Consider the following 72089-nt stretch of genomic DNA (forward strand, 5'->3'; position numbering starts at 1 on the left):
ACCACTACTTTTCCCTAGAAAGACAGCCCAATATTAACCACCTTAGAGCCCAAGCCCAGGGAATAGGGGCACTGACTCTTCATTAACTTCTTCAAGCTGATTATGGGTGTTGAGATATTAGAAGAGTGGTGGCATCCAGAGCTATTTTTCAAGCAATTTATCCAGGTTGTATTTTTAAACTTGTTCCTCAATTACTTTTGAAATCTCATTTTCGAAAAGTAGAGTTTATCTTAGGACAGGAGCTAGTGTCCTGTTGATTCAATTAAAGAATACTTGAGGCTTCCTTTTTTATTATATATATTTATTTATTTACATTTTACTTACATTTCAGATGCCATCCCCTTTGAAGCTTCCAATGCAGCTCATCTGGTAGTGTATGAAACTCTGGATTCCATTCCTTGCATTGCAGAAATTATTTGTGATGGTGATAGACTTGTATTCCCAGTACTGAAGAGGCAGAGGCAAGGAATCAGGAATTCAAAGTCCTTCCTTGCTTCATAGTGAGCTGAAGACCAGCTTGGGATACATGAAACCCTCCCACAACAAACCCTCCCAGTTAGGAGGCAGATATAGTAGCATACAGGTTTTGTAAAAAACATTTTATTGATCCTTTGTGAATTTCACATTATGCTCCACAATTCTACTCATCTCCCCAGTCCTTTGTACCTGCCCTCTGCCATTACCACCCACCCTCTAAATTAAAGATAACCATTGTGGAAGCTGTAGTGTGTGACAGTGTCGCCCACAGAATACTCCTTTTTATTTGCACCAGGCACACTAATGTGCACAGACATGCATGCAGTAAAACACCAATCCATGTAAAATTAAACAGAGCTATCACAATGTGGATATGACATCACATTATCCAGTTGTTATCATATCATCAGGCAATCACATTATAACATTGTCATCACAATCCTTAAATGTTATATCACGTGTCTTTTTGTGATGTCACAAAGTACATTGAGATAGTTAAAGGTTCACTGTTCTATTATGTGCTGTAGCCATCCAGCTACTATGGACAAAGTGAGTTCACCTGAAAGGAGGGCCAGAAATGTAACAGAGACAGAGGGGCAAGAGAAGCATGAAGCCAAAACAAAGTTTCTGATCAAGGCTCAAATTTAATATTCAGGACTGCACATATATCTAGGGGAAACCCACCAAATCCATTCTTTGTTTCAGCTGGATTATGTCTCAAAGCAAGCTCAGCAGACAGTTTATTCTTCTAAGTTCCTGTAGGAAGTTGCAAGTGCAGCCAGGTAGATGACTCCACCTGGGTCTTATTGTGGCAAGATCTATTGTGGTAAACAAGGTTGTATTCAGCCTGTTCAAGGTTGAGAAGAGCAAAGACCCTGTAGGGCTCTTGTGATATCACAATGGTCTATAGACACTATATGTTCACTATAACAGTGCAGGGCTCTACAGTTTGACCCTGTCATTGGCACATTGATACATTGTGTTATCAAAATATGCTGTTTTGTCCTCACAATAATAAATCATAATATCATAAAGATTCATTGTGACGTTACAAACCTGAATGATTATATTAGATGCTCAACTGGAGTGACATAATGATCCATTGTGCTCTTATAGTGCTGAATTTTGATGTCATAATGCTCCATTGAGTTAACACATTGCCACATTACATATATGATGGCACTGCAATGCTGAACTATGCTATCACTATTTTGAATTGTGACATAACAGAACAGTGTTATACCACCAAACTGCACTGTGACATCATTAAAGCACTTTCTGACATAGCAAACCTGGCAGCACTGTAATGTGTGATTTTCCTTGTGATGTCACAATCCTCAAATACTATGTCACTACTTCATTGTGACACCATGAAGTAAACTTTGATTACTCAGTGCTGGGCATGAAGCTCCCCATCTGTCCTACTCAGGAAGTTGAGGTAGCAAGAGTTTGAAGTTCAGCATGGGTTACTTAGTAGAATCTCTTTTTTTAAAAAAAGAGGAAAAGGGATGGATGTTAGTATATTAGTGTGCTTTCCTGGCATGCTTGAGTCCTTGAAGTTCATCTCCAGCACTGCAAAAATTGGTCATGATGGTGCACAGTGGAGCAGAAGGACTCTAACTTCAGTCATCCTAGGTATATAGTTAGTTAAAGCTGGCCTGACATACAGGACACCATATAAAAATAGGGTAATAGTATAAAGTACTATGAACACTTGAGTGCCTGTGTAAACAGTTATATTTGTGCATGATATAAAGTATGTGATAGTAATTTATAGTGTTTCGTTTTGGAGACAAGGTCTCTAGCTGGCTGGAAAATTATTATATAAACCCAACTATCCTGGAACTCACAGAGATCCAACTGCTTCTTCCTTCCAAATGCTGATATCCAAAGTGATTGCTACCAAGATTATTCTTTGTTTGCCATCTTTACTTTTGGTGTCAGACAGAATCTCCTATATTGTAGGTTGCCTTTCAACTCCTTATGTTGACAAGGATATCTCTGAACATCTAATCCTCTTGCTTCAACCTCAGTGCAGATAGTATAGTGTAAAGATTAGATTAGATAAGTAGAACTTCTTCCCTTTTTGAAAAAATACCAGGGGGCTGAGACTTTCCTTTGAGCTCAGGATCAGAGCATTCTGGAAACACCCTGTCTCACAAAATGACTCAGATGAGGTAAGGGAGAGGCCCCTTATTTCCCCTTCTACATACCAGGGATGCTTCCTCACCAGGGACTGCCAATGAATGCAGAGGACAATGGGCCCCACCAATGGGAGATGGCCAAATCATGCTGTTACCTGGAACCTATGGTCTGGAAAAGTATAAAGGGTGAATGCCTTTGTTCTTTGGGGTCACCTCTACTCCAATGGGGGATGGTTCCAGCACTCTGTATGAATCAATAAACTTTTTGAACATTGCATCAATCTTTGTCTCTGTGTTTTTAGAGGGGGACATCCCAGACTAGAAGGGGACATCCCAGATGTAAGAACTGGTGCTCTGGGTCTTACAATAGGTATGAACCAACATACCTAGCCTAGGACCATATAAGCAAAGAGCCTACTCACAACCCAAGTGAAATTTGTACTAGTGCACTGTGAACAGGGCCACGTTCACAGCTTCTGTGAATCTTTGATACACCATCCAGAGCTTTTGGCTTCTTCTTCTTCTTCTTCTTCTTCTTCTTCTTCTTCTTCTTCTTCTTCTTCTTCTTCTTCTTCTTCTTCGTCCTCCTCCTCCTCCTCCTCCTCCTCCTCCTCCTCCTCCTCCTTCTTCTTTCTTTTCTTTTCTTTTTTTTCCATAAAGAAATGTAATCTGATATTAAAGACATCTCCAAAGAAATCTGAACCAAGAGGTGGAAAGACTGGTTTCCTGATTGTTGTGTTTGAGATGGCAGCTCCTATCTAGATAGATCACACCAGGCCAAAGCATTTCCATGTGGTAGAGGTTTTATTAGAAAGAAACAGGGACAAAGGGGGAGAGAGAGAAAAGACAAGGGGAAAAATGGTGGAAGGTGGGGAAAGGTTTGCCTTTTATCTAGGCTGTGACATAGATGATTCCCAGTTGAGTGTGAGGAGTGAGCTCTAAGAAGGTAAGCAGGGTTGTCATGGCAACAGATGTCACCTATGTGTGACATTCCTGATTTTGGAGCTGTTTTGCCAAGCTGGTTCTGGATACCAAAACTGATACCCTTGATTCTCTTGACCAAGCCACAACTGGAATTGCCTTGACTTTCCTGTTAAGTAATGTCAATAATTCTTTTCAACCTCTTGAAACTATTTTCACTTTCATTTTTTCATGAATTAATTTATTTATTCACTTCACATCCCAAAATTAGTCCCACTTTTCCAAGTCCTGCCCTCAGTCAGCTCTTCTTCTCATTTCACCCACTTCCCTGAAAACAGGAAGAATCCCCCTGGGTATCAACCCACATTGGCATATCAAGTTACTACATGACTAGGCATACCCTCTCTTATTGAGGCCAGAACTGGCTATTATGAATTACACTGCTGCTATGAGGATAGTTGAACAAGGGTCTTTGTGGGATGTTGGAATATCTTTTTTTTTGGGTATATTTTCAGGAGTGTGAGAGATAGCTCTTGAGGTAGAATTATTCTGTTTTCTGAGAAACTGCCAGACTGATTTCTAAAGTGGTTGTAGAAGTTTACACTTCCACAAACAATGGAGCAGTGTTTCCCTTGCTCCACATCCTCACCAGCATGTGCTGTTGCTTGAGTTTTTCATCTTAGCCATTCTGACAGGGGTAAGTTGAAATCTCAGAGTCATTTTGATTTGCATTTGCCTGATGAATGAGGATGTTAAACATTTCTTAAATGCTTCCCAGCTATTAGAGTATCTTCTGTCATAAATTCTCTCTTTAGTCTGTACTTTGTTTTTTTTTTTTTTTTTTAAATTGGGTTATTTAGTTTGTTGATGTCTATTATCTTAGGTTCTTTATAGATTTTGGATGTCATCCCTCTGTCAGATATGGAGTTCTTGGAATCTTTTTCTAATCTGCAGGTTGTCATTTTTTCATATAGATGGTGTGTCCTTTGTTGCCTTATAGAAACTTTACAGTTTCATGAGGGCCCATTTATTAATTGTTGATCTTAGTGCCTGAGGTATTGGAGTTTTCTTCAGGAGAACTTTCTCTTCTATCAAGGATTACCAGGTAAGAACCTTAACCCAAATCCCTGCCTGCCAGCCACTCTTGGCAAAACTAATAGTGGTGAGTTCCATCTTGTCCCATCTGAACTCCATTTCCCTTGGGTGAAGCTCTGCATGAATCCCTGGAGGCCGACTGCTGGCCAGGGACAACCAGGTTAGTTCCTCAAACTCCAAACTCCTGCTTGCTGGGTTCCCTGCAAGCCAAATAGTCATGAGGCCTGCCCTGGCCCCTCTGTCCTCCATCATCCTGTCCATGTCCCTAAGTATAATCTAGATACCTGCCACCATCAGCCACCACCAAGTGAGACCCCAACCCCAATTCTCTACCTGCACATCTGGGCAAAACTAGCAGTTTCAAGCAATTTGATGCCCATTCTACTTCATTTCCTGGGCCACAACTCTGCCTACATCCCTGGAGGCCTTCTGCTGCCCAGTACAAACAGAAACAACCGCTAGGGACTGTAGAGTGAAAAATTATAAAGACCGTTTTATAAAATATATACAGGCTTTTTCTTTACCCCTAGACCTGAGCAAAAGAATGCAGCTTCCAGAAAGCAGAACTGAATGTAGGATTTCAGGCCTTCACTGCTCCGATATACATTCCAGGAAGAGTATTAACATTCCTCATGCCTCAGGGAAGAGAACCCTCCTGTGGGTGGGGAAGGCCCAAAGCAGGAAGACACATTCCTGACTACAAAGAAAGATGCAAGTCATCTGGGTGGTTCCAAGAACTAGCTAACTTTCCACTGTTCTTGTTATGTTTCCTTGGTTACCCATTCCTCCCCCCCCGCCCCCTGCCTCCCCCACTTGAGGTCTTCTCAGTGTTACAGCCTACTGATGTTCAAAATTTGTAAAGCAACCAATCATGTGTAACTGTGTGAAAACTCCTCCCTTTCCCCACCCCATGCTATAAAAAGCCCCTCAGCTTGCTGGTCTTTTGTCAAATTCTGCTTCTACATGAACATGCAATTTGACCTTGGCCAGCCAACTCAGCCTAATAAACCTCTGCTGATTGCATCCAGGTACAGTGTCTTGTGATTTTTGGGTGGCCATGAATTCCCGAGACTTGAGTAAGGGTCTCCCAAGTTTGGGGGTCTTCAGGGACCACAAGCTCTATCTGCATCCCTGGAGGCCTGAGCCCACAAGGTATGACCAGGCCAGCAAAAACTAGGGACAACCAGATGGCTAAGGGCCAGTGTAAAAATACAATCAACAAAAGCCAGGGCAATATGGTGCCACCAGAATCTAGCTATCCTGCATTAGAGGTAGGCAAGTTTATAGAAACCCAGATTAGGACTGTGGCATAGCAAGAAGAGAAAATATGAAGCATTTAATTGATGGCATTTACTTATAGAATTATATTATTATAATTTATATAATATAAAGCATTATATTATTACTGAAATGGCAGCTGGAGTAGGCAAGTTAGGCTGTATAAATCTTAAATTTGAACTTTATTTTGGATTAATTTAATAACCAATCTTTTTTAGTCCAATGAAAATATATCGGATAAAAGCCAACCTTATTCTCTAATAATGGTTACGTATATTAGAGGAATCCAAAGCATCTCATTTTTAACAACTTTGAATATAAAGGAATTAAAATCATAACTTTTAGCCCACAGACTGTTGTAAAGTCTTTGGGTCTTAGATTTATCCCTCTTCTCACAAGAAACAATGAAGACAAGAGACGAATTCCGGTAAGCACATTTCTAGGGCCTGGCAGTGAAGACCCAGAACAAAAGGGATGTATAGCACCTGGGCTTCTGTAGCTCAGTCTGCATTGTCTTAATTCAAATGTAAATGCGCTTAACCTCCCTCTGCCTGTTCTCTGAGGCTTGGCTAGGCCTGGACTGTGTGATTTTGGCTTTAACTTTAAACCTTAAATTTAAACTATAAACCTTAAAAGACATGTGTTGTATCTTTTCTCTATAAACATAGGCAAATCAAAAATTTTCAAACTCTTGGTTGAACTACCAACTGTAGCCAATGGAATATTGGCAGTTTAACTATGTTTTAAAGCCTCTTTTGTAATATTAGAGTATAACCGTATTTTTGAGAAACAAAACCAATCTTTAACGATGTAAGCAATCTATTTTCTCTCAAATCAACACCAAGTAGATTACCTTTATGTTATAAAGTTTTGTTGCCACAAAACAAAGTGTAAAATTTAATGGAAAATTTGTAGCATTTATGACTCAGGCTGCTGGCGGATGCGCCTGAGGCCGGGGCAACCAAGTAACACTCAATAGCTGTAAACAAAAGCAGCACTGTAGAATTTAAATGTACTGGCATGGGAACAGGCCAAGATCTAACTATGGCTCACAGTGGTATACTTATCCCCAAATCGAACCAGTATCAGGAGAATTAGGGTCATCATCTTGCAATCTGGCTTCCTTCTTCACGATCTAAACCAGCCACATAGGGACCCAAATTGAATTGTTTTCACCTGTGGAATAAGCACAAACAGCCTCCCTTCCCGGGCCACAACAGGCCCTCAGCCGATCTTGTAGCCTCCTGTTCCTACGAGGGACAATGGCTGCATGGCATTCAGCTGTGGCATTTTCAAAGATCATCTGTTCAATTAATGGCATTGCTTGCTCTAAGCTTGCGGGGCACTCCCCGTGTGCCTGTCAGTGGGATGCCTATTCCCAGAGCAGACTGTCTTCCTCCTCTGGCTGTCTTTTGTGACACGCTCTCTTGCTCTCGCTCTGCCGGGTTGCAAGCCACTGCAGGTAGCAGAGCGTAGACGTCCCTGCAACCAGTCTGACCCGGGCCCCATCGCAGCGCCTCTGTTTCCACAGCCTGAGCCGGGAAGCACAGCAGGGGACCCTCGAGCCCGAGCGAGCCGCTGGCACCAGCCGAGGTCAGTGGGGCTGGGCTGAGTGACTTAAGAACTTTCTTAGTCTTATCTTAGCACGGTTGTTTTTTGTATAGGCAGCCACCTCCTGCTCTATGCTTTCTTCCTCGGAGCTGCTAAGATCTGTGGGCGCAAGCTCCTTAATGGGGTACAGGGGGGTCCCCCGAATTCCACTCTCTCTTCACCAGCCGGTGAAGGGTCCTTAAGCTTAATGAGCTCTGCAGTAGCCTTTGTTCCTTTTGAGTACTCTGTCTCCCCAGGCACTTTGGCCTGATCCCCAGGCCCTTTGGCCTGATGCTGGTTAACACGCTCTGGTTCTGATAGCCTGGAGTGGACCAGTCTTGAAACCTCTTGACTTGCCCTAATAGCTGTGTTGTCGGCTGAATCCTCACAACATAAATAAGCTAACAGCGAAAACACAAGCAAGAGGCCAACTATTGTAGCCGAGGCAATGGGTGAATATCCGCTTGCAACGAAGGCTCCCCCCCCCCCCGAATACCTTCCAGAGGTGTACCTTGATCTTGTAGTCTTTTAACCCGCCCCAAAACTTGGGTGGTCTTCCGCAGCGCCTTGAAATTCCCGGGTTTCGGCACCAGATGTTCCGAGCCCCTTCTGTGTCCCCTTCGCCCGCAGAGAAGACATGTGAGGCAGTGTTCGGGTGGTTACTACAACGAGGCTTTATTCATATAACCAGAGGCGGAAAGACGGAAAGGACAGGAAGAGGCACAGCTTAAATACACCCTAGAGTGACGTATTCACTTCTGATTGGGTGGTCACTCATTACCCATAATACGCCCCGGGTTGGGCAGTGACTTTTGGCACGCTTTTGCCTCTTTGCACCTGCGCAGTTAGTTGTTTACTAATGGGGAGGACACGATGTCCGCGCCATCTTGGAATGTCAAATGCTGACACACTCACTGTGGCTCCCAACACCTAGGAAATAAGACTTTCCATAAGAGTTCATGCAGGTAGAAGGAGAAGCAGCAGCTTCTCTGCAGGGGATGTCACTCAGGGTCTTGCAGGATGATAGATACAAGTGTATTCACTTAATCTGATAGTAGACAGGACTACACCTTAAACAGGGCTGCTTCAGTGTGCATAACTGTGACCCTCTGTTTAATCTTCAATCTCATTTCAGGACTGCATAAATCTGATAGTTATTTGGATGTCCCCAATTTTTCAGTGTAGCCACATTGAATAAAACTTCCTTCTGGGTTTTACTTTCAAGGTGGATTATTGAGGACAGGTTAATTGCTGAGGCTTGATATACAGTATGTTATTCTATGTTATATAGCAATGGGAGATTCTCTTGAGACTTTGTAAGATGAAGATGTTGAGAGATTCAAAATAATGAGTAGCTGAGCCCCTAGAACACATGGTACCTATACATTCAACATGGAGTTATTACCTAAATATACACAGAACTAAAAGTATAACTAAACTAATCAACAAGGAACCTATCAGTCCATTGCATAAGTGGGTAATGAAATAAACACACAGTTCTCAAAAGACACAGCATGAATGAACAATAAACAACCTCTGGCTCTTGCAATCTTTCTGCCCCTCTTCTGTAAAGGGCCCTGAGGCTTTTAAACATGATGTGCTATAGATGCCCTTGCTATGGCAGAGCACACAACTGACATTTATTCACTGAAGTTGACCTTTAGTGAGTCTTTTTTTTCTCATTGAAACCAAAGCTTTATTTCTTTGAGATTTGGACCCATATGTATAGCATACTTCTTATTTCCAGACTTTTACATGACACATTTTTTGAAGTAATGTATTCCAGATGTTTTAAATGCCTGGATGTTCCTAAGATATTCAGCATACTGGATTCATCTTGCTATTTGAAATTTAAATAAAAGTGGTGTTAGTCTTATTAAACCTGAGTCCCAATGGGAAAATAGTGGCAGAACTGAGAAGCCAGTACAAGTTACTGAAGCACCTAGAGAGACCTACAATACTGAGCTGTTAGATCCTGGGGAGAAGAAAGGACGGGGGGGAGGGGGTTGTCAGCAGTCTAATTAATTGTGGAAGCAGGAGAGGCAACAATGGGCAGGTCAACCAGGACTCTTCCTTGTCAACCATCTGGGACCCAGGAAGAACCTGGCTTTCCCTTCTTAAATCTCTGAGGAATTGTTGATGCCTTCTATTACCTAAACCCTTCAGTCAGTAGAAACCACAGCAGTACTTATCAGTTCAGACCATAGATGAGTTTTCCCTCCTGGGGCAGAGTTGTGAAGGTGGTAGAAGGGAACCAGTGCAAACCCCAATCTCATACACAGTAGACTTATACTAGAAGTCAGAAAGGAGCCTAGAATAAAACAAGTTGTACGTGTTATAACACACTGCTTTTGCATCTTATAATGCTTTAAGCTGAGAGTTTATTTACTGCTAATGAAGACCCCCAGACTCGGGAGACCCTTCCTCAAGTCTCAGGAAATCACGACCACCCAAAAATCACAAGAAACCATACCTGGATGCAATCAGCAGAGGTTTATTAGGGAAGAAAGCTGGCAGCCAGTGGTCAAACTGCACACTCACACAGGAGTAGAGTTTGACCAAGCCAGTCAGTCTGAGGAGGGTTTTTAAAGGAGTAAACCACAAACTAGGGAAGTGGGGAGGGTGTGAGGGGTTGTCAAGGATACATAACATAAAAATAGTGGAACATTTCAGAGGAACTCACCCTAAATGATTTAGAGTCATGTGAAAATCACTCTGCACACTCATTCTTCTCAAAAGTGTAGTTTTACCATGTCACTGTGCCCTACCCTGTCATTACCAACTATTTCAAGTTAACTATTTTTCACTTGTTCCAGCTATAGCCCCACCTAGATGACTTGCATCTTTCTCTGTGGTCAGGAATGTGTCTTCTTGCTTTGAGCTTTCCCCACCCTGAGGCTTGAGGAATGTTAATCCAGCAAGTGTCCTCTGATTCAGGGATAATGTCCTCCACCCAGAATGTGTCCTGGGGCAGTGAAAACCTGAAATCTTACATTCAGTTCCGTGTTCTGGAGCCTGCACTTTTTCTGCTCAGGTCTAATGGCAAAGAAAAAGTCTACATATATTTCATAAAATGGTCTTTATAATTTTTCACTCTACACTATCATATAACAATTAGTAGTAAAGGGTTGGCAAGATGCAGTTACTCAGGAGCCATATCTAGCAGTACTGTATATTTTCATGTTCCAGAGAGATCATGCCGTTTTAGGGCTGAGAATGGGAGAAAATTGTGCACTTGATTTTTGCTGCTTCATTGCAGAGGAGATAACCATTGTCTCTGTCCCAGTGACTTCTTCTGTTCTCTTGTTTCAGCTCCGTATTCTACTCTAGGTCCCTTCCTCCTTGGTTGCTTTTCTTCTTTTATCATCTAGATAATTTAATAACAAATCTCTGCTCATTTTTTGCCCAAAGTTGTTATTATTTTCCTTACCCCAGACTAACCTAGTGATGGTTAATTTTAACTGTCAACTTAAAACAGCCTAAAATCACTTGGGAAGAGAGTATCATTGAGACATTTTCTACCTTAGTTTAGCCCATAGGCATGTCTGTGGGGATTATTTTAATTAATTCATCTGGGAAGACTCAGCCTACTGTGGGTGGCACCATTTTCCAGGTGGGGTAGGGAGGCCCTGAACTATATAAAAGAAAAATCAAGCTGAGCACAACAAGCAACAAAGCAAGCATACATTTATTCATGTCTTTCAACTCCTCATGGTGGATGTGATGTGACCAGCTGTTTAAAGTTTCTGCACTGTCTTCCTGAGATGAAGGACTTCAATCTGGAATTGTAAAATGAATAAACCCCCTATACCTCCTGATGCTTTTTTGTCATGATAATTTATTGCAGCAATGGGATGAAAAGGAAAGGCTAGGCTAGTGTAAAATGTCTTATTTCATAAGCAAAACTACCCATGAGAGCATATTCTAATGAATAGCTAGCCACTGCTCTAATGAATAGAAATTCTGAGATTAACTCTCAATAAAACTCAGTTTTCATGACATAATCTCTTCACTGAAGGGTGACAATGAATGTTGAGAATCAGAGAGAAGTGATTTACCTGTGTTCACACAGGATTTGGCTCATTTCTTGACTCTAAACCCATAGATCTTTCTGCATTGGTATACCTTATCTCTGCATTTTCTTCTTATAAAAACTAGCACTCTCTTAATACAGGCTTCTAAACTTCACTTGAATCTTGTGCAGGTCAGTTCTGTATATAAAGAAATCAGTAAAATCATTGGTGAAAATCATTAATTTTCAGAAAGCTTTTTGTTTCAGCAAATCCAAAGATAATTGCTAAAAATAGGTATATTCTGCAAGATGCAGTTAAAACTAACTTATTATGTGGTTCAGTTTCCCAAAGGCACCAAGTCTCTGCTAAGAATTTGAATATTCTAGCAGCTGTGATAAATACAGGCATACAACAAAGGATTTCATTTCTCAGAAGCAGCCTCGAGTGCTTTGGGTCAAGGCAGATGGATGCAGATGCCTGGAGATGCCCTGGCAGGCCAGGCTTTTCTAAGCAGTGACCAGGTGCTGTTTCTCATGAATGTAAGAGAGAAAGGAGAACAGTTACCAAGGTTATGTTCCTGGCTTCCTGGAATTTCAAATGTCCAGTGATATGTTCTCTATATGGGAAACCTTGAATTAGACAACGCCTAACAGACAACGCCTTTTGGCATCTAAAGGAGACCTCCCAGGTAGCAGAAGGTCCAAGCCTAAAAGAAATCAGCGATGGGGTTAGACAGGCACCATTTTCATTGTCTCCTCAGTCCACTTTGCTTTTTCAGGAGGCAGTTCTTCCAAAGCCTCTGCATTCTCAGAAGCATGAGGGGGAGGATGGCTTTGTTTTAGCCTCCATCTACTACATACAAGTCTCTAATGGGATCTGAGAGATGCATTATTCTATGTATAGAGAGAAATAAATTTTGAGGGTAGTTTGACACTGATTTTATTTAGCAAAATAGTAAGTTGGCACCTGGATTGTGTGACCTCTGAAACCTTGGTTCTTGGCTATAACTCAGTAAAAGGCATATGTTTCTTCCAGTGGAGTAAATCTAAAACCTAACTTTAAATAGCTACTGAATATCCCTTAACATCTGAGCCACTGGTTTTCAAGTCATCAAGTCCTCAAGTCTCTGCACAGCTAGGCACATCCTGTTTCACTGAGGCCAGATAAGGCAGCACAGGTAGAAAAATGGATTTCAAAAAACAGGCAACAGCTTTAGGAATAGCCCCTGCTCCAGTTGTTGGGGTCCTGCAGGAAGGCCAAGCTACACATTTGCTACATATGTGTAGCAGGCATAGGTCTAGCTTGTGTATGCTCTTTGGTTTAGTCTCTGAGAGCCCCCAAGAGTCCAACTTGTTGACTCTGTTGGTCTTCCTGTTGAAGCTCCTATCCAATTTGGATCTCTCACTTGTTCTCCCAACTCTTCTTTAAGAGTCCCTGAGTTCTGTCCAATGTTTGGGTTTGAGTCTCTGCATTTGTTTCAGTTAGCTACTGGGTGTAGTCTCTCAGAGGACCTAGATTCTTGATTGCAACCATAACAGAGAATCATTAATAATGTTAGGGATTGGTGCTTGTCTATGAAATGGGTATCAATTTGGAGTGGTTATAGGCTGGCCATTCTCTCAGTCTCAGATGCCAGATTGATTTCCAGAGTGTCTGTACAAGTTTGAAATCACAGCAGTGGAGGAGTGTTCCCTTGCTCCACTTCTTCTCCAACATGTTCTGTAAGTTGAGTTTTTGACCTTAGCCATTCTGATAGATGTAAGGTGGACTCTCATGGTTGTTTTGATTTGCATTTTCCTGATGACTAAGGACTTTGAACATTTCTATTAGTGCTTCTTGGCTATTTGATATTCTTCTATTGAGAATTAATCTGTTTAGCTCTGTACCCCATTTTTAATTGAGTTGTTGCTGTCAAACTTCTTGGCTTCTTTATATATTTTGGATACTAACCTCTGTCAAATGTCAAGTTGGTGAAGATCTTTCCTCAATCTGTAGACTCCTATTTTGTCCTATTGACAGTGTTGTTTTCCTTACAGAAGGTTGCTAGTTTCAGAGGATCCCATTTACAAATTGTTAATCTTAGTTCCTGACCTATTGGTGTTCTGTTCAGAAAATATTCTTGTGTACCATATTCCTTCAAGGCTTTTTCTCACTTTCTTTTCTATTAGATTCAGTGCATCTGGTTTTATGTAGGCCTTTTTGCAGAGGCCTGAGTTTTTGCAGGGTAGTAAATATGGATCTATTTTCATTCTTCTACATAAAGTTAGAGCAGCACCATTTGTTGAAGATGCATTCTTTTTTCCATTACACAATTTTGATTTTTTGTCAAATACCAAGTGTTTATAGATAATGTGGGTTTATTTTAAGGTCTGCAATTTGATTCCTCTGTTCAACTTTTCTGTTTCTGTATCAACACCATGCAGACTTAATTATGATTGGTCAGTCATACAGATTGAGATCAGAAATGTTGAATCTTCCAGAAATGATTTTATTGTTCAGGATTGTTTTAGGTGGCTTAGTCTTTTTTTGTTGTTGTTTTTGTTTTTGTTGTTGTTTTTTTTTGTTTTGTTTTTATTTTTCACATAAAGTTGAGAATTTCTCTTTTAATGTTTGTAAAAAATTGTGTTGGGTCTTGCTTCCGAGAAGTGCAGGAACAAAGATATTGCAGAGATGGAGGGTATCGTCAACCAATGTCTGCCCTAAATTGAGACACATTCTATGGGCAAGAACCAGTCCATGACAATATTATGGAATTCTTTTATGCTTTCAGATAGATACCTAGTATAACTTTTCTCTGAGAGGCTTCACCCTGCTTCCATTGGAAAAAAAAAACCCTATAACCGAACATTAGATGGAGCTGAGGGAGTCTTATAAAAGAGTCATTGCATGCCATTTAAATAATGTTTTGGTTTCTGCAGATATATTGGGTTTGGGTATTAGGCATTTACATTTTCAGTGTGACTCTTCTAATAAGCATGAATTACTTTACAATCATTCCATTCCTAATTTCTCCAAAATGTGCAAGAAGAGTTTGATTGCAATTCCTCCAGTAGAGAGAAGTATAGCTCAGTAAATGGTTTCTCTGACGACTTGACATAACCAAGCCTTTTAAATTTTGTATTCTCAAATAGTTATACACTCATAAAAAAATTCAAAAATGTATAGGCAGGAACTGTGCACCTTGCATACAGGCTTCTCTTTGGTTGATATCTTAAATAATAAGATAAATGAGGAGACTGAAAGAAATTTCATATTATTAATGATCTCATTTGCACTTGCCTATATGGATGCTGTGTTCACATGTGCACTCTGTCTAGGCTTACTGGTCACATAAATAGTCAGTGTTTTCAGAACTGTAGTCATCTATTTACCTACACTGCTACCACAAAACTCCCTGGTGTCACCACCCCATCCTTATCCTTTACTCAATCAGCCACTACAGAAAACCCCTCACACAACGCACACAATTTTGCTTTGGGTTGTTTTATTCTATAACACTTCTGAGTTGTATGCAGAAAGAATTAGTTTCTCTTTGACTAAGAGTAGAAGTCCATGGTATTGAAGAACCTCATGTTACCTGTTTCCTAAATGAGGAACATTTAAGTAGTAACTCATTTCTGGCTACTTCTGGAAGAACTTTTATTAACCACTTTTCACTAATTTCTGTGTGAAAATGAGTTTTCATTGCTTTGTAAAGATATCCAAGACCTTTTAAAAAGATGAATTATATAATAACTCTTGTTTTAGTGGTAGAATGATTGCCAAAGTACTTTTATTGTTATCACTTTATAGTCCTATTAACAATATCTGATTGTCCACTTCCCTTGAATCCTTACAAGCAGGATGTTATTCCATGTGTAGATTTAATGTGACTTTCTATACAAACATATGATGTTTAACTTTTTACTATTTCTTTGAATCTTCTTTATATCTTATTCAGGGAACCATCAGTATCTTTCTCTATGTTCGGATTAGACTTTATATCATTATTGTGGTTTTGTTTATTTTGAATTTTATAATTTTTTTAACACTCTCAATAGAAGTCTCAATTGATTACATAATTTTCATGCACTATATTTCAGGCTGCAATCCATCTCTATATTTTTCAGGTAGATTCTGTTTTAGACTTAATTTTTTGAGATCTAAACAATTAATATTTCCTGTTATGTATTTGGGATTTGGGGTCAATTTATACAAACTCAATTCATCATCATTTGCATCCTCTAATTGCTGATTTTGTTAGTACATTTTCAGTTACATGCTATTGTTTAGTTAAGTTCTAGATTTTAAGTATCATCATTTTTGCTACAGTAACTAATCACTTATTTGTATTTTAAATCATTCTCTCTAAACATTCACTCTTTAGGGATATTTCATTGAACTATTTAATTATATTCTCTATCAAGTATTTATTAATATACAAATTCATATAAAGTTGGGTATTTTCTTAGTATACTTTAAAAATGTTATCTGTAGTTATTTTTTACTAATTGCCATTTCCATTTGACATGAATTTCTGTACTTTTAATTCTAAAGTGTCCTTTAGTGTTTTCTTTACATATTCTAGTAAATATAAATATATTATTTGTGTATGCATGCAATATATGCATGCATGCATGTGTTTCTTTTGGCATTCCTTTCTTACTTCTCTTCATATAAATCTTTGTAAGTAAACTGATGTATTAAAAATAGTTTGTTAATTTTGTTTTAGAAATAACCATATTTTTCTAAATGTTTGTCAATATTTTGTTCTTTTATGAGGGAGTAATTCTCATTTCCATTTCAAAATTTTGAATGTAGTATTTAAAAATATAGATGTATAGTAAATAGAAAATATTGTATACAAGGTTCAATTCTCACCAGTTCCACTGGCAACCCACTTACTTACTTCAAAGAACATAAAAAGATAAAACATGGTCTCTATTCCTTGAAAGTTGTGTTCTAGTTTAGTGTGATGATGAATTTCCACTAAAGTATGAAAGTTTGGAAACACAAGCTGAACATGGAACTGATAATCAAGATATTTAGGATGCAGGCATTGGTCATGTTAATGAGGCACTCTCTTAACCACCTTGTATTACAAACTATAGGATATTGTGAGGTAAACGAGGGACAAGTTCCTGGGACAACATTTGAACCCTAGTCATGTGTATATCAGCTCAGCTGTGAAGAGACTCTATGTGAAGCTTCACACTGTCCATTCAATCCTGCCTCCCCACCCACTATCATATTCAATGTAATTTGCATGCCCCCATTACAACCTCAGCCTCTAGATGACATATAATGGACGTTGTCAAGCTGCATGCGAAGCTGGCTATCACTCAAGGCCATGGCCATGCTGTCTCTAGCTTATCACCTCAGCCTTCTCCTCTGTATCTCTGGTAAGGGCGACAGCATCCATGTTCATGGCTGCAGGAGAAAAAGTCACTATCAGTTGCAAAAACAGCACGGATATTGATGATGATATGAATTGGTACCAGCAGAAGCCAGAAGAAGCTCCTAAGCTTCTTATTTCAGAAGAGAATAGAATACTCTTCATCCTTGAGTCCCTTCCTGGTTCTCAAGCAGTGGCTATGGCACAGATTTTGTGTTTACAATTGATAGGATACTGCAATTTACTTCTGTCAGCAAAATGATGACAGGCCTCTCACAGTGCTTTGTCCTCTTACAGAAACCTGCAGATGCTGTTGGTGATACTGCCTCAGCCACTCCTGAAGCTGTTCAGTGTGTGAACATGGCTGTCATTGGTGTTTAATCTCTCCATGCACATGCTTTCTTACTTCCTTTTAAAGTTTCTGTAGCCTCCTCAGCCCTCTATTCATTCCTGAATCCTTTCATTTAGGAGAAACAGTAACATCCTGGATCTACTTTTCCTGGGAAGCCAGTTATCCTCCTGCACAGCAAAGGTACTAATTTCCTGTCCATTGGCACATTCACTTCTACCTTTGAGATCAAGTCAAAGAATTTCACTTTTGCCAAATCTGGTTTTGGTTCATACAGTATTGATATTACCTAACACCAGGAAATGAGCCTCTTATATTGATTAGAAGAGTTTTAACTTAGTGAGATGTTGGTGTGGTTACTAATTTGTGTTTTTAAGAATCATGTGGTTACCAATTTGTGTTCTTAAGAAACTTTAGAAAAATGATTGTTATAGGGTTAAAAGTATATGATTTCCTTACAGAGGAAAAAAAAAAACTTCCTGAGAAGCAGGGGAAGTGGAAGAGGAAGACACAGAGAGGAGTCAGAAGAAAGAGTTAGATTCTCACAGATAAGTGCTTTCATATAGAGTGGGGAAAGGTTTTGTCTCAATGGGCTAAAAGTATCTTGCAGGGGTGAGTTGGGTTAGAATAGGAAGGAAGGCATTATTGTTAAGTTGATGGAGAAAAGTAGCTAATCATTTGGTATTAATGAAATATTAGGGAATGGGAAAGGCTGGATAATGTTGATAAATTAGAGTCAGTTACGTACATAGGTTCAAAAATGGGCCAGTCATTATGTAAAGCTGTAGCATGTGAGCAGTGTGGCTCCATAGTGACTGAGAGATATTGGCAGCCTTGGCTCTAGGGAGCAGTGAATCTTAAGGAACAGATAGACTCAGCAGTTGAATGAGAGAAATCTGAATGAACATGTGTGCAGTAAGTAAAATGTCCAAAAGACATGGCCACAATATTAATTTGGGGTTAGTAATGAGGAAGAGTGATGAAGGTGAAGAACTTGTGTGGGAGAGATCCAATAGCCTATCCATAGGAGGAGGCATGCCCCTTAGTTTTTCATCTGATCTCTGTGACTTTTTGAATCATCTCAAAATCCTTTGGATTTTTCAGTGAGGAAGTTTCATTGTTAAATGAGGCCACAAACCTCATCCAGATGTAGTTTTAGAGTATCTAAATGAAAGGATGCTAAGCTTATCTAAAATTTTAAAAGTTTTTTTAGAGAGATTGTGAGACAGATACGTTAACTGTTATAAAGATAACTTTAAGCTGGCTATATTAGTTTTGAGTCCAGAACAACAATGCCCAGAGTGCCAAGAAGAGGGGATACTTGAAAGGCTCATCATTCCCATTTTCAGAGATTATCCAAAGTGTGTTTAAGAGTTTGAGGACACAGTTCTCTCTTAACTGTGTAGAGATGTCAAAAGGGAGATGTGGAAATAGGAGATAATAGTATGCCTCAGAAGGAGATCTATCTATCAGGCCATAATAGAACTTGACAGATGGCAAAGCTCCAGAACATAAGTCAGAGTTTTAAAGATAACATAATTTTTTGAATTGTGCTATGTGAAGCAGTATTACAAGTACAATTTTGGAGAACATAAAGGAACAAAATTGATGAGGAAAAAATGTTTAACATCAATAGTTTTGTTTAGTGTTTAGTGACAAGAATGTCAGGGCCAGCCATAATGGGACAAGCTAATAACTAGCAGGTAATCATCCTGAGATAGACCGCTTTGGATTATTACATAATCTGTGCCAAGTTCAGCCTTATTAAGTGAGGTTGTAAAGGATTCATTTTAGGAAAGATTCCTGCTATCAATATGCTTTTCCTATTATTATTAAAAATATGTAACAATCACTAAGTAATAGAACACCCCTTTGGATCAGATCTCTGCAGATCCATGAAAATGTACTGTATAGTAGTGATGCTATATAGACAAATAGATGACTTTCTAAGTCTTAATGATGATTTTATAAAAATTCATAAAATTATCTTAGTGACTATTAGGCTCTTTTATAATAGGACTGCTATAAGGTACTTTTCTGATAGACAAAACTGCAATGAGAACTTTGCCAATTTCCCCAGTGTCACCAGTTAATTGCTCTTAGATAGTAACCAGACTTTCTCCTACTCAGAGCACATTCCAAGAGGTTGTAAAACAATTAATCAAAGGTCATAAGAGGGAACTAAGGATTTATTATAGGTGCTAGGACAGAAGATAAAATATTGACTGGGTTTTTCTATATAAACCACTAAAAATTTAGTTATGGTTTTCAACTTACAGTCAACCTGTGGAGCTAGACAAGTGATGGATGTTTAGCTAGATAATTACTTCCAATGGATATGCATGCAAACATGATTTTCTTTTTTTTGTGTGAACTTGTGATGACCTTCATAATATGTGATCATGTATTCTGAAAGATGTATAAGTACTGAGGACAAAGAAAAGAGAGACATTCTTTTCTCTCCATCCTCTCCCCCTGCCTAAAAGAGTTTTTCCCCCTTCCTGCTTAGAGAATTTTTCCCTGCTTAGAATCTTTCTGCTTTTCCCCTTAAATAGCATTCATAGGAAATGTTTTACGACTTAGGAATAAACATCATAAACACTTTTGTGGGAAGCGGCTCCACTCTCGCCATTACAAGGTGGCACTTGGCATAGGCATTGCATGAGAGAAAAGACAACTCCATACATGGAGTTGTATGTGCTGAGAGGTGTGGTTACCTGATCATGCCACATTGCGTCATTGAGATGGCCAATTAGTGACTTCATGGCAGCTGCTGATAGGATCAAGGCAATGCTTATAAGGGGCTGCGGGAGCTGGGGAGAGAAAAAGACAAGAGAAAGACAAAACAATAAAAGAGAAAGAGAGAGAGGAAGCGCGCTGTACAGGGATAGCTGAATAAACTGCTTGAAGAAGAACACGGTTGCGTTTGCCTTATTCCGCTGGTCGGACATGGGTAGAGACACACTTTTCTAAGTGCCCCCTTTTTTTTCTTCAAGTTCCTACTAGAAGTTTGAGAGTTAGAGCTGCTCAGTTCCTGCTGAGAGAGTACAAAGGCTATTGACTTACTCCTTTCCAGTTTGAGTAAGAGGTGCTAAGTGCCAGAAATTAGAGTTTCTGGTCTCAGGGAATCACAGAAGGCAGGTCAGCTACATCAGCATAGTAAGTGAGACTTAGATAAGTAAAATTTTGATTATAGAGCAACACTAAATGTTTCATAAGACAAAGTCTTACTCCCAAATCTCTTAAGTCTTACCCTCTGGTGATGCTCTTCCCCCTCTTTTTGTGGAAGATTAGTGACATTTATCAAGTTCTGCCATGATCAGTTTATGGCAGTACAGCCAGATATAATCGTGTAGTCATTTAACTTAGAAAATAGAAGGGAAGCCTTGTATATTACTATCTATTTTAATGAAATCTGGCTATATTAGGATCCAGAAAATGCCATTTCCTCATTTGTCATAAAAAATAACACTAAAATTTTAAAAATGTTTGTATGTATAAGCATTCATTTACACATAATAATAATGTGTTTCTCAATTAAACCCCCCCTTTTCTCTGCAATTTAGTCATGTGTAGATAGAGAAAATTTAAGTAAATTTCAAACTATACATGAAGACAATTTGTTGATCCATATTTATAAGTGATTTAAACTGCATTGACAGTCCTTTAACCTCTATCAGATATCATTACTTTCACTTTTGGGTTATTTTTCACATTCAAGAAACCCACATAACTGTCCCCTCTTTGTACACTGTTTTACAGACCAGAGCATTTGCATATTGCTCCCTAGGGAAGTCCTTGCTCTGCTGGTCTGAAATAAAAACACAACTGTCCTCTTGCCTTCACTGATCACTCTCCTAAGTTCATCTCTTCAAAAATGATGAGTTCTGCTCTGTTTCTGTTTCTGCTAATGCTCTGGATTCAGGGTAAGGAGTGCAGAGGGTGAAGGAGGAGACTGGGGATGGAGGGTGATCTCTGCCTGCCTATGTGTGCTGTTCATTTGTGATGGACAGGTCACATTCTGCAGGATGTGAGGTTTTGTTACATCCTAATGAGAAATTCCAGATGGAACAGTAGCTGTGCTAAGATCAGTATTCTGACATAGATTGGATGGAGTGGTATAGACTCTGATGTTTAGAAACTTCAAGTCACTTGTTTTGTGAAAAAGCATTTGATATATAATATTGTTAAATCTCAAAAACTGCCAGTATCTCCCCTGAAAGGAACAACATAAAAGATTTCAAAGATTGTTCAGGAACTTTGCCCATGACTTTACACTATTGTATTATAATTTCAGAAACCAGTGGTGATGTTGTGATGACCCAGACTCCACTGTCTTTGTCGGTTACCATTGGACAACCAGCCTCCATCTCTTGCAAGTCAAGTCAGAGCCTCTTATATAGTGATGGAAACACCTATTTGTATTGGATATTACAGAGGCCAGGCCAGTCTCCAAAGGCCCTAATCTATCTGGTGTCCAAATTGCATGCTGGGGTCCCTGACAGGTTCAGTGGTAGTGGATCAGAGACAGATTTCACACTTAAAATCAGCAGAGTGGAGCCTGAGGATTTGGGAATTTATTACTGCTTGCAAAGTACCCATGATCCTCACACAGTGATACACTGTCTAACAAAAACTTCCTTGCCTAGGGCTGCTCAGCTGGCCATGTGCTTCTTGATTGGAGAAGAGCACAGCACCCTGTATGTGAGGGAGGGAGGAGCTGGGGAACATGAGTAATTGTTTTCAGCTGAGAGCTCTGGCTAGACTCATCTGGTTGGATGAATGGCTTGTCTAGATGTCAAGTGCCACTAATTTTCGGTCTTTCTTGTAATAGCCTTGGTGTTGCCTCTGCATCAGGAGAATTTCATCTCATTAATCTTGCTGAGTTTTGATGATTCTATTTTTCATCAATTCTTTCAGCATCATTTTTATTGCTTTCTTTAAAAGAAGTATGTGTGTTTGTTAAATTCACATTTAGATTTTTAAATGCTTAGATATCTATCTATATGTTCTTTTATCTTTCTAAGTAGACTTGGGAGCATCATTTCAAATGTCTTTTAAAATAAATGTGTAGATTTTATTTTCTATGGGACATTGTAACCAGAAATCCAGTTAGAGATTTATTTTTACTTCTTTTTCAATATTTCTTAAGTCTTTATGTTGATCTTGGTGATTCTGGCATAATTTCTGGGGGCTGGCCCCATGAATAGGATCCAGAGTGGATGTAAGGAACAGACTAGGAGAGGGATGCATAAGACACCAAGACTGGGATGCTTTGCAACTCTAACCAACTAACAGTCAGAAAATTTCTTTATTTATACAGATTCAAAACAATTCATGTTCTCAAGAAATACAGATCATACCATTTTGTTCTGGGCATACTTTTCTAGTAAGCCCAGTGTTCCAGATTAAACATGAGTAGAAAGATTTTATTATCATTAACTCCATATCTATATTCTTAAAATTCTACAAATCATTTTATCTCAGGGATGCAAGCAAGCAAGCAAGCAAGGAAGAATAAAACAGCCTCTTCTTCACCAGGCAGCACCTTGTAGTTTCAAGATGCTTAGATAGAATACAGATTGAATGTGAATCACCCTTCTTTAAGTAGTATATTAATATGTATTAATGGTGAATCAGATTATTTGCAGATTTACCTAATCCTGAGAGTTCAGGCTTAGAAATTGTTGTAGTTGTTATTTTCAATCTTATAATAATTTGTTTAATAAAGAAATTGCTTTGTTTCTACATTAATTAGCATTACAACAACCTGGTATAAAACAATCTTTTCCAAGAATGACAAATCCAATACTTTTTTCTTCTTGCACTCTTTTGTATTATTCTTGAATTACTTATATATGGTATCATACTATCTTAATCATTTTAGCTTTTTTTTTGCTAAGTGCTAACTAGTGGCTTAGTATATATCTCCTTTTATCTTGTAGGTTATAATTTTAATAAATTCTACATATGCTGTAAAAGGAGTTCTGTGCAATGATTTGTTGTCATTTGTCCTGTCCAGCTGAACCTTGTCAGCCTCTCCTGAGATGAAACTATTCTAATTATTTTGTTTCATGGCTTGCCTTAGGGACAGATAACAATCTCCTAGGCACAGAGAAGGTTCCCAAGTAGGGTAAACTAGGGTTACTTCCTTGAGAGCAGAAGTTTAGGACTTTCTTAGGAAAATTCGAAACTAATTTTGTCAGAGAAAACATGGCTGAATAATTATTGCAATAGCTCCCCAAGAATGTAACATGCAGATCTCAAACTGATAATAAGGGGTAGCATGTCAGCAAGCACAGCATGTGGCTCAGCTTTGTTGGTACCTTTGCAAAACAGCTATTCTGTCTTCATGACTTCCACCTTTTGCCTAGGAAATTGACATGGCACATAATTGTTGACTTTACAAGTTTTATTGATGACTTTTGTAATGAAAGATATTCTTGTGAAAATATGTCTGGGAAGTAGCCTTTCAATTGAAGGATGTACTTAGTTCACAGTGTGTATGAAATTGCAATCAGCGTAACTCTTCAATTGCAATCAACATCAACAAAGCCTGCAAGTTTCCCAGAGGCTGAAGCTTTGAAATCTGAGGTATGGTTCTTCTCAGATGGTGTATTCCCTGCATTCAAAGGCAGGTTTGGGGCAGGACACCAGAGTGTCTTTGGCTTTTGCAGGGTTCTCTACTGTTTCTCAATCTGTGGAAGATCCACATTCCTCTGTGTCTTAGGGTTCCTGTAGGATTACAGATGGACATGATGCTTTGAGGAATGAGAACACAATATGGACTGGATGCTCTCTATGAAGAAGTAAAAGTGTGAGAACTGTGCAGCAGCTCCCCTCAGTTCCTGTGGGGGAAGATTTAGCAGAAACAGACTTCTGGGATATTTATAGGATCTATAGAAACATAGCTCTTTTTTTTGTTTGTTTGTTTGTTTGTTTGTTTTAATTTAGAAATTTATTCTGTTTAATCCACAAGCTTTATATAGCTTTAGTTAAAAAATAAAATAAAATAAAACAAGTGAAACCAAGACACTGTCCAGGCCCTTCCAGTCCGCCAAATACACAGCTCTTCAGTTGTGGGTACCAATTGGAAGAGTAAGGAAAACAGGAATGAGAGCCACCGAAAACAAATTTATGTAACTGAAGGGTCTTTCCTGGGGCTAGTAAATCGCCTTTACAAAAGAGGATGAAAAGGGGGAACAAAACAACTTGAAGGAGAAAACCCAGAGTTCCAAGTCAGCCTAGGAACTGTCCCTGGGGCAGCCCCGCAGCCCAGCAGGCTGCCCACACTCAGCTCTAGAGTTGGGATCCTGCCATCCTGCCACACAGCCGACTCCACAGGCAAGAGTGAACGAACACCCACTCAAACCTCTGTGGTACTTCATCAGTGGTCTCACTTCTGGGCGAGCTTACAAACTTATACAAGGTTGGAAGCATAATTTACATGGGTGCTAAGATTCAAGAGAAAAGGGACGGGAATAAAAAAGAAAAAAAAAAAAAAAAAAAAAAAAAACCAACCTCTTGGGAGAGGCAAGGGCATTTAAAGGAACCACAAGAATGCCAACAATATTCAAACCCCCTTTTTAAAAAAAGAGATTTTTTTTTGGCTTAAAATATTTCACTCTAAATGTCAATGGAAGAATGTCACTAATACACTGCGGACACCTTTGTAATGTAAATCCATGCCCCCCCTTTTTAAAACATGGTGAACTTCAACCTAGCAATTATTACAACAAATGTTACAGTCTAAAGCTCAAACACATTGAATTGAGTACAAACCAAATAAAATTTACAAGGTAACCAACACGCCCGCCTAGGACTGTGGGGACACTTGAGCCTTCCACATGGATCGCAGCGCCTTCTCCCTCAGGTGCCTCTCTAAGTCATCAAGGTTGTCATCTTCAGCCTCACTCCCAGTCTCCTTCCTGGGCTCTGGTGCTGCTGCAGGCTCTTCCTGTGCTGATGTGGTGGCGGCAGCAGAAACAGCTGCAGGGGCTGCAGGGGCTGGGGCTACGGCCACAACCTTCTCCTTCTTATGTTTTTTGTGCTTCTTGTGTTTCTTATCCTTCTTGTGTTTCTTGTCCTTCTTCTTCTTCTTTTTCTTTCCACCTCCTTCTTGATCAGAATTCCTGGCAGGGGACGGGCTTGGGGTTGGGCTTTTAGCATTCTTGGCTGGTACTGCAGGTGACCAGTTTGTGGAGGGTGACTGAGACTGCACAGGAGAGGGAGGCGCTGGAGGCTTTTTAGCTGCTGGCTGAGGAGATCCAGAGACAGATCTGGAAGATGAAACCCTTCTTACAGACTGAGGGCTTGGTGATGCAGCCTTTTTCATCTTTTTGGGCTCCGGAGTCGTGGAGACTCTCCTGATAGGCCTGGTACTCGGAGATGGGGACTGCCTTCCATGGGGGGACTCTGAAGCTCCTCTTCCAGCAGGGGGAGGGCTAGAGGTCTGAGGAGCCCGAGGCCGTGGTGAGGGCGAATGCCTTTTGTTTGGTTGTGGTGACCGGGCCTCCCGGGTGGAGCGGCCTGGGGAAGACCCTTTCCTATGCTTTGAAGATAAGGAGGGTGAGCATCTCTTGGTGACTGGGGGGCTTCTTTGTTTAGGAGGTGGAGAGTGAGAGACCCGGCGCTTTGGTGGTGGAGATGGGATGCCCTTCCCTTGGGCGGGGGCGGGGGCGGGGGCGGGGGCGGGGGCGGGGGCGAGGCGGTTCTCCTCTTTGGAGGTGGGGAAGGAGAGTATCTCCTCTGGATGGGGGGAGAGTATCTTCTTGGAGACGGTGGTGAGCGGCGGCGTGGGGGAGAAGGGGTCCTTCGTTGAGGCGGTGGGGTGGGAGATCTGCACCGCAGAGGAGGAGGTGGGGGAGGAGGAGGAGGGGCTGGAGAAGGAGATCGTAGCCTTCTGGCAGGAGGTGGGGAGGGACTTCTCCTCCTTCTACTTTTAGTGACTGGCGACTGCCATCGCTTTCCCATCTGCATCTGAGGGGAAGTCTTTTTTTGGCGCTTTCGAGGTGATGGAGAGGCACTCCGAGAAGGGGAATGTCTCCGCCGCCTGCCTACCTCACCATTCTTCACATGGGATCTCTTGGGCCGCTCATCTTCTGAGGTGGAAGAGGAGCCAGAGTCAGATGAAGAGAAACATAGCTCTTATTTCTATACTCTGACATGTACAGCAGTTTCTTTTGCATGTAAGTTGTTCTCATACAGTAAATCAAGATATAGACTCAGAGCACTTCATACCCTTCTTGTAATGCCATGTGATTTGTTTAAGTATTTTACTATCTTCATAATGTCTCACTTCACTGCAGTGGTTTTTCTATATACTCCAACTGAACAGCATTTATACTTTTCTCTAACTCTTGGGTAAGGGTAAACATAACAGGTACCTCTCAACAGTTATTGTTGTGGAAATCTCCAGGGTCTTTGTAGATGTTATCTTGAATCAATGAATCTCCCTGTCTGTGTATTAATCTGTCTATCTACCTGCCTATCAATCATCTATTGACCTTCTTACTTAAAAAACTGTCTGTCCAATCTAACTTCTATCTATCTATCTATCTATCTATCTATCACCTATTTTTCTGTTTCTCAATTTTTCTGTCTGTCATTCTGTCTGTATCTTTCTCAATAATTACATACTTGTATACCATTTTGTTATTTCTATCTCTTGGCCTCTTCGTACTCAGGCTGACCTCATCTTCCCAATTGGTCTCCCTTGTATTCTCATGCCTTTTCTTTCAGAGAGCCACAGATTATTATGATCCTGGCTACAATGCAAGTCTAGTCATTTTCCTTTAGAAAGTCATTGCTTTAAATAAACTTGCCCTGTCATATATTGAAAAGAGTTTCTTTGCCTCTGTTCTTCCTTTCCTTCTATATGTATCCCTGTCTCCCCCTTTTTCATTCGGCCCCCCTCTATCCTCTCCATGAAGCCCTCTCTTTCTCTTCACTATCATCGACTTTAAACAAAAGTTCTCTTCAACACTAAAAGATTTCTGTTGAAATGTTCATCATTTATAGGTAACAAGTGTCAACTATTCAGATGTTCAATTAATGCTTTCTTAATTGAATGAGCAACAGATCCTCCAAAAATAATGAACATGGGGGACAAACACTTAAAAAAATTGAAACATAAGTCATGAAATGTGAGGACCCATAATGGGACAAGCTAATAACTAACAGGTGTTCATCCTGAAAAGGCCTGCCTTATATTATTAAATGATTTGCTACTGGTGTACCGTTATTCAGCAGGGCTGTAACGGACTCATTTTAGGAAACATTCCTGCTATTAATATGCTTTTCCTATTACTATTAAACATATATAACAATCATTAAGCAATATCATACCACTTTGGAGCAGATCTCTACAGATCTACAAAGATGTACTGTCTTGTAGTGTTGCTATATAGACAAATTGATGACTTCTTAAGTCCTAATGATGATTCTATAAGAATTTCTAAAATTATATCAATGGTTATTAAGTTTTTTTTTAATTGTGGGATTGCTACTAGATCCTTTTCTGACAGTCAAAACTGCAATGAGAACTCTGCCAGTCTCCCAAGTGTCATCAGTTAATTGCTCTTAGATAGGAACTGGACTTTCTCCTACTCAGACCACATTCCAAGAGGTTGTAAAACAATTAACCAAAGGTCATAAGAAGGGAACTAAGGACTTATTATAGGTGCTAGGACAGAAGATAAAATATTGACTGGGTTTATCTATACAGAACTTCACTAATAACTTAGTTATAGTTTTAAACCTTCAGTAAACCTGTGGAGCTAGACAGGTGATGGATGTTTAGCCAGATAATTACTCCTAATGGATATGCATGTAAACATTCTCTGTTGTAAACCTCTATTTCAATTTATGATTTGATTTTTTTTTTTGTGTGGACTTGTCATGAACTTTGTAACATGTGATCAGGTATTCTGGAAAATGTATAAGTACTGAGGAAAAAAAATCAGAGGCAGATAGAATAAAGATATAGAATAGATTTTTTTCCCTTTCCCCACTTAAGACCTTTCTGCTTTTCCCTTTAGATAGCTTTCATAGTAAACTGTTAACAACTTAGTAATAAACAGTATAATGACATTTCTAAGTGTCTTTTCTTCCTGTGACTTCCAACTAGCAGGGTGAAAGTTAGAGCCCAGCAGTTCTTGCTGAGATAGAACAAAAGCCACATTGCCTAATATTCCCCTGTTAGGCTACAGATGTTAATTACCTAGGCCAGCAGTCTTTTACCATCAAAAGGATCAAGAAAATTTTAGGACTTTTTAGAAGTTATCTTCAGCATTTCAGCAAAGGTCAGAGAGCCAGAAAACCCTGAGACCCTCAGACGTTAAAGCCATTACCAGAGTCCTATTCTGTGCCCCCACCATTACCCTCTCTGGCCAGGAGGCTCCCGAAAATTTTACTGAAAAAATGAGAATTATAGCCAATATAGAGTCATTCGCTTAACAGTAAGAACCTCAGAGAGTAGATGGAGACAAGGTTTCAATTGAGGCTTTTGAGTTTTTCTGCAAAATAGTGAGGAAACAACTGATATATTTTATTTCATATGTTACAGGAATACAGTGAATTTAACAACTTTGAGGGGGCAATTATAAACTATTGATGATCATATGCACACACTTTCATAACAAAAATGGGATATACAAAGATATATAATATATAAGGAAAATATTTCAGAAAGTACAATGAGACAAAGGTTTTCATACAATAAAGTATCATTAGCATTTCACTTCTATTAGCTGATCATCAAGAAACATCAGGGACTGGATCCTTCTGGTTTGCATCTGCTTCCAGAGCTGATCTTGTGACACAGCTCTCTGTACTCAAATCCCACCAGGAGAGAGCTGGCCTCCCAGGAGTGCTGACACACTTGAGAGCACAGGTAAGGCCACCACTTCTGCTCAGAAAACTGGCCCAAGATGCACACTCCCAGAGACCTCAGGCACAGGAACTAAGAAACAGAATGGACCAGGAAAGAAATTCCTCCTGTCACATAATAGTCAAAACACCAAATACACAAAACAAAGAAAGAATATTAAAAGCAGTAAATGAAAAAGATCAAGTAAGATATAAAGGCAGACCTATCAGAATTACATCAGACCTCTCAATAGAGACTATGAAAGCTAGAAGATCCTAGGCAGATGTCATACAGACCCTAAGAGAACACAAATGCCAGCCCAGGCTACTATACCCAGTAAACATCTTAATTGCCATAGATGGAGAAACCAAGATATTCCATGGCAAAAACAAATTTACACAATATCTTTTCACAAATCCAGCCCTACAAAGGATAATAGAGGGAAAACTCCAACACAAGGGACAAAACTACACCCTAGAAAAAGCAAGAAAGTAATCTTTCAACAAACCCAAAAGAAGATAGCCACACAAATGTGATTCTACCTCTAACAACAAAAATAACAGGAAGCAACAATCACTATTCATTAATATCTCTTAACATCAATGGACTCAATTCCTCAATGAAAAGACATAGAGTAACAAACTGGATACATAAACTGGTTCCAGCATTTTGTTGAATATAGGAAACACAACTCAATGAAAAAGATAGACACTACTTCAGTGTAAAAGGCTCAAAAATAATTTTCCAAGCAAATAGTCCCAGGAAACAAGCTAGAATAACCATTTTAATATGGAATAAAATTGACTTTCAACCAAATGTTATCAAAAATGACAAGGCTGGACACTTCATACTCATTAAAGGAAAAATCTACCAAGATGAACACTTAATTCAGAACTTCTATGCTCCAAATACAAGAGCAACCACATTCTATTCATAAAAGAAACTTTACTAAAGCTCAACGCACAGATTCAACCTTACACAGTAATAGTGGGAGACTTCAACACCCCACTCTCAGCAGTGGATGAATAACGGAAACAGAAATTAAATGGAGACACAGTGAAACTAACAGAAGTTATGAACCAAATGGATGCAACAAATATCATTTCATCCTAAAACAAAGTAATATATTTCCTTCTCAGCACCTCAAGCTACATTCTCCAAAGTTGCCCATATTATGGGTCACATCAATGGCCTCAAAAGATACGAGAAGATTGGAACAATCATATACATCGTATCTGATCACTAGGAACTAATGCTGGTCTTCAATAAGAACAAAAACAACAGAAAGGCCACATACACACAGAAGCTGAACAACAATCTACTCAATGATAACTTGGTCAAGGAAGAAATAAAGAAATTAAAGAGTTTTCATTTAAAGAATTTAATGGAAATGAAGGTATAACATACTCAAACTTATGGGACACAATGAACACAGTGCTATGAGGAAAGCTCATACCTCTGAGTGCCTCCAAAAAGAGAGAGAATACACTAGGAGCTTGACAGGACACCTGAAAGCTCTAGAACAAAAAGAAGCAAATACACCCAAGAGGAGTAGATGGCAGGAAATAATACAACTCAAGGCTGAAATCAACCAAGTAGAAACAAAAAGAACTATACAGAGAATCAACAAGACCTGGAGCTGGTTCTTTAAGAAAATCAACAATATAGATAAACACTGAGTCAGACTAACCAGAGGGCACACAAGCAGTTTCCAAATTAACAAAATCAGAAATGATAAGAGAGATATAACAACAAAAATGAGGAAATTTTAAAAATAATCAGACCCTACTAAAGAAGACTATACTCAACAAAACTGAAAAAATCTTGATGAAATGGACAATATTCTATAAAGATACCAAATACCAAAGTTAAATCAAGATCAAATAAACCATTTAAACAGTTCCATAACTCAGAAAGAAATAGTAGCAGTCATTAAAAGTCTCCCACTCCCTTGTTAGGCAACAGTGGAAGTGGAGAGCCATGGTCCTCAAAAGACTGGATCCACAGTGTTGGGGAATACAAGAGCAGGGAGGCGGGATTGGGAGAATGGTGGGGGCATACCCTCATAAAAATTGGAAGATGAGGTATGGGAAAAGGGGTTTGGGGGGAGACAGAAAGAGGAGATAACAGTGAAAGGTAAATACGTAAAATATCCACAAAAAAAAAAAAAAAAAAAAAAAAAAAAAAAAAAAAAAAAAAAAAACAGATAATGGGTCTGGCAAAAAAAAAAAAAAAAAAAGATTCAATATTCTCAAGAGACACGCAAATCCTAATTTCCCTCAACAATTAATTGACAAAAGAGGAGTAATTTTACAAAAAAAGAAGAAGCTCTCATTAATTGATATTTTTTGTAGATTGATTAATTGTTGGCTGTTTTATAATAGTCCTTTGATAAAAGAAATTTTTAATAAAGAATTATATTTCTTTAAATAGTGTCTTCATGACTCTCTGAGGGTGGAAGGAGCATGCCTTGTTTACTCTTAACTTTCTAAAAGGGAAAGCTCACAGCAAATCTGCCGCTGATTGCCCCTGGCATTGCTGAGACCAATAAAAACTATGCCACATTGGGAGGCAGAGGCAGGCAGATTTCTGAGTTCGAGGCCAGCCTGGTCTACAGAGTGAGTTCCAGGATAGCCAGGACTACACAGAGAAACCCTGTCTCGAAAAACCAAAAAAAAAAAAAAAAAAAAAAAACTATGCCACAACTATGTGGAAGGACCCTTTTACCCTTAAATGGAATGGCCAGGACCCAGTTCCTATATGGGGCCGAGGATTGATATGCCTGTTTGATACCACAGAAGGCACAGCTAAATGGCCGTCAAAAAGATTAGTGAATTAAATAGATACCCCCACAAAACCAGGCCCAATTATAAATAAGATGAATAACAATTGATATCCAGAGAAGAGAAATTTCCCTAAGAATTCCCTTCTTTTTTCCTTCCCAGGTAAAAATTAATCACCTGTGATGTCTGCTGTTAGGAGTTCTGATCCTGATGCTGACCTCCAGTCTTATACTACTCAGACCTCCAATGGGCCTTTGGCAAGGACATCAAACAGCTACAGACTGACATCACCAATCTGAAGAAATCCCTCGTTTTGCTGTTTGATTCGATCCCCCAAAATTGCAAAGGACTTTTTTGGACTTGATTTTCTCTTTTACAATAGAAAAGACTGTGTACAGCTCTAGACTGTGTACAGCACTTAAAGATGAATGCTGCTTTTACTTAGATAAAACAGGGATGATTAAAGAGACAATGAAAAAGGCCAGAGAAGGTCTTGAGAAAAGACAGAGAGAGAAAGAGAAAAATGAGAGCTTGTATAAGAATTGGTCTTCAACCTCTCCATGATTGTTAACCCTATTTCATTCCATCTTGGGACCATTAATTAGGTTATTTTTGCTTATTTTCTTTGGTCCCTGGGCCTTAAATAGGCTGACTAACTTTGTGAAACAACAGATAGATAATCTGATAGCAAAATCTATTCAGATACATTATCATAAGTTAGCTATGGAGGACCACAAGACTCTAAATGAGGTTGTTACTCTATCCAGGGTACTCCCAAGTCCCATCTACACCCTACCTAAAAGAGGGGACTTCCGCCCCTAGATCAAGCAGAGAGGGGCCACCCAGAACCCCCTCTGTCTGGTGATCTGAATTCTTGCTTAGGCTGCGAGGCTAAGCACTGCAAGGGAATATAAATAAAAGTTAAAAACATGTTTCTTGGTTCCCTGAGGGACAAGCCTACTGCATAGGGGTTGATGTCAAAAGTTTCCTCTCTCCAGGAAAAAGACATCAGGATGGGTATGGCCCTCATGCCTCACTGGACAACTACAGGAGGACTGGAGCCATTACAAGGTCCTCTTTAATTACTGGAGGTCAGGCCTCTATCCCTGCTTTGGCAAAATTAGAATCGCCACACCCCTTCTATACTTGGAGAAGGGAGGAGATGTCAGGGGCAGCCCTGCTTATACACTGAAGGCCTAAAATCAGCCATAAGCCTAAAATCAGCAATAGGCCTGACATACATGCCTGCTAACACCAAGTTTTGGGTCTCTATGGAAAAACACTGAAACAGATATCTATAAACTATTGTAAACAGGCAACTTTTGTGGAAGTTTACCAGCCTGAGTAGTCATAGACCCTTGTAAATAGGCAGCCCTGGGGGATAGTACCAACTTAGATAAGGACAAGTGAATTATTGACAGAGTCATAGTGACCTGTCCCCTGAACCTTTACACAGCTGATACCCTGATCTGAAAGATATCTGTACTCCTCCTGAACACCTATGCTCCTGTGTCATCCCCCTCCCCACATCCTGCATTTTTGTGTTTATAAACCCTGTGTTAAAAAGTAAAAATTATGATTTGATAATAATAAAAAAAGAAAGAAAGAAAAAAAGAAATAACACACAGTGTCCCCTTGGCTCTGCTGACTTGGCTTCTGACAATCCATTTTCTTGTTCTCAGAAATACTTTGAATTAGAAAATGTTATTGTGGTTTTTGCTAGTATGCTGGGTAAAATAATTTTTATTGATTTCATTTTAAACTTCAAAGTTCATAGTGAGTTAAAATGTCCTTCAACATAATTATAGGTCATGTTTATTTTCATATTGTAAAATGCTAGTTAATCTATTGAACATTTTAAAAAACTGAATTCCCTTTTGAGAATTTCATATATGAGCACTGTATTTACATAATTTTTCCCTTTCTCTCCTTCCTCCCACTCTTCTCAACTCCCCATACTTTTTTTATACATTTTATTATTTAATTATTGTTCATATATGTATGTATATATGTATACATGTATAAGTATATATGTATATACAAATACTGATAAATAAAGTGTTCTGAGTAAAAAAAAAAAAAAAGAAAGAAAAAAAAGAAAAGAAAAGTCTCCCAATCAAAAAATGCTCAGGACCAGATAGGTTTAGTGCAGAATTCTATCAGACCTTCAAAGAAGACCTAATACCAATACTCTTGAAACTATTCCACACAATAGAAACAGAAGGAACACTACTAAATTCTTTCTATGAAGCCAAATATGCTGATAGTATAACCATACAAAGACCCAAGACAGAAAGAGAACTTCAGACCAATTTTCTTTTTGGATATAGATGCAAAAAAACTCACTAAAATTCTTGGAAAGTGAATCCAATAACGTATCAAAACAATTATTCATCATAATCACATAGGATTTGTTTCAAGGAAGCAGGGATGCTTCAATATATGGAAATCCATCAATGTAATCCACTACATAAACAAACTCATAATTTCATTAGATGTTGAAAAAAATTTGATAAAATTAAACATCCCTTCATGTTAAAAGTCATGAAAAGACCAGGGATTCAAGGCCCATACATAAACATAGTAAAAGCAATATACAGAAAAGCAGTAGCCAACATCAAACAAAATGGAGAGCAACTTAAAGCAACCCCAGTAAAATCAAGGACTAGACAAGGCTACCCACTCTCTCCCTACCTATTCAATATTGTACTTGAAATTCTAGCTAAAGCAATTAGACAACAAAAGGAGGTCAAATGGATACAAATTTCAAAGAAAAAAGTAAAAATATCACTATTTGCAGATGATATGACAGTATACTAAAGTGACTCCAAAAATTTCACCAAAGAACTTCTACAGCTGATGAACAACTCTAGCAAAGTGGCTGGATATAATATTAAGTCAAACAAATTAGTAACCTTTCTGTACTCTATGGATAACAAGCTGAGAAAGAAATTAGGGAAACAGTATCCTTTACAATAGTCACAAACAATATAAAATATTTTGGTGTGACTCTAACCAAATAAGTGAAAGATCCCTACAACAAGAACTCCAAGTCCTTGAAGAAAGAAATCAGAGAAGACTTCAGAAATTGAAAAGATCTCCAATGCTCATGGATTGGCAGGTTTAATATAGTAAAAATGGTCATCTTGTGAAAAGCAACGTACAGATTCAACACAACCCCCATCAAAATTCCAACTCAATTGTTCATAAAGATAGAAGGAGCAGTTCTCAAATTCATGTGGAATAACAAAAAACCCAGGATAAGAAAAACTGTTCTCAACAATAAAAGAATATCTGGGGGAATCACCATCCCTGACCTCAAGCTGTACTACAGAGCAATAGCGTTAAAAACTGCATGGTATTGGTACAAAGACAGGCAGGAAAATCAATAGAATAGAATTGAAGACCCAGAAATGAACTCATACAGCTATTGTCACTTGATATTTGACAAAGAAGCTAAAACCATCTAGTGGGGAAAAAAACCCAGTATTTTCACCAAATTGTGCTGTTTTAACTGGTGGTCAAAATGTTGAAGAATGCAAATTGATCCATTCTTATCTCCTAGTACAAAGATCAGGTCCAAGTGGATCAAGGACTTTCACATAAAACCAAATACTCTGAATCTAGTAGAAGGGAAAGAGAGGAAAAGCCTCAAGCACATGAGCACAGGGGAAAAATTCCTGAACAGAGAGCACCAATGGCTTATGCTCTGGGAAATCATAAAATTGCAGTTTCTGTAAGGGAAAGGACACTGTCAAAAGGACAAAACAGTAATCAACAGATTGGGAAAATTCTTCACTAATCTTACATCCGATAGATAAAAGACTAATATCCAATATATACAAAGAATTCAGGAAGTTAAACTCCAGAGAACCAAATAACCCTATTAAAAATGGGGAACAGAGGTAAACAGTATTCTCAACTGAGGAAATTCAAATGGTTGAGAAGCACCTAAAGAAATGTTCAACATCCTTAGTGATCAGGGAAATGCAAATCAAAACAACCCTGAGGTTCCACCTCACACCAGTCAGAATAGCTAAGTTCAAAACTCAGGTAACAACAGAAGCTGGCAAGGTTGTGGAGAAAGGAACATTCCTCCATTACTGGTGGGATTGCAAGCTGTTATGACAACTCTGGAAATCAGTCTGTCTCTTCCTCGAAAATTGGACATAGTACTAACTTAGGGCCCTGCTATACCATTTCTGGGCATGTACCCAGAAGATGCTCCAACATGTAATAAGGGCACATGCTCCACTATGTTCATAGCAACTATATTTATAGTAGCAGAAGCTGGAGACAATCTAGATGTCCTTCAACAGAGAAATGGATGCAGAAAAATGTGGTACATTTACATAATGGAACACTACTCAGCTATTAAAAACAATGAATTCATGAAATTCTCAGGTAAATGGATGGAACTAGAGATTATTATCCTGAGTGAGGTAACTCAGTCACAAAACAATACACATGGTATGTACTCATTGATAAGTGAATATTAGGCAAAAAGTGTGGAATACCCCACGATTCAACTCAAAGAGCACATGAAGCTGGAGAAGAAGGAAGAACAAAGAGTAGATGCTTCAGTCCTACTTAGAAGGAGGAACAAAATATTCAAGAGATGTGGAGGGTGGTAGGAACTTGGGAGGAATGGGAGAGGAATAGGGGGAAGCCAGGGGGTAGAATCAGGTATTGGAAGAGATGGATGAAATTTACAGATGATCAAGAAATTGAACAGATATGTGTAGCAATAGGGGATGAGGAACTGGGGGTAGCAACCAGAAAGTCCCAGGTGCCACCCACCCACCTCAAAAATTTTAACCCCGAATTGCTCCTGTCTAAAGAAAATACAGGGACAAAGAGTGGAGCAGAGACTGAAGAAGACTGCTCGACCTGGGGATTCATCTCACATGCAGACACAAAACCCAGACATTATTGTGGATGCCAAGAAGTGCTTCCTGACAGGAGCCTGATACAGCTGTCTCCTGAAAAGTGCTGTCACATCCTTAGCAATACAGATGTGGGTGTACACAGCCAAACATTGGCCTGAGCTGGAGGACCTCAACGGGTAAGTTATGTCAAGGACTGTAGGAGCTGAAAGGGTTTGCAGCCTAATAGGAAGAACAACAATATGAACCAACCAGATCCCCGAAATCTCCCAGGGACTAAACCACCAACCATACACAGTGGGTACCCATGGCTCCAGCTGCATATGTATCAGAAGATTTTCTTATCTGCCATCACTGAGAGAAGAGCCCTTTTGGTCCAGTGGAGACTTGATGACCCAGGATAGGGGAAATCTAGACTGCTGAGGCAGGTGTGGGTTGGTGGATAGGGAAGCATCGTCATAGAGGCAGGAGAAGGGAAGAGGGGATAGGAAGCTAGTGGAGGGGAAACTGTGAAGGGGGATAACATTTAGAATGTAAATAAATAAAATAACTAATGAAAAAAAATGAAAAAAAGAAGTGAGCAATGCTCACTGTTACACAATCAATGCACATTTTCACTGGAAGTCATAATCCAAACCCAAAATAATTTATTACTTGATGCAATCTAAGGTTTATTGATAAAGAAAAGTGGAGTGTTTCTGGAATTTTCTTCATATTTGCATATATTATTAAAGGAGATGTGGTAAGAATCCCAGATTCTCTGCAAATTAATGATTTACTTGTTTTACATTGAAAGGAACTGTCATCCTTCTAGTAACATCCTCTAAAAGTGTCCTCAGTGAATTTTCCTCAGATCCTGAGGTTATCATGTGAGAATGCAGAAATGTCTTCCAAGTGACAAAAATCAAAGAGACACAGATACAGGTGTTAGATATCAGCAGAAAGAGAGTTCAGGGAAGAGGCAGAGAAGGTAGCACCTACTATTAATCCATCCTAAAGCTGCTGTGTTATAGTCCTGATGGGGATGGTGCTCTGTATATTGAAGAAGCTGTCTTATGGCTAGGTGTTTGTTCTCACACATCACTAAAATCCAGGCACTTGGAAAATCAATTTATTTAGACTCATGTTGAAACATTATAGAACCTCCATAGTTAGTTTCTGAAAGACCCAAAGGGTTCCCTGACTTAGGACAAAGTATGGAAGACTGAACAGATCATACTAGTCCAGATGTTGAGTAAGGTTTGATATTATAATAAACATATAGATTTGTGATCAGTTATATTTAATATCTGGGTTATAAGTCTGCACAAACATTTCTGCATCATAGCTTCTTTAGAGACTGGGACCTATCTGCAGACAACAAGGCTGTTGCATGAATCAGGATAATTCTTCCAGTTACTGCTCAAGAACAAAATGTGAAAATAGCAGTGTTTTCTGTTATAGTACTCTGTTCTATCATCATTAGTTTATCCTTTATGCTGAGAAAATATGGGAAGAAGTAGCAAATGGTAGAAAAGAGCAAAATATGGGGCATCCCATACTGAACAAAAGATGTACCCATTTAGTCTCTAAGTGTGAAAGTACCTCTATCTTCACATGGAATCTGATGTGACACAGATTGCTTGGAACAAGGAGTTATATGTGCATGTTCTGTGTATTTCCTCACTTTGAACTGTAGTTAGCAAAGTTAAAGCTGTAAAATCTATGTTTTACTTCAGTGAAACTGGTTATATTAAATTGTCTTTTTAATTTCAAGAAATGTATACTGCAAAAACTTCACAAGGGGAATACTTAGTATTTTTTAAACCAATCAGAATTATTTAAGTTCAAGATCTGATAGTTTCTTCTATGTTGTATATTCCCCAACAGCATGATATTCTCCTATGTCACCCCAGTATGTCTTTTAAATATATTATTCAAAATAGAGACTACATGCATTAGAAACATCATGTATAATTTTAGATACTTGAAAAGAAATTCATTGTCTGGAGACATACAATTGGTTAGACCTCAGGCATGTGGGGACACTGGTCTTGTGTTCAGTGCAGAGATGAGTAAGCCTTGTAACTGTGCCCAGCAATAACTGGTTCCTAATAATTTGCATGCTTTCACTGGATACCCTTGGGGACTTCTTCATATACCAGTCACACTCTGTGCCATTGTCATTGCTGTCAAAAGTCAGCATGGACATGAGGGCTCCTGCTCAGTTTCTTGAGTTCTTGTTGCTCTGGTTTCAGGTAAAATGAGCTAAAATGGGAATTTCACTGCAATTAGTGTTGACTGTTATTTGGGGACTGTCCTCTTTTATCATGCTTACTTATGTGGATATTCATTATGTCTCCCCTCACTGGAATGTGACATTTCAGTCTGGAAACCCCATATAGCCATTGTCTAGGCCAAGAAACTGAACACAATCAGGACTTCAGAAGCCTTGCAGGAACTCCCTGCCACCACTGTGCCTTCAGATGTTACCACTGTCTAACATTGAAAGCTATAAATTAATTTTGTCTATTTTTAAGATGATTTATTTATTTTATGTATGTGAGTACACAGTCACTGACTCCAGACATACCAGAGGAAGGCATTGGATCCCATTACAAATGGTTATCAGTCACCATGTGGTTGCTGGGAATTTAACTCAGGACCTCTGAAAGAACTCAGCGCTCTTAACCACAAAGCCATCTCCCAAGACCTAATTTTGTCTATATTTGATCTTTTTGTAGTATATCAATTCTGCAGAAGCACTCACTCACTTTTAATTTTTACCCAGTACCAGTTGAAACAACCTTAGTTTCTAATTTCCCGAACAATGAAGGCATGCAGTTAAGACAGTTGCTAACTTGGCATTATTTTCAACACTAAAATAAAAGCAGTGATACCCAAATCTATTCTACATTTATTCAACAATTATCTTCGAGGTTTGAAAACTTCTCTCATCCTCCCACCATCACCTGACTCCCGAGCCAGAAATTAACTGCATCAGGTGAGACAAAACAATTCTTACCTGACTAAGAGAAGACACATGACTTGCATGACCAAGATTCTGTCCAGATGGATGGAGCAGTAGCAGTAACTGTCCTTAAAGGTAATGAGGGTCAAGAGGGTTGCTGTCTGCTCCTCTAACTTTATTTTTCCACAGGGCTGTGGTAACTTGAAAGCAGGGCTTTGTTTAGTTCTTATCAAAGAAACCTAAAAACTATCACCAACCCCCTCTTTTTGCATAGGTTCTAGTCAGTACCAACATAGAGCAAGACAATGTGTTTGCTCACCAGATCTAATAGAAAATTACTTAAAATATAATCTTAGATCATTCTGAGTTAATAGGATAAAATTTTCAACTCAATACATGTTCTTTATTTTTTTGTGTCACTTCTGAAATAAACACAATATTGATAACTATTTTTAATTTTTAGTTTTTATTTTATGTGTTAGAGTATTTTGACTGCATGTATGTGTGTGCACCATGTGTGTGTAGTGCCCAAGAAGGTCAGAAGGGTGCATCAAATTTCCTGCAAACTGGAGTTTTAGACATTTGTAAACTGACATACCAGTGCTGGGAAAAGAACATGGGATCTTTTACCAGAACAACAAGTGCTCTAAACTACTGAGCAAGAAAAGTATGAATAACATATGCTTTCAGTGTGCATAGAGATGGAAATCATCACTAGTACTGCTTTTTTATTTGTGCGTGTGTGCGTGTGTACGTGTGTGCATGTGTGCATGTGTGCATGTGTGCATGTGTGCATGTTTGTATTTATGTACCTATTGGAGTGTGTATACACATGTGCATGTGGTCGGTCTGGCCAAACCAGTGAGCTCCAGGCCCAGTGAGAGAGTCTGCATCAAATAAGGTGGAAAACATTAGAGGAAAAACTTCATGTTAACTTCTGCTCTCCATACCCTGAAATTTTCCCTCATTTCCCTTAAACTGCATTCCTGAGGCATGGGAGACTTGAGGGAAAGGAAAGTGAAATCTAATCCACTGAAAGCAACAGGAAAAGTTACAACTAACCATGAAGGCAAGAGCTCCAAGAAACATGTAAGGCTTATGTCAAATTTTAGTTGTTTTCCACAGTAAGGACAGATGAACTTAAAAGTGTTACACCTTTATTCTTTTCTGGGGAAAAGTGAACAAATTATCTTTCTGTGGTAAAACTGACATTTGAACAGGGATTCTTTTACTTTGCTTCTCAGATATGAACTGTTGTTATCAAGTTTCCTTAGATGCATTTAGGACATGATCAAGTTTCTGTGTACACAAATAGAAACACTCAAGAAGGTGATTTTTAGTAGCAGATATTAAGGAGCAGACATTTACATAGGACAAAGACAATATCAATGGCTGCTTTCCCAAAAAGAAAACAAACAAGCAAACGAAAAAAACACCACAATACATTTCAGTTTACTGTGGAGGCCAGTCTGAGAGGAACAACAAAGCTTTAGAACTCATGGAATGTGGCCCAACAGTTAGCATGACCATGATGCTTGTCCTTCAGAGAGGCAGAGCCCTGAAAACTAATTGTCCTGAGCACTTCATGCTGCTTTGGAGCAGAGCTTTGCTTATGGTACTCTCAGTCTTCACATCCTTTCTAATCTAAGTGTTGTGTGAAAACTCAGAGGGGACTTCCAGCCCCTCACTCGGCAGCATTTTCTGCACTCACAATAATAGTGCTTGATCTTTCTCCAGCATTGCTGCTAGAGCAGGTTAATGGTTCAGTCTTCATCCTTGGGAGGAACTTCAAAATGTAGACTGTCAGCAATGACCACCACCCTTAAAAAATTTGAAAAAAATAAATTGTTAGTGAGGTTACATTAAGATGATTTTGTATAGTGACATTGAAGTAGAAAATTTTAGGGAACAATTTGAAGAAAACATACTCTTAATAGTTGAGCTGGTCTTATTGATATAAAAGTGAGACGAATATTGATACTCTCATGGGCATTGTGCCTGTATAACACATTTAGGAATACAAGGCTTAGAGCCAGTTTTTCTTTAACTTTTAAAACTGATTTAGGATGGTTAGCCTATGAGTTAAGGGACTATAGCAAATTCATGGCTGTGAGTTTATTGTTAGGGTGTTTTTCATATTTTATTTAGAAATAGCTGAAAGGAGTTAACAGACAACAGTCCAGGTTACCTTACATGGATAGTTGGTTTTCAAAACATCAGAAGTCCATAGACTTGATGTTACAAATATTTCTATATTAATGTTCATTTTGATTAGAGACCTGTCTGCTCCTGACAGCTTCCTGTCATGGATTCTAAGAAGAAATTGAGGATCCTTGGTGTTACTCCAGTTGTGTGGTGACAGCCACTAGGCAAGAATTGCCTCTTTCCATCTACAGACAAATTACTATCCAGAAAAGAACACACTTGCAGAATGGTCGACTGACTATATCTGCCTAGACAGAGTAATCAGCCTTTAACAATTTTGCATCACTAAGGTCTGTCAGATGATTCTGGGCCAGAAGGCTGAAGATTTGATGCTCCAACGTTCAGTAGTATAGGGGCTTTCCAGGTGTTCAGCGGTCTCTATAAATTGGCTAAGTTTTAGAAGCTATGCTTAGTGCTTCCCATAATTTCAGTTAACTTAGCCATTCTGGATTTCTGACAGGGTTGAAGACCTATAGTCTCATAGCCAATCCTGGCTATTTACTTTGAGAGAAAAGATCTGAGTGGATGGTTTTCAGCTGACATTCATTCTAAAGGCAAGAAAAAAGCCAGGTTCAAAACTAGGTGTTTTAGTTAGGAGAGATGACAGAGATTCTGGTTAGTCAAAAAATGATGGACCGGGTATTAGGACTATCTTGTACCTCACTGATATAATTAGGAATAATTATGCTCTAATTGTATTTAGAGAGAAACGTTTTATTTTAACAGGAAGCGTGATATGTAGGAGGAGCTAAGGGAGAAGGGGTACTGAGAGGAAGAGATGGAGTAAGGAGAGGAGAAGATGAAGGAGAGGAGAAGCTAGGTGATGAGAGAGAGAAAGAGAGAGAAAGGGTGGGCATGGAGGCAGATGTTCACGTGTCTCCACCAGTCAAAGAGAGTTTATATATCTAGATTGGGTATTGGGTTACACTTCTGATTGAGCATTACCAAACTTATAAAGCCTTTGATTAACATCTGAAAAAAAATTGTATAAAAGCAGAAAGGAAAAGGGGGCATGGGATAGGGGTGTTCTAGGGAGGGGAAATGGGGAAAGGGGGTGGGATCTGAAATGTAAATAAAATATAAAATAAAATAAAAATAAAATAAATAAAAAATTAAAAAATTAAAAAAAATAGTTGAGCTGGGATTTTTTGAGGTTAGGAAACAACCACAGTAGTGTAACTAGCATTGGCTGACATGATTCTAATGGAGACTAGACTGACGATTTAGGGATTTAGGTGATGATTAATTTCTTTTACCCATTTTTGCAGTCTGCTTTCTGATATGATTCAATAAAAACTTGTTAAGGAGTAAATGTGCTCCCTGAGGATTTAAAGTAGGAATGACTGATTGCTTTTTATATAAAGGTTTAAATTTGTGGTTCTTTAAAGATTTTTATAAAATTACCATTTAAGATAAATACTAAAATAATTGATTTTTTTCTAACTGCAAATTGCTGCCTGTGAGTAAGAAAAACTGACTGAGAAAATTACCTTGTTTGCACACACTTTGTTAATCTATAATGTGGTGTTTAGTTATTACTGTATGTGAGTTCTTTGGAATAATTGTGACTTTTTTTTTAACCTGGGATAGATAATGTTTTTTCATGTAATGTTATTCGGGGGGACATACTGTTTTCCTATAATCATTCATTAGAAGAAAGATAGAATGTCATCACATTGTAATTTTTATAGTGCTTGAAAAAATTTTCTGGGATATATAAACTATGGGGAAAAATAAAGTTTTTGCATCCAGCTTGTTGGAATTTACTCCATCCACCAAATGTGTAAACATGTATATATTTAATATATGCAAAATGGTTAGAGCCATCTCTACATCCATTTTTACTGAGTGGGTTACTACACACAGTCAGTGTGTGAATGTGTGTGTATGTGTATATGTACATATGTACGTATGTATGTATGTACGTATGTATGTATGTATATGTATAAAGTGGTTGGAGGTTGCTTGGTGGACCTTGACTTGCTTCTTCCTCTCTCTCTCTGTCTCTCTCTGTCTCTCTCTGTCTCTTTCTCTCTCTGTGTGCATGTGTGTGTATGTTCTGTGTGTGTGTGTTTGTGTGGTTTTCTCTCCCTTTTCCACTTTTCTCCAGTTGCTAGCTACCATCAACAATGGCCCTCAGTCACTTAACTTGGTCCTTAGCATGTCTCTGGTGGTGGCTGAGAGCACAGAGAGGCCTTCTGTGGGAGGCTTAGGCTGTGGCTCAGTAGTCAAAGATGCCCTCCGTACTCTCCACAGTGATTTTCAATGAAAGAGATAGTCTATGGTTCTAAACTGTTTATTGACTGTTTATCGTGGTAAATGGGTATATACCATATCAACTTCTTGGGGTGGACCTGAGATCCACCCTAAGGAATGTCTGGGAAGGGAAGCTGATTGGCTAAATCCTCAGGGCTTCTAGGAACCTCATTAGCATGGAGGTATGGAAAACTCTTTTCTGGGCCTATGTGACCACAGGTCACATTTCCTTATTTGGGAAGTGTGGTATGGGTTTCAGGTCAGGAATTCAGCAGGGAGCAGGAAGGGTCCACTTGTCTCACCTCAAGCCTTTCATCCCTCCATCTAAAATCAACTCTTCATACACATTGACCCTAACAGGACCGTGCTCTATTAAGCTCCAGAGGACTTCAAAATCACCCACCTTGTCCCCAATCCCAGAACACGCGACTCTATTCCTACAGCAGAGCTCAACCTCACTGATCTAGACATGGGTTTCTTGCCCTCCCCCTGCTGCTTGTTTCTATCCAGGCCAGGCCTTACATCTAGAGGTTCAAGAGTCAAGAGATCCCCACAGATAACAAACAGTCTTTCCCAACGGGGTCGGAAAACTGCTCCATAGCCAGATGCCAAGAACCAATACAAATTCCTACCATCCCTGTATCTGTTATCTCATCTAAATATTATATTCTGTATACTTGTTTTCTCTTTGACCAGATATAAGAATATTGTAGAAACTGGCCAGACAATTATGGGGGCTGCCCATATTGGTCTTGTCAGATACATATGCTAGAGCACAGACCAACCACTTCTAACAACACCACAAGACACTCTTTTCTACATACAAGACCCAAGGGATTCCAGCTGTGGTGCTTCAGAACTGACAAGGGCCAGATGTCCTGACAGCTAAAGAAGATGGTCTTTGCCAATTCTTAGAAGAAAAATGCCATTTTTAAGGAATGTAAGACCTCCAGTTCTGAGATTTTTTTTAAATCCCATATAAAAACAGATACTCTCTTCTGTAACACCCTTTCTAGTCATCCTCCTGGTGTTATTATTTCTACACAAACCATTAATCAGTTCCTGTTAGAGGATTACAAGCCACTGTCCACAGAGGAACACATATCAACCGAGTGGACCCGATGGTGAAAGCCACCTACTCCCCATAACTCCCCTTTCACCATCAGCTTCCCCTCCTCCCTTTTTTCCTCTTTATAATAAGAAAAAGGGAGGTATGTTGATAACAGGCTCTGAACCCAGTGACATTACCTCCAGGTGACCCCCACATCTTTGCCAAGGCAACCACCATACACTCCCAGAATCTACCTGGCTGCCTCACCTTTACCTGGGAGATACTATGTCACCACCCATATAAAATAGGCAGGACCCCTGACCTTGCTCTCTTCTTCTTCCAAAGGTGAGGACCTTTGCCCTATCTCCTGAATAAACCTCCCCCCCTTGGAACCATGTGGTCTGGAGTGGTCTGTTCTGAGCTGTGGTCATATGTCTGACAACATCTAACACTGTCCAAACAGAATTTTTGTCCCTTTAATTGTTAAAGTATCATACCAATAATTTTAATGTTGATCATGTAGGACTTTTGGGTCTTTTCAGGTTTAAATTTAACATTAAAAGAATCACACTGTCCCAGGACACATGGGGGGGGAGGACACTTGCTGGATTAACATTCAGAAGAGGAAGGGAGAGGCTGATTAACATACCTCAGGCCACAGGGAAGAGAACCCACCTGTGGGTGGGGAAGGCCCAGAGACACATTCCAGGATGGGAGGTGGTCAGGAAGAAAGTAATGTGTGAATCTGAGTCATCTATAGACCGGACCTGAGAAGGTGAGACTTTAGGGTCCTTTGTGGTTGACCTTGTGTACTCTGTATAAAAACCACTCCCAGTTTTTGTTTGGGGCTCTCTTGCCAGGTTGCAAGAGAGTCCTGGTGCATCAGAATCATTAAATGTCATGTTGTTGCAGCAAATCCTCTGTCCGTATGTGATTCTGGGAGAGTGTGTCCCCTGGTTTGGATCTTAGAATCCAACACTCCAACTGTCATACTTTCCTGTTGTGTGTTTAAGACCAAGTAGGTGGCCAAAATTATTGCTTGTTTTTGTGTATTGCTTAAATCAGGTAAGCATGTAGTTTTCATAGTCACTTGGGCTTGTGAGGAATCTCTGATTCCTGAAGCCCGTCTATATCCATGCCCATTTCTGTGAGATAAGTCAAAAGCCTTGAATGACCTGACTGTTGAATCACTGAAGAATTTTTCTTCTATGTTGCCCTCCTCTTTGTAGAGTGGACTCTTGTTAGAATTCATTAAATGGTGTCCCAATATCATCCCTCAACAAGAGAACAGGTGACTTCCCACAGTTGCAGAACAGTTTTAGAGATGACCCACAGTCCCTGCAGACTTCACTGACTTTTAAGAGCAAGGGAGAAAATATTCTGTCTTTTAGTCTCTCTGACTGCATTAGAAGCTTCAAGTGTGATTGTTAAACATACAGAAGATAATTTACAGTAGTCTAGTTCTTTCAAATATTGTTTAATGTTTAAATAGTCAGACACTTCTAAATAAATGTTGATTCTCATACATTTTAGGTAGTTTTCATAATTGCTTGTCTTAGACCTTAGAAACTTTAATCCCATACACATTAACTCTAAATCTCATCCTTAACATTTATTAAATAATTTACTCAGAACTTCATAACTTGCAAATGGTTTCTAATATATTTATTTTTATTCTGAATGCATTCATCTATTCTAATCTTGATATAAATTCTATTTTACTAAAACATTTTCCATATTTACATCCTCCTAATTTATTTATCTTATGCTATCATGAGACATAGTACCATTAACAAGTGAATTTATTATCTACTGTAAAAATTTTCTCATTAGGGGGAGGGGAGACTAAGCAATGATATCTCCTCTTCATATGATACCCATGACAAAGTTCAAAATTTACTAAAGTTCTCCCTTGGGTACCAGTGAATTCATTGGGCTTTCTTATGAATAGTTGATAAAGAGTTCCTGATGTGAGTGTGAGTGACCCTGAAGCAGTCACACTGAGAAGTCCTTACTTGATGTGCATGATGATATTCTTTAATCTCACCAACTTTTTCTTAAATTGGTTAGAATGACCAGCTCATTTTCTCTTTTCATTGAGGAGTAGTGACGTTTAATAAGTACTGATGTGATCACTTTATAGCAGTAGAGCCAGGTGTGTAGATAGCAGTCATTTAACTTAGAAGATGGAAGGGAACCCTTTTATATTACTATATATTTTTATCTAGATATGGCTACAATAAGATCCAGAAAATACCATTACCTCATTTTTGTCATAAAAATAACACTAAAAATTTTTAAATGTTTATACTTATATAAACATTTATTTACACATAAAATTCATTTAAATACACAGATGGAATTTATTAATATCTAATGAGAGAAAAATTGTACAATAGGGAAAACATGTTTCCAGAAAGGTCAATCATCTCTTAAAATTATTTTATACTTTTAATCAACAGGGATCACATTGTAGAACCAAAATTGTGATCATGATAAGGGAGATTACACTTTTTACCAAATTATAAATTATGTATGTTTTGTCTTTAAAAACAGTTAAACACTTTAAATTAAAAAACTTATGTCAATTGTTCTAAAAGAAGATTTGAGACAATTAGCCATTATTAGATCTTGTAGCATGATTCAGGATCTACTTGTTATTCCCACTTGTTTGGTAGACATAAATATCATTGAAATATATAAATTGCAAGTGTACCTCAAACAATGAGGCATGAAGAGAAGAAGAGTTGACTTGTACTCCTAGTTACTCCTTTTACAAATACAATTATTAAATTATTATATGACCAGAACCATGAAAATCAATTGCTAGGATACATGCAGCAGAAAGTATTTTGTTATTAACACACCATTAACATCCATGCTACACCACAATGAGATGTCCCAGTAACCAACACAAAACACAACTCAAACTTCAAAGAAGTTAAAACATAGTTTACCCTGTATCCAAGTATGAATGACTTTGTGGTAACACAGAATTAGGTTACTCCTCATTCTACATTCCTACCCATTTATAAGCTTATGAACTTTTTATAGCATCAGAATACAGAAAGTCATAGAGTGAGTCACTTTTCAGTGCATTGCTAGAAATATCAATAGGAACATTAAGTCATAGTGGTGAAATTACTGCTGTAGGCCTCATGTGATGACAACATTCAAAGCAGTAGTCAGACAGAGACATGGGAAGGATAAATGGTTGTTAAAGGTTATAAAATTTTCCCAAGAAAACTGTAATTAATTCCTGTATTTGTGATTCCTTCTTCTCCATAAACACTGAGAAATTTATAAGTTAATCAGCCTAGCAAAAGGCTCAATAGAAGTCATGATTCTTTTCAGGACGATTTCTACATAGAGTACTAACTGCTACAGTCTAATGAATTGTATGAGTACATAGTACATAGCTCTTGGTATGATTCTCCTTACAATGAATACTTAAAGGATGAATCTCCTCTTAATAAGGATGCATATTTCATTCCTAGCAACCACATTAAGTGGCTCATAACTCTCTCCCCTTCTTGATTCCTCTGAAACCTGCCTATACATACTTCACATAAATTCACCCAGGCACAAACACAATTCACATTAAAAAAATCAGTTAATAAATATATAAATATTTTTAGAATTTACTCTAGATGGTGCAACATCTTATAACAAACTGAGTACATCTGTGCTATAGTTTTGTTTTTGTTAGAGCCACAAATAGTTTGTAAAATGAAACGTGATCTGTGGGTCCTTGGGGTGCGATTTGAATGCATGCATGTATGGCTTCCTATAGGTTCTTTGCTTAGGCATACATTTATCTGATAGGTGACTCATGCCTATGGAATGCTAGAAAAGACAGAGCCTGATTTAGAATAAAATAAAAATTTCTTCTTCTGTATGCCATATACCATATGCTAAATTCCTCTTAAGGTCAGTTATAAAACCATCAACGTAATCTACTATATAAACAAACTCAAAAGAAAAAACCACATGATCATCTCACTGGATACTGAGAAAACATTTGACAAAATTCAATATCCCTTCATGATAAAAGTCTTAGAAAGATCAGGAATTCACGGCCCATACCTAAACAAAGTAAAAGCAATATACAGCAAACCAGTAGCCAACATCAAACTAAATGGAGAGAAACTTGAAGCAATCCCACTAAGATCAGGGACTAGACAAAGCTGCCCACTCTCACCCTACCTATGCAATATAGTACTGGGAGTCCTAGCCAGAGCAATCAGACAACAAAAGGAAGTCAAAGGGATACAAAGAGGAAAGGAAGAAGTCAAAATATTACTATTTGCAGATGATATGATAGTATACTTAAGTGACCCCAAAACTTCCACCAGAGAACTTCTAAACCTGATAACTTCAGCAAAGTGGCTGGATATAAATTCAACTCAAACAAACCAGTAGCCTTCCTGTACTCAAAGGATAAACAGGCTGAGAAAGAAATTAGCGAAATGACACCTTTCACAACAGTCAGAAATAATATAAAATACCTTAGTGTGAATCTAACCAAGCCCCTAGCTTGGTCCTTTTGGCTGGGGCAGACACATAGCTGGTCTGCTCCCATGAACACACCATATTCTGAGATATTCTAGAGGAGCCACTGCACTCAGAGCAGTGGGTAAGAACCCTCTCCCACTACCCTATGCCCCAGAGCTACACCTGGGAGCCTGGGGAGCTCAGGACCCATCACCTACACAAAACCCACTCCTTCAGACTACCAATCCCTTTCCACCCCTCACTTGATCCTTTTGGCTGGGGCAGACACCTAGATGGTCTGATTCTGTGAAGACACCATATCCTGAGCCATTCTAGAGGAGCCACTATAATCAGAGCAGGGAATAACTACTTGGTCTGCTCCCATGAAGACACCATATCCTGAGCCATCCTAGAGGAGCCACTGCACTCAGAGCAGCAGGATTTCAGGATCCCAGAGGCAGCCTGAGTCCCAGGAGTTCTTCCACCAAGGAGCTCAGGATCACAGAATCACAGAGACAGCTGGACTCTGAGGAGTTCTGACACAAGCAAGATAACTGGAAAGACAGGCTCCAGTCAGAGACAGTGAGTGAAGGTAGCACTAGAGTTAACCATGTGGAGAAAGGCAGGCACAAGAACATAGGCAACAGAAACCAAAGTTACTTGGCATCATCAGAACCCAGTTCCTCCACCATAGCAAGTCCTGAACCATCACACCAGAAAACCAGGATTCAGAATTAAAATCACTTCTCATGATGATGACAGAGGACCTTAAGAAGGACATAAATAACTCCCTTAAATAAGTACAGGAGAACACAGGTAAACAGGTAGAAACCCTTAAAGAGGATACACAAAAATCCTTTAAAGAATTTTAAGAAAACACAACCAAACAGGTGAAGGAATTAAACAAAACCACCCAGGATCTAAAAATGGAAGTAGAAACAATAAAGAAATCTCAAAGGGAGACTAGCCTGGAGATACAGAACCTAGGAAAGAAATCAGGAGTTGTAGAGGCAAGCATCACTAACAGAATACAAGAGATAGAAGAGAGAATCTCATGTGCAGAATATACCATCAAAAACATTGAAACAACTGTCAAAGAAAATGCAAAATGCAAAATGCTCCTAACCCGAAGCATCCAGGAAATCCAGGACACAATGAGAAGACCAAACCTGAGGATAATAGGTATAGACGAGGGTGAAGATTCCCAACTTAAAGGGCCAGTAAATATCTTCAATAAAATTATAGAGGAAAACTTCCCTAATCCAAAGAAACATATGTCCATGAACATACAGAGCCTACAGAACTTCAAATAGACTAGACCAGAAAAGAAATACCTCCCATCACATAATAATCAAAACATCAAATGCACAAAACAAAGGAAAAAATACTAAAAGCAGTAAGGGAAAAGGTAAAGTAACATATAAAGGCAGACCTATAAGAATTACACCAGACTTCTCACCAGAGACTATAAAAGCCAGAACATCCTGGACTGTAATTTCTCTATAGTACCTATTTCCATTTTTATGTCCTGGATGATTTTGTTCAATTTCTTCACCTGTTTGGTTGCATTTTCTTGTAATTCTTTAAGGGATTTTTGCATATTCTCTTTGAGGGCTTCTACCTTTTTATTTGTGTTCTCATGTATTTCTTTGAGGGAGTTAAAGTCCTCTATCATCATCATGAAAAGTGATTTTAATTCTGAATCTCGCTTTTCTGGTGTAATGGGGTGTCCAGGGCTTGTTATGGTAGGAGAGCTGGTGCATTTACTGTATGCAGCAAAATGTTGGGTCCTGTTTATGTATCCAATCAGATAGTATATGTCTTTTTATTGGAGAATTGAGTCCATTGATATTAAGAGCCATTAAGGAAAAATGAATGTTGTTTCCTGTTATTTTTGTTATTGACAGTGGAGTTATGTTTGTATAGCTACCTTCTTTCAGGGTTGTTGAAAGATTACTTTCTTGCTTTTTCTAGGTTGTAGTTTCCCTCCTTGTGTTGGAGTTTTCTACCAATTCTCCTTTGAAGTGCTGGATTTGTGGTAAGATATTGTGTAGATTTGGTTTTGTCATGGAATATTTTTATTTCTCCACCAATATTGATTGAAAGTTGTGCTGGGTATAGTAGTCTGGGCTGGCATTTGTGTTCTCTTAGGGCCTGTATGATATCAGTCCAGGATCATCTGGCTTTTATAGTCTCTGGTGAGAGATCTGGTGTAATTCTTATTGGTCTGCCTTTATATGTTACTTTGCCTTTTTCCTTTACTGCTTTTAGTATCTTCTCTTTGTTTTGTATATTTGATGTTTTAATTATTATGTGATGAGAGGTATTTCTTTTTTGGTCTAGTCTATTTGGGGTTCTGTAGGCTTCTTGTATATTTAATGACATCTCTTTCTTTAAGTTAGGGAAGTTTTCCTCTATAATTTCATTGAAGATATTTACTGGCCCTTTAAGTTGGGAATCTTCACCTTCATCTATACCTATTATCCTTAGGTTTGGTCTTCTCATTGTGTTCTGGATTTCCTGGATGTTTTGTGTTAGGAGCTTTTTACATTTCACATTTTCTTTGACCATTGTGTCAATGTTTTCCATGGTCTCTTCTGCACATGAGATTCTCTCTTCTATCTATTGTATTCTGTTGGTGATGCTTGCATCTATGAATCTTGATCTTTTGCCTAGGTTTTGTATCTCCAGGGTAGTCTCCCTTTGAGATTTCTTTATTGTTTCTACTTCCATTTTTAGATCCTGGATGGTTTTGTATAATTTCTTCACCTGTTTGCTTGTGTTTTCTTGCATTTCTTTAAGGGCTTCTACCTGTTTACCTGCGTTCTCCACAAATTCTTTGAGAGTGTTGTTTATGTCCTTTTAAAGTCCTCCATCATCATAATGAGAAGAGATTTTAGTTCTGAGTCCTGCTTTTCTGGTGTGATAGGGTGTTCAGGACTTGCTATGGTGGGGGAACTGGGTTCTGGTGATGCCAAGTAACTTTGGTTTCTGATGTTTATGTTCCTGCACTTGCCTTTTGCCATTTGGTTCACTCTAGTGCTACCCTCTCTCACTGGTTCTAACTGGGGACTGTCTTTCCAGTTATCTTGCTTGTGTTAGAACTCATCAGGGTCCAGTTGTCTCTGTGATCCTGTGATCCTGAGCTCCAGCTGCTCTGAGTGCAGTGTCTCCTCTAGGATGTCTCAGGGTAAGGTGACTGCTGTTCTGGGTTCTGTGGCTCCTCTAGGATGACTCTGGGTATGGTGTCCCCTGCTCTGAGGTCAGTGGCCTCTCTAGAATGTCTCAGGATACAGTTTCCACAAGGGTGCAGACCCACTAGGTGTCTGCCTCTCTGAGGACACTGACCAATCTGGGCTGACTTAGGATGCAGTTTCCACAAGGGTACAGACTGGCTGGATGCCTGCTCCTGCCACTGGGATCTGAGAGGGGTGGATGGGGGAGTGGAATTCCACAAGGGCAGGGTTTCAGTATGAGGGGGAGGGGAGTCTTGAGAGCTTCCTACTTCCAGCTGTGGCTCTGGTGAGTAGGGGGGTGCACTGCTGGGCCTACCTGCCTCATGAGGACACTGGCCTCTCAGAGATGTCTCAGGATACAGTTTCCACAAGGGAGTAGACCCTCTGAGTGTCTGCCTCCCTTAGGACACTGGCCTCCCAGGGATGTCTCAGGATACAATCTCCCCAAGGGCACAGACCTCGCTGGGTGTCTGCACCCTGCTACCAGGATGGATCCAGAGAGAAGCAGAAGTGGGGTGGAGTTCCTCAGGGGCGGGGTTGTGTACTTGTGGAGGGGTCCTGCGAGCTTCCTACTCCCAGCTGTGGGTCTGGTACATAGGGCAGTGCACCACTGGCCTTACCTGTCTCCCTGAGGGCACTGGGCTTCCAGGGATGGCTCAGGATACAGTCTCCCCAAGGGCACAGACCACGCTGGGTGTCTGCACCCCGCTACCGAGATGGGTCCAGAGAGGCGAAAACTCTTTTTTGATCCACCCACCTTCACCGGACTCCCATGCCAAAAGTTAGCAGCATCACTTGAGACAAAACACTTCTTTCCCAGCTAAGAGAAGACACACAACTTGCATGACTGAGGTTCTGTCCAAAAGGACTGAAACAGCAGCAGTCACTGTCCTTAAATGTTCTGGGGGTCAATGATGGCTGCTTTCTGCTCCCCTAAAATTACTCTCTCCTAAGATCTCTTTTCCACAGGGCCCTGGCAACTTGAAAGTAGGGCTTTGTTCAGCTCTTTAAAAAAAGCTAAAAAGTATCTGGGTTGCTATTCCCACCCCTTCTTTTTGCATACGTTCTTGTCAGTGTTTGCTATGTGTTTGCTATATGTCTAATGTGTTTGCTGACCAGATCTAATAGAAAATTACTTAAAATATTATCTTGGTGAATTTTGAGTTGATAGGAGAAAAATTTCCTCTCAATACCCATTTGTTTTGCTTCATTGCTTGTGTGTCACTTCTGAAATGAACACATATGGATAATTATTTTTAATTTCTTTTATGTGTAGGAGTATTTTGTCTACATGTATGTATGTGCACCATGTGTGTGTAGTGCTCAAGATGGCCAGAAGGGTGTATCAAATTCTCTGCAAATTGGAGTTCTAGATATTTCTGAAATGACTTATCAGTGCTGGGAAGAGAACAAGGGATCCTCTACAAGAACAGCAAATATTCTTAACCACTGCGCCGGAAAGGTGTAAATAAAACATGCTTGCAGTACAAATAAATAGCTAAATCATCAATAGTACTGCTTTTTTTATTTGTGTGTGTGTGTGTGTGTGTGTGTGTGTGTGTGTGTGTACCTATTGTACTTATGCACCTATTGGAGTGTGTACACACATGTGAATGTGGTCAGTCTGGCCAAGTCAGTGAGCTCCAGGTTCAGTGAGAGGCCTTCTCTCAAATAAGGTGGAAAACAATAGAGGAAAAACTTCATGTTAACCTCTGCCCTACACACCCTGACATTTCCCCTCCAAGTGGCTAGAGAGACTTGATGGTGTGGAGTGATGTTAAACCATGGTTCTTACTATTTACCTAAGACAAATATTAAAACAGACAATAAAATCAGCCTTTCAGCTCACAGACTTGCATCAAAGTATCTAACAAACTGTTGGTATCTGTGACTGTGGCTACTGATGCTCCTAATGGGTTATTTTAGGGAACTGTACTGGTTCTGGCACATGGAACTGGTTCAGTCATTTAAACCTTGTGATCTAGCTAGCACTTCAAATTCTTCACCTGTTAGTTTTTCATCTTCATCAGCAGCTAACAAGTCCCAGTCTTCTGGAATCTAAACAACTATATAGCACATGAATATAAGCATGGTATGGCTCTAGTAAGAATGGTCACTGTAAGCTACATATAAAATGTTCAGCAGAAAAAGTTCAGTGCCCAAAAGAAATGTGGCACCACCTCCTGGACAGCTGGTCAAACTGCATTCCTGAGGCTTGGGAGACTTAAGGAAAAGGGAAGTGTAATCTAATCCACTGAAAGCAACAGAAACAGTTACAACTGACCATGGAGGTGAGAGCTCCAAAAAACACATAAGGCTTATTTCAAATTTGTTTTCCACAAAAAGGCAGATGAACTTAAAAATGTTACATCTTTATTCTTTTCTGAAAAAAAAAATGTGAAAAAATTGTCATTCTGTGGTAAAGCTGACATTTGAGTTCAGATTGGTTTACTTTGCCTCTCACATGTGAACTGTTGTGACTGTTGGATTCTAAGGATCCAAACCCATGGGAAGCACTCTTTCAGAAATACCCACGGAAGAAAATCGCTGCAATCGCATGAGGTTTATTAGATGAATAGGTGGAATAACAGTAGCCGGTGCACCGGGGTCCTCCACTCTCATTTGAGAAAGAGGAACCACGAGTGACCAAAAAAGGATGGTTATATACAAAGTTCACAAAGACAGTTAATTGCTTCTTAGACAATAAAAGAGATTTCAAACATCCTTTCCCAAGCCTGGTTTCCATTCAGTCTCTATCCCAATTTACATCTGTATCTTGCTCCTGGGAGAATTCCTTTTAAGTGACTTCCTTTTACCCAGGTGTTTTATTGTCTCTATCTTGGGTCTTTTGTGCTTTTGAAATGTTTATTCAAGCCCTTGGAATGCACCCCAGGGGCAGCTAACACTTGAGTGTAAATTGAAACTCTGAACCTAAGAATCTTTCATGTTGAGACCTAAAATTTCATTTTTACAATTTATTCTCACATTACCAAGTTTCCATTGAGCATTTAGGACAAGTTCAAGTTTATGTTTACATAAATAGAAACACTCAAGAATGGGGAAAAAAAAGAAAGCAAATTACAAACAATGTTGGCAGTAGGCTGTGACAATGTCCCAGGGGAGGGATGCTGAGTGGAACGTGGCTGGCCAGTGAGGGGTCTGAGTTTTGGAGGTCATGAGCCTCATCAGATGTGGCCAAGATAGCAGAATGTCCAAGCTTCTTGTGCTTTCACTGTATTAACCATTAGCATCTTGGCAAGCTGTGGTCAGGGACTTAATTTTTCAACCCTCAGGAAACATGGGGTCTAGAATTAAATAGACAGTTTCCATAATATTTCTGGCATTATACTACTCTATTTGAATGAACTCTATGAAAAAAAAAGACTCTTTTAGTATATACAATCTCTAGTTTTGCCAACTATTAAATCTTCAAAGCTTTTAAGACAAAGTTTTACTAAATAATTATTGTAGCTTTGACAACCAAGACAAATTGAGAAGAGGCATAGAGTCAGTGAATGTGGCCCCCTGCTGATGGCTGTTAGCAACTGGAGAAAAGGGGAAGGAAGGAGAAAATCATACACACGCACACACTCACACACACACAGAGGGAGAGAGAAAGATAGAGAGTATAAGAAGCAAGACAAGTTCCAACAAGCAAGCTCCAATCACTTTATATATATACATGTATACATACATATATATACATATATACATATATACATACATACGTACATATGTACATATATACATACACACACATTCACACATTGAGTGGATATAGTAAACTCAAATGAGCTGGCTGCAACCACTTTAAATACATCATTCTTTACAGCCAGTTCCTGAAACTTGCCTGGCTTGTTTCAGAGAAAAATTTCCATGTCCCTAAAAGAACTTAAAAAGAATCTCTATATAACTATTCTATAAAAATGGTTTTTATAATTTATAATTTATAATATATAATTTATAATTCATTCTTCAACATGTGTTTAATATGTTGGTGCCTTTAAAGTTGGAGTTACAGGCAGTCACCATTTGCATTTCCGTCAACAGTGAATAGAAGTTTAGGTTTTCCCACACATATTTGATTGTTTAGTGAATAGAAGTTTAGGTTTTCCCACACATATTTGATTGTTTTGTTTGTCAGTGTTCTGTAGTAGCAACATTCCTACAGATATATAGCAATTCATTAATCACTTTACTTACATACCCAGCATCAAAAAATATAGTATGTATTTGATAGTATGTATAGAGTATGTAGAATATACATACTCTATGTATAGTTTCTTTGATGAGGTACATGCTGAAGTCATCACTCCATTTTCCAAAGCGATACAATTATAGTATAATTTTTAAAAAATAAATGCTTTATGTCAAAACAAGTAAAAAGATTGTCTTTAGGAGTTTCTGTGGCACAATAGATGCACATTGGACTTCTAGTGATGAAAATGATTGTCTTCATTGTTGTAGTGTTCCTTGATTTTGAAGTCAATAGTTCTTTAATAAGTGTTTTGAAAAAGTCCAAGTCTCTATGCAGTGTTTTCTACAGACTGTGTTAGCAACATCATCGATGTCTGTTTTATACACCTTTCTTGGCTCTTTAATTTGGTGGTGTACTAACTTATCTCAAAACCTTGTTATAAGTAGAATTCCCCCATATTCTACTTTAAGAGCACTCTAGTTTTATGTTTACATTCAGCTCTGTGATAATTTTTCTCTGGTTTACATAAGGGCTGGTTTACTTGTGCCTATATGTAATAGCTTTTATATAGTTACAAACTTGTGGTGACGTTTTTTGAAGGGATTGAAATTTGTTCACTGTATTTCTGTACAGTTGATTGAGGATCTATTTTTCATGTGCTTGAGGTGTCATTTAGGTCTCTAAATATTTATCAGAATATAATTATGAAAATAATTACTAACATAGGCAACCTGACTTAGTCAGTTGCCACATGTATCCAACACCATTCCTCAGGCAACTACACTTAACTTTTTTAAATTTAATAACAGTGGCAACATTTCTTCAAAAATCTGGATGGTACTAGCAACAAAATGATGTTCATATTATGTAGTCAATGACCTAGAGAAAAAATTACAATGAACAGTGAAATATACAAGGAGAGCTAAACATCAAGTACAAGCAATGCATCTACATTAATACTTTAGGCCATAATTTCTCCCTTTTACTACTAAATAAAACAAATTATTAAAATAATAATGCAATAATCAAGTATCTCATGAGGATAAGGAAATATATGTCACAATGCCTGGGAGAAAGTTATACTTAAAAAACATTGTCATTGCTGCATAAAGCCATACACAGTCAATGAACTTATTTTTATATTTTATATGGATGCTGTCAAGTACATGCCCGTGTATCTGCTGAAGATAAAAATATATGTTCATGTGTAATCTGATAAAAAACTTTCATAGTATCTTTATTCATAACTACTCAAGGCAAAAACAGAAATTTGTCCATCTGCAAGAATAAATGTTATCATTACCAGAAGGTGCAGCAACAGTGATATATTATTTATTTATTCAAAGAACATGAATAAACCTTTAAAGAAACAGTTACAGTGTGAATATTAAGGTAATTTATTGAAGAATATGTACTGTATGATTTCGTTCATATGAAATTTGAGAAGTTAAAAACATATAAGTAAAATTACATAACTCTGAACCAACAGAAGTTCAAAGTTTGTTGAATATGTAAGAGAAAGGAAAAGTGTTTCAAAATCATTTCACAGTTAGGAGAATGATGTATATGCTTATGTATGGGACATATGGTAATAATTAGACATGTGTATTTTTGAATGTATAGTAAGTATGGTAATGCTTTTAGTATAGCACAAAAAGTTCTGGGAGCTCATGTCATTCCTGACATTAAGTACCTGTGTGTCTCAATTACCCTCTCCCCTTTCTCTGCAATTTAGTCATGTGTATATAGACAAAATTCAAGTAAATTTTAAACTATACAGGAAGACTCGTTTGTTGATCCATATTTATAAGTGATTTGAACTGCATTGACAGTTCTTTAACATCCTGCTATTCTCCCTTCAGACATCACATTTTGTTTTATTACTTTTACTTTTTGTGTTATCTTTCACATTCAAGAAGCCCACATTTAAAGAAAGAAGCCCACATAACTGTCCATTCTATGTACACTGTTATACAGACAGGAGTATTTGCATATTGCTCCCTAGAGAGGTCCTTGCCCTGCTGGCCTGAGATAAAAACACAACTGTCCTCTTGCCTTTACTGATCATTCTTTTATGTTCATCTCAAAAATGATGAGTCCTGTCCAGTTCCTGTTTCTGCTAATCCTCTGGATTGAGGGTAAGGAGTGCAGAAGGCAAAGGAGGAGAGTGGGGTTGGAGGGCAATCTCTGGCTTCCTACATGTGCTGTTCTCTTGTGATGGGACAGGTCACATCCTGCAGGATATGAGGTTTTGTTACATCTTAATGAGAAATTCCTGATGGAACAGTAGCTGTGCTAAAATCAATAATCTGACATATATTGGATGGAGTGGTATAGATTCTAATGTTTAGAACCTTCAAATCACTTATTTTGTGAAAAAGCATTTGATTTATAATATTTTGAAATCTCAAAAACTTTCAGTATCTCACCTGAAAAGAACAACATAAAAGATTTTACAAAGATTGTTCAGGAACTTTGCCCATGACTTTACACTATTGTATTATAATTTCAGAAACCAGTGGTGATGTTGTGATGACCCAGACTCCACTGTCTTTGTCGGTTACCATTGGACAACCAGCCTCCATCTCTTGCAAGTCAAGTCAGAGCCTCTTATATAGTGATGGAAGCACCTATTTGAATTGGTTATTACAGAGGCCAGGCCAGTCTCCAAAGCGCCTAATCTATCAAGTTTCCAAATTGGATGCTGGGGTCCCTGACAGGTTCAGTGGCAGTGGATCAGAGACAGATTTTACACTTAAAATCAGCAGAGTGGAGCCTGAGGATTTGGGAGTTTATTACTGCTTGCAAAGTATACATTATCCTAACACAGTGATACAGATTCTAACAAAAACTTCCTTGCTTGGGGCAGCCCAGCTGTCAATGTACTGCTTGACTGGAGAGCAGCAGTAAACCTTTGTGTGTGTGTGTGTGTGTGTGTGTGTGTGTGTTTGACAGAGAGAGGGTGAGAGAGAGAAAGAGAGAGAGATGGAGAGGGAGAGAGAGACAAAGAGAGGAATAGAGGGAGGGAGGGGCTGGGGAACATGAGTAATTGTTTTCAGCTGAGATCTCTGGCTAGACTCATCTGGCTGCATGAATGGATTGTCTAGATCTTAAGTGCCACAAATTTCCAGTCCTTTTTAAATAGCCCTGGTGTTGTCTCTGCATCAGGAGAATTTCATCTCATTAATATAGCTAAGTTTTGATGATTTTTACAATTTTTCACAAATTCTTTCTGCATCATTTTTATTATTTTCTTTAAATGAAATATATGTGCTTGTTAAATTCACATTCAGATTTTTAAATGCTTGGATTTCTATCCATATGCTTTTTTTTAAAAGTTTCTAAGTAGACTTGGGAGCATTATTTTAAATGTCTTTTAAAATAAATGGTTGGATTTTCTTTTCTTTTCTTTGTGACATTGTAACCAGAAATCCAGTATATTCACTTAGAGATTTATTATTACTTCCTTTTCAATGTTTTTTAAGTCTTTATGTTGATCTTGGTGATTCTGACATAATTTCTGGGGGCTGGCCCTATGAATGGATTTCAGAGTGGATGTAAGGAACAGACTAGGGGAGGGATGAGGAAGACACCAAGACTGGTGTCTTCTAACTGTAACTCTAACCGACTAACAGAAAATGTATACAGATTCAAAAAAATTCATGGTCTCAAGAAATACAGATTATATCATTTTGTCATGGGCATATTTTTCTAGTTAGCCCAGTGTTCCAGGTTAAACATGGGTAGGAAGATTTTATTATCATTAACTCTATATCCATATTCTTAAAATTCCAGAAATCATTTTATCTCAAGGGAGCAAGCAAGCAAAGAAGAAAGAACATGAAAGCCTGTTCTTCAGTTGGCAGCACCTTGTAGTGAAGAATGAAAAATTATAAAAATCATTTTTATAGAATATATACATATATAGATGCCTTTTAAGTTCTTTTAGGGACATGGAAAATTTTCTCTGAAACAAGCCAGGCCAGTTCCAGGAACTGGCTGTAAGGAGTGAAAGTCATTCAGGTGGTAAAAACACAATGACAGGACTGTGGCTTTACAGCTGGAGCTAGTGAGAATAAATAGTTGATAAACGACAAGGTAGGGTAGTGACTTGGTGAAACCACATTTTTGAGAAAATGATTGTACTGGGTAATTTCCATGGCCATTAACCTTTTAGGGTGGGTTTCTTTGGAATGTATCACTATTCTCATGTTATGTATCCTTGGCAACCTCTCGCCCCCTCCCCACTCCCCTGGTTTGTGGTTTTGCTCTTTAAAAGACCCCGTACCCATCACTCAGTGCCAAACCTTGCTTGCTCTTGCGAGAGAGCTTGAGGTTTGACCGCTGGCTTATTTCCCTAATAAACCTCTGCCGTTTGCATCCAGGTACGGTGTCTTGCGAGAATTCTTGGGTGGCCATGATATCCCGAGGTTTGAGTAAGGGTCTCCCTAATTTGGGGGTCTTCAGTAGTCTCAAGATGGTTAAATAGATTATAGATAGAATATGAGTCAGTCCATGTGAATCACCCATCTTTAAACAGTATATCATTATGGTTTCATGGTGAATTTTATTATTTGCACATTTTTCCAATTCTGAGAGTTCAGGCTTAGGAATTGTAGTAGTTGTTATATTTAATCTTATAATAATTATTTTTAAGAACAGAACTGTTTTGTTTCTACATTAATTAACATTACAATAACCTGGAGTAAGCAAACACCCAAACCTTGCCCCTTTGGAATACCACTCCCATTCTGCCCCTTGCCTGGGCTTGTTGCTGGAAGCTGACACCCGCCTGGTCTGCTCTTGTGTATCCTGAGACATCCTAGAGGGACCACTGAACCCAGTGCGGCAAGTAAGAACACTCACACACTGCCCTACTTCTATCCCAGAGGCATAACTGGTTGCAGGGAACACCCAAGTTCAAGCATACATGCAAACCCCGCCCCTGTGGAATAACACTCCCCTTCCGCCCCTTGAAGGACATGGTGCCTGAAGTGGACACCTGCCTGGTCTGCTCTTGTGTATATCGAGACATCCTACAGGGACCACTGAACCCAGAGCAGCAGACATCATATCCTGGGACATTCTTGAGTGGCCACTGAACTCAGAGAGACAGACACCTTAGTCCGAGACATCCTAGAGGAACAACTGAACCCAGAGCAACAGACACCATATCTTGAAACATCCTAGAGGAGCCACTGAACTCAGAGCAGTGGACACCTTATCTTGAGACATCCTAGAGGAGACACTGCACCCAGAGCAGTGGACACCTAGTTGGTCTATTACCATGGAGACTGAAGACCCCCATACTCGGGAGACCCTTCCTCAAGCCTCCGGAAATCGCGACCACCCAAAGATCACAAGAAACCATACCTGGATGCAATCGGCAGAGGTTTTATTAGGGAAGTAAGCCGGTGGTCAAAACGACAAGCTCTTTAGCTCCAAGAGCAGGGTTTTGGCCCAGAGTGGTGGGTTAAAGGGTCTTTTATAGCATGGGGTGGGGGGAGGAAGGCATTTTCGCGCGCTTACACATAAATGGTTGCATTTTCGCGCACTTACACATGATTGGTTGTTTTACAAATTTTGAACATAGCACTGGGAAGACCAAGGGAGGGGTAACCAAGAACAGTGGAACATTTCAGAAAATCTAGCCCAAATGATCTAGAGTCATGTGAAAATCACTGCACACTCATTCTTCTCAAAAATGTGGGTTTTTTTTCCATGTTATTGTGTCCTATCCTGCCATTTACCAACTATTTCAGATTAACTCTCTTCTGGCTATAGCCCCACCTAGGTGGCAGCATCTTTATCTGTAATCAGGAATGCCTTCCTGCCTTGGGCGAGGCTTGAGGAATGTAATCCAGCAAGTGTCCTTCACCTGGAATGTGAAGGCCTGAAATCTTATTTTCAGTTCCGTGTTCTGTAAGGCGAAAAATCTACACATATTTCATAAAATGGCCTTTATAATTTTTCACTCTACAGAGACACCATATCCTGAGACATCCTAGAGGAGCCACTGTACTCAGAGCAACTGGAGATCAGGATTAAAAGATCACAGAAACATCTGGACCCTGAGAAGTTCAGAGACAAGCAAGATAACTGAAAAGGCAGACTCCAGACAGAGACAGTGAATGCAGGTAGCACTAGAGTTAACCAGATGGCCAAAGGCAAGTGCAAGAACGTAAGCAACAGAGTACAAAGTTACATGGCATCATCAGAACCCAGTTTTCCCATCATAGCAAGCCCTGAACACCTCCTCAAACTGGAAAAACAGAATTCAAAATTAAAATCAAATTAAATTTGTGATTCTTTTAAGATCAGATCAGTTAAGATAGGTAAGATAAGTAAATCCCTGAGGATTTTTTGTTTTGTTTTTAAATATATTTATTTATTTATTATTGAATATTTTATTTACATTTCTGATGCCATCCCCTTTCCCCATTTTCCCTCCCTAGAAAACCCCTATCCCATCCCCCCTTCTTCTTTTTGCTTTTATACAATTTTTTAAATGTTAATCAAAGGCTTTATAAGTTTGGTAATGCTCAATAAAAAGATGCCCATACAATCAGAAGTGTAACCCAATACCCAACCTAGATATATCAACTATCTTTGACTGGAGGAGACATGCAAATATCTGCTTCCATGTTCTCTCTCTCTCTCTCTCTCTCTCTCTCTCTCTCTCTCTCTCTCATCACCTAGCTCCTCCTCTTCTCCTCCTCCTCCTCTCCTTACTCCTCCTCTTCCTTTCCTTACCTCTCCCATGTTAGCTCCTCCTACATATCACACTTCCTGTTAAAATAAAACTTATCTCTCAAAATACAATTAGAGCATAACTATACCAATTTGTGTCAGTAAGGTACAAGATATACCGAATACACCCTCCATCATTTTGTTGACTAATCAGAACCTCTGTCATCTCTCCTAACTAAAAGACTTAATTCTGAACCTGGCTTTTTTCTTGGCTTTAGCATGAATGTCAGCTGAAAACCATCCTCTCAAATCTTTTCTCTCAAAGTAAATAGCCAGGATTGGCTATGAGAGTATAAGTTTTCAACCCCGTCAGAAACCCAGAATGACTGAGTTAACTGAAATTATGGGAAGCACAAAGCATAGCTTCTAAAAGTTAGTCAATTTACAGAGACCTCTGAACACCTGGACAGTCTCTATACTACAAAACATTGGAGTATCCAATCTTCAAACTTCTGGCCCAAGATCATCTGACAAACCTAGTGATGCAAAATTATCAAGGGCTGATTACTCTGTCTTGGCAGATATAATCAGTCAACTATTCTGCAAGTGTGTCCTTTTCTGGACAGTAATTTGTCTGTAGATGAAAAGAGCCAATTCTTGCCTAGTGGCTGTCTCACCACAACTGGAGTAACTCCAAGGATGCTGAATTTCTTAGAATCCATGACAGGAAGCTGTCAGGAGCAGACAGGTCTCTAATAAAAATAAACATTAATACAGAAATGTTTGCAATGGCAATTCTGTGGACTTCTGATGTTTTGAAAACCAACTATCCATGTAAGGTAATCTGGACTGTTGTCTGTTAACTCCTCTCAGCTATTTCTAAATAAAATATAGAAAACACCCTAACAATAAACTCAAACCATGAATTTTCTCTAGGCTCTTAAAGGCAGTGTTACCTTGTGCATCTTGTTTAGACCTACAATCACTAGCCCAATACTTTCCACGTTTGCAACTTGGGCAGAGCCTAGGCTGTTTTCTGGGCTGTCTCTGGCTTAACTCATTTTCTACCTTGCAATCTCTTGCAAAGTGTCTAGGCTTGCCACATTTAAAACATGCCTCTCTGTCTTTACTTGCCAAAAAAATCTCTTACTGATTGTCCTTGCATGGCAGCTGCCATAGCTAAGCCCTGTTGGTAAGAGGGACCTATGTCAGAACAAAGTCTGATATACGCTGTAAGATCTATCTTTTTCCTGTAAGGTCTAATGGCCACTTGGCAGGCAGGATTAGCATTTTCCTATGCAAGTTGTTTCACATAATCTACACCTGCCTCTGCATTACCAAAAATCCTCCCTGCTGTTGTCATTAATCGATGAACAAAGTCAGAAAATCGTTCATCAGGCCCTTGCTTGACTGTTGTTAAAGATGCACCAGGGTCTCTCTTTACTGGAAGTTTACACCAAGCCTTCATGGCTGCATTTTGAATTTGAGCATATAAACCTGGGTCATATTGCATCTGGTTATCACTAGAAGCAAATTGTCCTTCTCCTACTAAGGCATCAAAGGACCAACCATTGCCTGCCTGAATGTTTCTCCTAGCTGTCTCTTTACAATTCTCATGATACTCTGATTTCCAAATAAGATAGTCTCCACCACTAAGAACTGCTCTCACTAACGTATTTCAATCACTAGGAGTCAGCCACTCCTCTGCCACAAACTCTAAAATTGCAAGAGTAAAGGGAGCAGTGGCACTGTATTGAGATACTGCATTTTTTAATTCTTTGATAATTTGAAAATTAAATCCTGTGTGATGTCTCCAAGCAACCTCTTGAGCGTCTCTGGTCTCTGATACAGGAAAAGCATCAGCATTTCCCTCCTCTGGCTGATCTGTAGCTGAACTAAGGCTAGAGGATAGGGACTGCCTTTGGATACCAGGTTGAGGAACATGAAAATCCAGGGGATTTTTGCAGTTGGTCTCCTGAGACCTCTTCCCTGTCCTTAATTTCTGTAACTGATTACTTAAGTCCTGATACTCTTTTTTTAACTCTATCAATTGTTTAAGGGTAGAAATTTTGTCCTGCAACTCCTTTTTAGGATCTACAACCATTGTCTCCATTGGGGGAGCACTTGGGGGTGGAGGCACATAGGGAGAGGGCATTTCAGTGTCATAAAATTTGACTTCCTCTTCCTCTTGGTCAGCACAATCTGGCTTTGACAAATTGTCATCAACCTTTGGTTGTATTTTGGATTCTAACTTATGCTTCTTTTTATTTTGAACAAAAAAAAAAACAGCATTCAAGAACAAAAGTAGAAAATTAACACATATGAGCAGCAAACAACAAAACCAAAACAGAGAGTTGAATTCAGGCTGACTAATTTCTTGTCCCATTTCATTACCTTTCTCGATGCGGCAGATTCCTGCAACAATCAGCAGATCCTTCTTCTGGTAACGTCTCTCACTGGATCTCTCCTTCTCGCTGCCTCACCTTGGGAGCCAAAAAATGTTGGGAACCGCACTAGCCCCATATTCAGGTGCCAAGAAATGTTGAGACCCGAACTAGCCCATGTTCTGGCGCCAAAAATGTTGAGGCCTAGGCTGCCCTACTTTGGGTGGCCTAAATTGTTGAGGCCCTCTCCACTTCTCGCTTGGTGGCCACTGTATCCCCGCCCAAGCTGCCGCTCTGGTCCATGGGTCAGGATTCAGCAAGAGAGAGAGTGAGTACAAACTCAAAGAATGGAGACCAGACAGTGTGATTCAATCTTGTTTATTCTTCAGTCTCTCTTCCTAGTCCAAGTCCCAAGTCTTGAGTTCCTAATTCCTAGTTGTACTCCTCCTAGTTCCCAGTTGTACTCAATCTCTCTTCTCTTCCGAGTGTCTAATGTCTACTCCTACTCCTACTGTCTGAATCTCTGTTACTCCAAATTGTTCTCTCTCTCCTGTCTGCCTCTCACCTTTTATTTGTCTCACTTCTAAGCCATGGCTTTTGGTCACACCTTTAATCATGCCCTTAGGTCTTGTCTCTAGATCTGATCTCTAAGTCACACTCTTAAGTCACACACCTTTAATCTCACACACCCAAGGAAAGTCCTGGGTATCTAAAGCAAGATGTTATCAGAGTGTGCTCAGTTGTTGTAGGCTATTGTAATCCAAGTCTCATGTCAGGGTATATGGCTCAAGATGGCTGAAAAGCTGATAGCTGCTTTCTGCTAAAAGTTGGCTCCCAACACCTGACATCTCCTCACTTCTCCAAGTATAGAAGGGCTGTGGTTATTCTAATCATGCCAAGGCAGGGATAGAGGCCTGACCTCCAGTAATTAAAGGGGACCTTGTAATGGCTCCAGTCCTCCTGTCATTGTCCAGTAAGGCATGAGGGCCATACCCATCCCAGTGTCTTTTTCCTGGAGAGGGGATACTTTTGACATCAACCCCTATGCAGTCAGGCTTGTCTCTCAGGGAACCCAGAAACATATTTTTAACTTTTATTTATATTCCCTTGCAGTGCTTAGCCTCGCAGCCTAAGCAAGAATTCAGATCACCAGTCAGAGGGGGTCCTGGGTGGCCCCTCTTTGCTTGGTCTAGGGGCAGAAGTCCCCTCTTTTAGGTTGGGTGGTGATGGGATTTGGGAACACCCTGGATAGAGTAACAACCTCATCTTGAGTCTCGTGGTCCTCCATAGCTAACTTATGATAATGTATCTGAATAGATTTTGCTATCAGAATATCTATCTATTGTTTCACAAAGTTAGTCAGCCTATTTAAGGCCCAGGGACAAAAAGAAATAAGCAAAAATAACCCAATTAATGGTCCCAAGATGGAAGGAAGTAAGGTTGACAACCTTGGAGAGATATCCTTCAACAGAGGAATGGATACAGAAAATGCGGTACATTTACACAATGGAGTACTACTCAGCTATTAAAAATGAGTTCATGAAATTCTTAGGCAAATGAATGGAGCTTGAGAATATCATCCTGAGTGAGATAACCCAATCATAAAAGAATATACATGGTATGCACTCACTGATAAGTAGATATTAGCCCAAAACTCACAATACCTAAGACACAATGCATAGACCACATGAAACTCAAGAGGAGGAAGGAAGACCAAAGTGTGGGTGCTTTGGTCCTTTTTTGAAGGAGTATTAAAATACTCAACCAGAGCTACCAGGGTCTAAACCTCCAGCCTGAGAACACAAGCAGAGGGACTAATGGCTCCACCTGTATAGGTAATTGAGGATGGCCTTGTTAGGCATCAGTGGAAGTGGAGGGCCATGGTTTCTAAAAGTTTGGATCCCTATTGTTGGGGAATGTGAGAGCAGGGAGGCAGGATTGGGAGGAGGATGGGAGCATTTCCTCATAAAAATAGGAAGAGGGGGTATGGTATAAGGGGCTTGGGGGGAGTATGGAATAGGAGATAACAGTGAAAGGTAAATATGTAAAATAGCCAATAAAAAAAAACAGATAATGGGTCTGGCAAAAAAATAGTTTACTTATTTTAAATTATTTTTAATAGTTTCCAGGAGATGTTTATTGGCCAAGATCTTATTTAAAGCTCTTCACAAAAGTATTTAAGTCTGTGTTTAATATTCTCAAGAGAGATGCAAATCCTAATTTCCCTCAACAATTAATTGACAAAAGAGGAGTAATTTTACAAAAAGTAGACGAAGCTATCATTAATTGACATATTATATAGATTGATTAATTGTTGGCTGTTTTGGTAAAAGAGATTAATAATAAAGATTTATATTTCTTTAAACAGTGTCTTCATGACTTTCTGAGGGTGGAAGGAGCATCTGTGGGTGCTTCTGCCCTGATTTTACAAGAACTCTGAAAAAAGAACTCTGAAACTGTACCCCCAGAATGAGTCTTTCAAAAATACTCTCCATCATGCCTTGCTCACTTTTAACTTTCTAAAACTGAAAGCTCATGGCAAATCTGCCGCTGACTGCCTCTGGCATTGCTGAGACCAATAAAAATTATGCCACAGCTATGTGGAAGGGGCCAGAACCCAGTTCTCATATGGGGCCAAGGATTGATATGACTGTTTGATAACACAGAAGGCACAGCTAAATGGCCACCAAAAAGATTAATTAAATAAATAGATACCCCCACAAAACCAGGCCCAATTATAAACAAGATGAATAACAATTGATATCCATGGAAGAGAAATCTCCCTGAGAATTTTTTTCTTTTTCCTTTCCAGGTAAAAATGAATTACCCGTGATGTCTGCTGTTAGGAGTTCTAATCCTGATGCTGGCCTCCGGACTTATACCACTCAGACCTTCAATGGGCCTTTGATAAGGACATCAAACAGCTAGTGACTGACATCACAAATCTGAAGAAAACCCTTGTTTTGCTGTCTGAAGTGATCTCCAATAATTGTAAAGGAATTTATTGGACTTGAGTTACTCTTTTACAATAGAAAAGACTGTGTACAGCTCTAGACTGTGTACAGCCCTTAAAGAAGAATGTTGCTTTTATATAGACAAAACAGGGATGATTAAGAGAGCATGAAAAAGGTCAGAGAAGGTCTTGAGAAAAGACAGAGAGAGAAAGAGAAAGATGAGAGCTGGTACAAGAATTGGTTTGTTAGCCTTTTACTCTAAGGTAGAGTCTGTCTTTGTCACTGAGGTGGGTTTCCTGTATGCAGCAAAATGCTGGGTCCTGTTTATGTATCCAGTCCATTAGCCTATGTCTTTTAATTGGGAATTGAGTCCATTGACATTAAGAGATATTAAGAAGTGATTGTTGCTTCTTGTTATTTTTGTTATGAGAGGTGGAATTACCTTTGTGTGACTATCTTCTTTTGGATTTGTTGGAAGAGGATTACTTTTTGCTCTTTCTAGAGTATAATTTCTCTCCTTGTATTAGAGCTTTCCCGCTATTATCCTTTGTAATGCTGGGTTTGTGGAAAGATATTGTGTAAATTTGGTTTTGTCATGGAATATCTTGGTTTCTCTATCTACGGTAATTGAGAGTTTTGCTGGGCATAGTAGCCTGGGCTGGCATCTGTGTTCTCTTACGGTCTGTATGACATCTGTCCAGCGTCTTCTAGACTTTATAGTATCTGGTGAGAAGTCTGGTGTAATTCTGATAGGTCTGCCTTTATATGTTACTTGGCCTTTTCCCCTTACTGCATTTAATATTCTTTTTGTTTTGTTTTGTGCATTTGGTGTTTTGATTATTATGTGATGGGAGGTATTTCTTTTCTGGTCTAGTCTATTTGGCATTCTATAGGCTTCTTGTATGTTTATGGGCATCTTGTTCTTTAGAATAGGGAAGTTTTCTTCTATAATTTTGTTGAAGATATTTATTGGCCCTTTAAGTTGGGAATCTTCACTCTCATGTATACCTATTATCTTTAGGTTTGGTCTTCTCATTGTGTTCTGCATTTCCTGGATGTTTTGTGTTAAGAACGTTTTGCATTTTGTGTTTTCTTTGACAGTTGTATCAATATTTTTTATAGTATCTTCTGTACCTGAGATTCTGTCTTCTATCTTTTGTAGTCTGTTGGTGATGCTTGCATCTATGACTCCTGATTTCCTTCCTAGGTTTTCTATCTCCAAGGTAGTCTCCCTTTTTGATTTCTTGATTGTTTCTACTTCCATATTTATGTCCTGGATGGTTTTGTTCAATTCCTTGACCTGTTTGGTTGTGTTCTCTTGTAATTCTTTAAGGAATTTTTGTGTATCTTCTTTAAGGGCTTCTACCTGTTTACCTGTGTTCTCCTTAAATTCTTTGAGAGTGTTATTTATGTCCTTCTTAAAGTCCTCTATCATCATCATCAGAAGTGATTTTAAATCTGAATCTTGCTTTCCTAGTGATATGGGGAATTCGGGACTTTCTTGTGTGGGAGAACTAGGTTCTAATGATGCCAAGTACCCTGGGTTGCTGAAGCTTATGTTCTTGCACTTGCCTTTCGTCATCCAGATCTCCTTAGTGCTACCTGCCCTGTCTCTGACTGGAGCCTGTCTTTCCTCTTATCTTGGTTGTATCAGAACTGTGTGTGGTGGGTTTTACTACTGGGGTTAGAGCTGGGACCCAAGATCTGCTCAGTGCTGAGGTGCAGACAGTAAGGAACCAGTGCTCCAGGCCAGGAGTAACTTTCTGGTTCCTAGTGGGTCCCAGTTATCCCCTGTTTGGGGCTGGTATTGCTGTCTCCTTACCTAAGATACTGCCTGGGTTAGAGTTCCTGGGAGGCCTCCTTTCTTGGGGTTCTGTGAAATTGGGGGCAGAGCTGCCGCCCAAGATCTGCTCAGTGCTCGGGCCGAGACCGGAAGGAGAATCCCTGAGGATTTAAAGTAGGAATGACTGATTACTTTTTATATAAAGGTTTAAATTTATGATTCTTTTTAAGGTTTTTATACGATTACTTTTTAAGATAAATACTAAAATAATTGATTCTTTCTAACTGCAAATTGCTGCCTGTGAATAAGAAAAACTGACTGAGAAAATTACCTTGCTTGCACACACTTTGTTAATCTACAACCAGGTGTTTAGCTATGAATATATGTGGGTTCTTGAGCATAATTTTGATTTTTTTTACCTTGGTATATAATGTTTTTTTTTAATGTAATGATATTGGGGGAGGGGCATACTGTTTTCCCATAATCATTTATTATAAGAAAAATAGAATGTCATAACATTGTAACTTTTATATTGCTTGAAAGATTTTGCTGGGATATATAAGCTATGGGGAAAAAATAAAGTTGTTGGATCTAGCTTGTTGAAATTTGCTCCATCCACCAAATGTGTGTGTGTGTATACATATATATGTATATATATGCATATATATACATATATATATATATGCAAAATGGTTGAAGCCAGCTCATTCGAGTTTGCTACATTCATCCAATGTGTGAAAATGTGTGTACATACATATGTACATATGTTTGTATATATATATATATATATATATATATATATATATATATATGTGTGTGTGTGTGTGTGTGTGTGTGTGTGTGTGTGTGTGTGTGTAAAGTGGTTGGAAGTTGCTTGGTGGAACTTGTCTTGTGTCTTCCTCTCTCTCTTTCTCCCTCTGTGTGTGTGTGTGTGTGTGTGTGTGTGTGTGTGTGTGTGTGTGTATCTGTCCCTTTTCCCCTTTTCTCCAGTTGCTAGCTGCCATCAGCAGTGGCCCCCAGTCACTTAGCTTGGTCCTTAGCATGTCTGTGGTGGTAGTTGAACACACAGAGAGGACTTCTGTGGGAAGTTTAGGCTGTGGCTGAGTAGT

General features: G+C 39.1%; 1 protein-coding gene across 1 annotated transcript; it reads right to left on the reverse strand.

Annotated features, from left to right (window-relative positions):
- Window positions 1-25011: 25011 nt before the first annotated feature.
- Window positions 25012-38970, reverse strand: LOC117714966 (uncharacterized). Its single transcript, XM_076940945.1, is given in 4 exon segments — window positions 25012-25893; window positions 25896-26387; window positions 38364-38451; window positions 38899-38970. Coding segments are annotated over 4 exon segments (1488 nt in total). The 3' UTR covers window positions 25012-25057.
- Window positions 38971-72089: the final 33119 nt, after the last annotated feature.

The sequence above is a fragment of the Arvicanthis niloticus genome, chromosome 9, assembly GCF_011762505.2.
Source record: "Arvicanthis niloticus isolate mArvNil1 chromosome 9, mArvNil1.pat.X, whole genome shotgun sequence".
NCBI lineage: Eukaryota > Metazoa > Chordata > Mammalia > Rodentia > Muridae > Arvicanthis > Arvicanthis niloticus.